The 60,948-nt window shown below is 34.2% G+C and overlaps 7 protein-coding genes and 1 non-coding gene across 17 annotated transcripts in view; 6 read left to right on the forward strand and 2 right to left on the reverse strand.

Annotated features, from left to right (window-relative positions):
• The window catches only part of LOC132599225 (GATA transcription factor 5-like), a 1,947-nt gene extending 434 nt beyond the window's left edge, over positions 1-1,513 (forward strand). Inside the window, exons 1-2 of one of the 2 annotated variants that reach the window (XM_060312505.1) lie at positions 1-147; positions 555-1,513. The exon at positions 1-147 is cut by the window's left edge and continues 434 nt beyond it. In XM_060312505.1, the coding sequence (XP_060168488.1) occupies positions 1-147; positions 555-1,250 (843 nt within the window). In that variant the 3' untranslated portion in view covers positions 1,251-1,513. The remainder of the gene's footprint in view (positions 148-554) is intronic. The other variant, XM_060312506.1, reaches the window with a different exon arrangement.
• Positions 1,514-4,120: 2,607 nt separating this feature from the next.
• On the reverse strand, positions 4,121-8,527 carry LOC132599226 (protein FMP32, mitochondrial-like). The gene is made up of 7 exons (XM_060312507.1): positions 7,932-8,527; positions 7,106-7,237; positions 6,927-6,986; positions 4,816-4,892; positions 4,685-4,741; positions 4,508-4,574; positions 4,121-4,261 (listed from the first exon to the last, which is right to left on the reverse strand). The coding sequence occupies exons 1-7, from the start codon at positions 8,166-8,168 to the stop codon at positions 4,142-4,144; spliced, it is 750 nt and encodes a 249-aa protein (XP_060168490.1). The 5' UTR covers positions 8,169-8,527; the 3' UTR covers positions 4,121-4,141.
• A 918-nt stretch (positions 8,528-9,445) lies between these two features.
• LOC132599228 (protein CHROMOSOME TRANSMISSION FIDELITY 7) lies at positions 9,446-13,413 on the forward strand. Of its 3 annotated transcripts, none has more exons than XM_060312510.1 (7): positions 9,446-9,593; positions 9,890-10,098; positions 11,149-11,410; positions 11,520-11,615; positions 11,737-11,805; positions 12,114-12,463; positions 13,077-13,413. In XM_060312510.1, exons 2-7 carry the CDS (start codon positions 9,941-9,943, stop codon positions 13,210-13,212), a joined length of 1,071 nt encoding a protein of 356 aa, XP_060168493.1. In that variant the 5' UTR covers positions 9,446-9,593; positions 9,890-9,940; the 3' UTR covers positions 13,213-13,413. The 3 variants fall into 3 exon arrangements, with proteins under 3 accessions (XP_060168493.1, XP_060168492.1, XP_060168491.1); XM_060312509.1 differs by having other exon boundaries at positions 9,491-9,593; positions 9,766-10,098; XM_060312508.1 differs by lacking the exon at positions 9,446-9,593 and having other exon boundaries at positions 9,628-10,098.
• An 11,767-nt stretch (positions 13,414-25,180) lies between these two features.
• On the forward strand, positions 25,181-38,965 carry LOC132599229 (endoglucanase 24-like). Its single transcript, XM_060312511.1, has 4 exons — positions 25,181-25,688; positions 33,609-33,908; positions 37,094-37,255; positions 38,011-38,965. Exons 1-4 carry the CDS (start codon positions 25,269-25,271, stop codon positions 38,617-38,619), a joined length of 1,491 nt encoding a protein of 496 aa, XP_060168494.1. The 5' UTR covers positions 25,181-25,268; the 3' UTR covers positions 38,620-38,965.
• A 2,613-nt stretch (positions 38,966-41,578) lies between these two features.
• Positions 41,579-41,651, forward strand: TRNAE-CUC (transfer RNA glutamic acid (anticodon CUC)). Its single transcript has one exon. It is a non-coding gene; the product is annotated as a tRNA-Glu (tRNA).
• Positions 41,652-42,901: 1,250 nt separating this feature from the next.
• Positions 42,902-48,459, forward strand: LOC132599230 (uncharacterized). 7 transcript variants are annotated; one of them, XM_060312516.1, is made up of 5 exons: positions 42,915-43,054; positions 44,214-44,260; positions 45,689-45,841; positions 46,451-46,515; positions 47,468-48,459. In XM_060312516.1, the coding sequence occupies exons 4-5, from the start codon at positions 46,463-46,465 to the stop codon at positions 48,117-48,119; spliced, it is 705 nt and encodes a 234-aa protein (XP_060168499.1). In that variant the 5' UTR covers positions 42,915-43,054; positions 44,214-44,260; positions 45,689-45,841; positions 46,451-46,462; the 3' UTR covers positions 48,120-48,459. The 7 variants fall into 7 exon arrangements, with proteins under 7 accessions (XP_060168496.1, XP_060168501.1, XP_060168498.1 ...); XM_060312515.1 differs by lacking the exon at positions 44,214-44,260 and having other exon boundaries at positions 42,909-43,054; XM_060312514.1 differs by lacking the exon at positions 45,689-45,841.
• Positions 48,460-50,113: 1,654 nt separating this feature from the next.
• Positions 50,114-53,534, forward strand: LOC132599231 (fructose-bisphosphate aldolase 1, chloroplastic). The gene is made up of 5 exons (XM_060312520.1): positions 50,114-50,370; positions 51,067-51,336; positions 51,731-51,840; positions 52,160-52,520; positions 53,064-53,534. The coding sequence occupies exons 1-5, from the start codon at positions 50,194-50,196 to the stop codon at positions 53,340-53,342; spliced, it is 1,197 nt and encodes a 398-aa protein (XP_060168503.1). The 5' UTR covers positions 50,114-50,193; the 3' UTR covers positions 53,343-53,534.
• A 1,649-nt stretch (positions 53,535-55,183) lies between these two features.
• Positions 55,184-60,391, reverse strand: LOC132599232 (B-box zinc finger protein 18-like). Its single transcript, XM_060312521.1, has 6 exons — positions 59,697-60,391; positions 58,159-58,255; positions 57,940-58,055; positions 57,672-57,860; positions 57,496-57,590; positions 55,184-55,575 (listed from the first exon to the last, which is right to left on the reverse strand). Exons 1-5 carry the CDS (start codon positions 59,787-59,789, stop codon positions 57,501-57,503), a joined length of 585 nt encoding a protein of 194 aa, XP_060168504.1. The 5' UTR covers positions 59,790-60,391; the 3' UTR covers positions 55,184-55,575; positions 57,496-57,500.
• Positions 60,392-60,948: the final 557 nt, after the last annotated feature.

Raw genomic sequence — 60,948 nt, forward strand, 5'->3', positions numbered from 1 at the left:
TTTTCTGATAAAGATTTCAAAGATGGCTCTTTACAAGAACTGCATGAAGATGATGAAAAAGACTCTTTTTCTAAGTCTTCTCAAAACAGAAATTCACAAGATTCCACCTTTTCCGGCATGGAAAGCTTTGGAGAACTCCCTATTCCGGTAAAAATATATCCTCTCAGTATATCATCTATACCACGTGAGTATATGATATATACCATAAAGGACATAAGAGTATTTTCTATTGAAAGAATAAATATTGCTCTCTATGATACCCTATAAATATACTCACTCCGTTTTAATTTATGTGAACCCATTTGACTGGACACGATATTTAAGATAGAGGGAAGATTTTGAAACTTGTGGTTCAAAATAAGTCTTAAATATTTGTGTGTGGCTGTAAATCATTCATAAAGTGAACTTGTTTTCAAATTAGAAAAGAGGACGTTCATTTTGATACGGACTAAAAAGGAAATATGTGAGTATAATATATACAAAATAGTGGAAAACAAAAATTTGCCAATTATTTTTTCGTTTTATATTGTAAAGTTTGGATTTTTATGAAAAAGCCATTTCAACAGGTTGATGAATTGGAGAATCTTGAATGGTTATCACAATTTGTGGACGATACTTCATCAGAATTCTCTTTGTTGTGTCCGGCCAGCAGTTTCAAGGACAAAACCGGCGGTTTTCAAGAATCCCGGTCTGAACCGGTGGTTAGACCGGTTGTTCAGAAAATGAGAGCTCCATGTTTTTCGTTACCGGTTCAGAGGAAACCAAGAAGCAAACGGTCCAGACCGGCTGGAAGAACATGGTGTTTCCCATCACCAACAGTTTCAGAAAACTCTTCTTCACCAACCTCTTCATCATACGGTTCTTCACCTTTCCCTTCGGTTTTATTCATGAACCCGGTTCAAGATGGTGACTGGTTATCTAGTGTAGAAAAACCGTTGAAAAAGCCGAAAAAGAATTCATTAGCAGAGAACCCGGTTCAGCCCGGTTCAGGACGTAGGTGTACTCATTGCCAAGTTCAAAAAACACCACAGTGGCGAGCCGGTCCATTGGGTCCAAAAACATTGTGTAACGCATGTGGTGTTAGATACAAATCCGGTCGGCTTTTTCCGGAGTATAGACCGGCTTGTAGTCCAACATTTTCTCAAGAAGTTCACTCTAATAGTCACCGCAAAGTATTGGAGATGAGGCGAAAGAAGGAAACCGGTGAGGTTTTTGACTCCGGTTTAAGTTCTATGGTTTCAATTTGTTGAAATGAAAGAGAACCCGGTTCATTTGAAAAGCGGTTTAGTTGGTCTAGCTTGGTTGTCGGTTCAAATGTGAAAATTTTGGTAAATTGTGGGTTGTAGGAGGGTAGGAATAGAAATGTAACGTATTTTAGGGAGGTTATTGTAATTTTGCTTTTAGGTATTTGCTACTTTATTCATTTTTAGCTTAATTTTTCCTTTTGCAGTGTAAAATCTAATTCATTTTCAGTTTAGTGGTCAATCTTATAGAAACCATTCATTTGTTTTCATTATTTTGTGTTTAATAATTAGCAGGTTGGAAAAATTCAAAACGGTTGAGCGGCTTCTGACAACCCTTGAAATCGAAATGCTCACGTACTAAGGAATATTAAAATGAATATGAGCTCACATGCCAAATTAAGCACAACAACTGCAGCACAAATTAACAACTGCAGCACAAAGTACAAAAATGTTACACTTTCAGTTTGATACAGCCTTTTAAAGGATTAGGCAAAGTTAGGAGAAAATTATGCATCACAATATAATTTTTATATTGGGGGGTTTGGGTGGGGCGGGGGGAATAGCGTTCGACTGACCATCATGTGACTCCTCCACTGCTTTTATGGTGACCATGGAAATTAAAGTTTTGGTCGATGGAGCGTCTATGCATGTTACTGTACACTCCAATAACACTTTGGCATGCATGCTTCATCCGGAAGCGGATTTAAAATTTGAATTTTATGGATTATGAATTGTAGAACTGTGACCTCAAGTGCTATTAACTAGATTTTAAATTTAATTTTTATATATTTTTAATGAATTTCTCAATACATATACAAGTTTGAATCAAAGTATTAGATTCTGTCAACTCGTAATTTAAAGCTTATCCGCCCCTGGCATCATTTCTTTGACTCTATATATATATATATTCTATATATATATATATATATATATATATATATATATATATATATATATATATTCCATGGCCAATTTTCTATTTTTAGGAGACTGCTTCATAACAATCGACATCTCTTGTTGATCTGTTGATTTATTGATCAAAGATATGTATGTAAAAATTAAAATGAAGTTATCACTATCTTAATTAATTACAAGAAAGGAGAAGAAAAACGGAGGGAACATTCAATGCTTTTGGTCAGTGTGGTAGCTTATCGTAACGTTAAGGCAAAGTGTGGGACGTGGTAAAAATGGGCCCATACCGTATTTACGTCATTAGGTGGGTTGGAGCCCACTAAGAGTGGTGTGTGGTATATATGCCCACTTTTCGTGGGTTTTGCTTTGAAATATCTCATCTCTATAATAATTGAGAATTTCACACTAACAGTAATGGCTTGTGACCACTTTTAATGGTTTCTGACTCACTCTATTCTTCTCTCCACCAATTAAAAGGATTCGATTTTATTTTTTGGGTGGCTATTTACTTGGACCCTCTCATGGGTTTTGGAAGGATGGGTCAAATGGGCCTGGTCAGATATAGATAAACACAGATGGCCCATCAGTAATGCGGCCCATATTCGGTAAAAACCTAATTTTCTCGTTTCTCCAAATCAATTAATGCATGATATGTCTTTCATACACATATTTATCTTTCAATCATAGTTAATTGTATATAAATACTAAATTTTGTTTTTAATTGATAAGGTTAAATTTTTTGATTTGGTGTAAACATCAATCGCGGATAAACATTTAACACGTATTTGTGTGTGAGCGGCGTGGTTTGGGACCAGAGAGGAAGAAGCATGTAAAGAACTTAAGAAACCTCGTGTTTATAGGATCAATTAAAAAAAGACATGTATTGTGTATATAAATTTATATCATTAACCATATTGATATATATTGTCATTGTTAATTTTTATTCTAAGATTAAATTGTTTGATTTGATATAATTATCGGGTGCAAATAAATATTTGTAGAAGAAGCATTGGTGGCATGTCATGTGGACATGTGAAACGGTGGAGTGGTTAGGAATCATTAAGGACGTGCTAACTGTAATGAAAGAACATGGGGTTCTTCTGCCCATAACTATCTTTTTCCTACGCATTTTAATTTTTATCCAATCATTATTTTGGGTAAAAAATAAAACACTACACAGTGGATTGCTAGCTGTTATCTATGGTTTTGACGAATATGAGAAAGGTAATTCGATTTCTATGGTTATTGAGTCTTTGGTTCTCGTACACACAGAATTTGGTTCTTAAAGATCTAGTCAAATAATGTCTAGTGTCAGTTTATTTTTGTTTCTTCCCTTTTCTAAACAAAATTATGTTGGCAACGAATCTATCGTATCTTTTGGCACATGTTTGAAATATTTTCATATAGGAAGCAAATAACGCAGATTAACTTAGAAGAATTACAAAGACCAAGAACCTCGAGTTGAAGACTTGATTTGAGAAAGTGAAGGAAACACAGTATATGCTATATCTCTAAAAAGGTGATTCGGAGAAAAGAGTGCTTTTAGCATCATAGAAATTTGGCCAAACAAGCTATAAACAGATAATTCTCTCTTACAGGGAGAAATATTTTTTTTACAATGGCCCTTCTCAAAAAAAAAAAAAAAACTCCTATTGAGATACATCATGTTCAAGAATTAAACTCATTTGTACAAAGTTGTTAACCTTTCTGCCAATCCGAATATTACATCTACGGAAGCTCTCAAGAAGAATGTCAACAACTATATTTCTTCCTATTCTGAGAGATACAGTCAGACCTATCTATAACAATCGTACTCTATAACAACATTTCACTATAACAACCTAATTTTTTTTTGGAACCAACTTTAATTTATGTTATATTATATGTTCTCTATAACAACATTTTGCAATAGCAACTAAAAAATATCCATACAACGACACCGTTATAGAGAGGTTCGACTGTAGATATCTTCTGGAAAATCTTTTTTAAGCATATAAGCGAAGCACAGCAAGGCCAACAGCTGAGATGGACACAAGGGTACCTATACAATATTTGATGACTTCATATTTTCCAGCTTCAAGTTGGGCCCTCATGGCATGGATTTCCTATTCACAGAACATAGTGAGTTTGATGAAGGTATTCTATGATACTACACTCATTTTACTACTGTAAGCGAGACGTGACAATTCCAAGATTTAGAATCAATAGGTTCAACTTCTCTATATATGTGCCAACTTTTTAACACGCTCACATGTATAATATATGTATACATGTACATATATAGATAGTCCGAGCTAGACGTAACTACGTCTAGTCTAGATCCGCCACTGAAAGAAAGAGAAAACACTTACTCGATCTAGCTTGTTAGTAAGGTTGGAGGTCTCTGTATTCTGCTTTGCAAGCTCATCGCGAATGCATCTGCAACCAGTTGCAGCTTAGAGTGAGCAACAACAAATCATTATCGATTTATTATGGCGTTGAAAAATGTTTAAATGCCTCATTATTAGCTAGAACTCTGAAAGTCTTACCCTCTTTCGAGATTTAAATCCAAACGTTGTCCAGCAGTAAGCTTATCAATTTCATACCTATATCAGCAAATAAGTGGTTCACAAAGCATGCAAATAAAGGTAATATAAAATTTCCCACAATTCAGATGTACCTCAATTCACTACGCACTTTCTCAATGTCATTCCGAAACTTTTCAGTTTCATGTTGCAGTAGAGAAAAATGATTTTCCTGCAATCAGAGAACTTCAGGTATCAAACTCAAAATCGGTTCTTGCAATTCTAGAAACATCAACACACAAGACATTCAAGGGCATTAGAGTAAGCAATAATCATCGTTCCAACAAATAGAGTTCAAACTTTAAATTTCCACATCGCTTTCATCACTTTTATGCATATGGTCAGAAGCTAAGATATCACTAACTAGTTATAGAGATTGACTGAACAATTCAGTCATATGAACAAGGCCGAACTTTCATTTCAAGCCACCAGACTTTCGATATATTCCATTAGTAAGATAACATTACTTTAGAATTGCTCCATGGTAGAAGATTTAGTAAACAGCCTGAATTGCTTAAGTGGATTGCTCCTTGAAGCAGATTCTTCCAGTTAAACAGAAACTGTTGCTGTAGCCCGTTGATAAAGATTTATGCACACTGATGCTATAAGTTTAACTCCAATCCTTAAAGATAACAATGTCACATAGTCCGTCATTCTTCCTATTGGCAAGTTTAACTAGATTTTTTTGGTTCTTTCTTTGATCCATCCATAACACTGGATGTGACGAGCCTTGATTTAAGGATACACAATCTGAGCCAATCAACAGATTCCGAGAGAATCACTTTTCTGAACTTGGATATATATTAAAGCCTATCTGAGGAATCACTGAATAAGTGATATACTGGCGTGCTGTTTGGTTCTATTCAGTGTTCACATACTTCTGTACTTTTGAATCAAAGAACAATAATGAATTCACGTTGACCAAAATCGAAATCTTGAAGAACGGGGATAAGCTTTTCTGAGCAAAATGAGGAAAGTGTAACTGAAGCTACAGTGACAGTCTTTTGAACATATAGTTTAAAATCTAAATTCATCCAGAAAATGTCAGACACAGACTTGAAATAATGGGTATCAAACTACAATCTTCAACCAATGGATGGAAAAACATTAGGAACTATTAGGAGCCATCTACAAGAATTTTGAGAAAATATTTGTAGGATTGTGCTTAGCCCTCTAAAATTGAGTTCAGTGAACTTCTAGCAAAAAAACTTTATGACCAGATTTTGATCAATATGGCCACTAAACTAACCAAGTAAAGGACTAAGGTGATGAGTGGTCCAAGATAATTGTATTTTGAATTTATATTGCAATCATATCAAACCATAAACTCAGAATAAGAATCCCTCTTCTGCTGCAACTAAAAGAACATTGCAAAAAGCGTGTACTGTAAGTCTAGATAGTTCACTCGGCTTAAGAAAAATATCATCATAAATGTTCAGGACACAGAAAGCCAAAAACCTTCACAAACAATTGTTGTTCAACAGCTGATTAGGAACAGAAGATACATGAACCACCAAGTAATTGCATAGATTCAGAGTTCCAACAATGTCAAATTGATGTGGCAAATGGGACTAACCCCCAAACAGCCTGCCTCTCGATCTTAAGAAGTATGTCCAGAGCCCTCTATGCAGATCTAAGTCAAAACCATACGATGTAATCTCCAATTATAGCCTAATGAGAGGGGTAGAGGAGAGAACCATTTAAAACTGCCACATTATGACCACTGAAATAAAGAGCTTCTTCTCCACTCATTTATGACATGCTTATTGCGTGTTTCGCCATATAATATTTAACTGGTTGTATTTTTCTAACAGTTCACAATAAGTCATGATTCTCCAGCTTTAAGTTAATCTACCTAACTGTTAACACCAATCTAACATCAACTAAATTAAAATGTTGAGAAGTATATGCAGGATTGCATCTTCTTACTAACTCAACAATAAATTTTTGGGCTCCGAGCTGGAGATTTATACAGATTTAGCTACAGCTATTGAATTTCACAAAACCGCATTCAAAATCATATATCTCCCCATATTACAATTCAGAACCAGAGAAGACAAAGCTAGACTACTGTTCCAAATAGGTAAATAAAGAACCGATGGGTGTAAATTTGAAATATCGTGAGTTATTATTCTACAAACAGAAAAAGTAGATCTCTATACATCACATGATGAAACCTTCTGATAATTCAATAGAATATATGTACCTGGGAACTTTGTACTTGAGATTTGAACTTGGAAAGATTGGCTTCTTGAACCAAGTCAGACTACAGATACAAACACACAAAAGAACATTTTTATATTGGTACAACAATGGCACATTGTCATACAACCAAAAACGCAAAAAACAAAAAGCGAAAAAACATTCTATCTGTGAATTTCTTACTTTCTGCATTTCAGCTAGCGAAACAAAAGAAGTTGCAATATTTTCCAAACTGTCGTTTAAAACCTCAGTGATAGCAGATGTTATTGCCTCTGCCTGCTTTGAAGGTACACCTTGTGCTTCTAATCTACGAACCTGTCAACACATCAACTTCCTAATTATAACAACAATAACATAAACTGCGCATCATTCCCAAACAAGTTGAGGCCGTCTATAAATCCTCACTAACAATGTCCTCCGTTTAAGCTCGTCTTAGATCAATATTATACAAAACAAAAATAACAATATAAGTACTAGAAAGCATATAAATTTATATACTTCAAATTAACAGGAACAAACCAGAGCAGTGCCTAAAATTGTAAACTACAGCCAAACCTCTCTATAAAAGTCATTCTCTATAACAACATTTCATTATAATAACCATGTTTTTTGTGGAACCGATATGTTCTCTATAACAGTATTTTGCTATAGCAACCAAAAAATATTGAGATAAATGACGCCATTACAGAGAGGTTTGACTGTATCATATTTCAAAACAAGCTGCATTGAAAGCAATTTTTCAAGTAGAAGCCCAATCGGCAAAAAATTACACTGTATATACAAGGTTAAAATTATTTTTTATGCATATATAATACATATTGAACCCCATTGCCTTTTTCGTAGGTTTACTTCTTTATATTTTTGAACCCTCTTTGTAGAAATCCTGGCTCTGCCACTGACTATAACTGAACAATTTTATTAAGAAATGGCAAGGTAAAAAATGAACACTGCAATAAAATAAAAAGAAATTGAAAAAATTGAACTATGGAGAAAAAAATGATAAAATTACCAGAGCTAGTGTATCAACGAGAAATGCACGTTTGTTATTAGGTTTAACAAACTGCGAAATCTGCCTATAATCAAACTTGTTATGAGCAGAACTGTAATACTTAACATTATAACCATCGGTATTTACAAGCAAGGAAGTTGCAGGAACATTAATGGCTACATTGTTAATCCCTCGCAATTTGGACAAACTAATACCGTAATTAACACCTAATGGAATCACTCGCTTCATAGCAGCCATTATATTTCGTTCAAAATTTTGCTCGCATTACTTAATCACAAGGTTTCAATCCTAACAGAAACCTGGATTTTGCGAGCAAAAAAAAAAAAAAAGAAAAGTTTTGGTTCTTTCAGATACGTTTTTATTTATCTTAATCTTCTCCACAGCATAAGAAATAAGAGAGAGAGAGAGAGATATGGATAGATTAATTAAGAGGAGTTTTTTGAATTATATTGAAGGGGTGTGGACTGATGAGGGAAAGCGAGATTCAAGCTAAGAATGGTGAGTGACTTGTGTTGGTTAATTTACAAGTTAGTTGTTGATTGTTTATGGCGGAAGAAATAAATTTCAACGTCTTTTGAATCCTACGGTTGCTTTATTTCTACTTGTATTCTTTCCGTTTCTTTTTTCGTGTCATTTTATTTTCTTTCTGACATTTGGAGTCCCAATGTTGAATTATTGCAAGGCAAGGATATATACATTATTTTTATTTTATATAGTGCCTTAAAAGGCAGGGAGTAAGACCAAGCGTTTTACTTAGGACCCCTTTGGCTATGAAACAATTTCACTTCTTTTTGTAATTTTTTTCCACTTATTTTGAAAATTAAATCAGTGTTTCGTTAAATAACCAAATATTCTTTACCAAAATTATAACCAAACACAACTCTAACTTCAAAACTCCAAATAAAATTAAAAACATTTGATTTTCATGGCTAAACATCTACTTAATGTGAGAGGCGTAAGTTTCATAGATCTTTAAATTTGCAAATTAATAAAATATTAATAATACAAAAAATTTAAAAATACATTAAATATTTAAGGAGATTAAAAAGGATCATAGAAACTCATACAAAAAAAAAAGTATTAGCAATGCAATAAAATTAAAGTTATTACTATTAGATACAAGTCAACCACGATATCTTAACTTTCAAATAATTAATTACAATTTTTTTGCAAATATTACCAAACTACACATTTTACCTCCCTAAAAGTAAATAATCAATAAAATTTAGTATTATAATTCAAAATATTAATCCTTCATGAATAAATACAAAAAAAAATTCAAACAACAAATAATAAAAGCCGGAGAATTTAAATAACAAAAATACCATTAACAAATTTAAATTCTAAAACATGAATTAGCTAATGTCATCTTTCATTCGCTATCTTGATTAAATTAATACACATATAAATTACATTTCACATATAGATTTTTATATATTTAAAATTCTCAATAAATTAAACACTAATAAAATTTCCGGCCAAAATTGCACATTTTGGAAAGAAATCCTACTTCACAATCCTAAATATAAAAAAAAAGCCCAACTAGGAAAAGCCAATTTTTGGCCCAAATTGACCTGGCGCCAAATTTCAAAGCCGCCAAATTCCCAAAAGAAAAGTAGTGAAAAGAAGCAAAGAGTGTTGCCTGAAATACTCTTGCAATCGGTGAGTTATTTTTTATTTCCTTTATTTGTATTCATTCATGTTGTGCTGCATAATTGTTTTTTCCCGAGTTATTCCTATTTAGTACTTCAATAGTTCATGTCCATTGTTAGGCAGCTTTTGATTTTTCCTTTCTTTTTTTTTCGCTTAATTAACATATACTGTACTATTATAGATACTGCATGATAAGTTATGTTATCAGTTCTCGCTGAGGACTTCTGGATGTACATGTAAAATAGATCAGGACCTCGCTGAGGGCTATGGCAAGATTTTCGTATGATAGTTACAAAATAAAACAGGTGAAAGGTGAAAAAGCTGAGAGGATATCAAAGAAACGGAGAAATTGAAGCATGCAATCAAAGATTAACAGTTTCTTTAAGCCTTCTTCTTCATCTCCTGCACCCAAGAGTGAAGATCCATCTCAATGTTGCAGCGTTGAGTTCGATTATGGGAGGGTACAGCCAGAAATTGTGGTCACATACCAGCGAAGACCTCAAAATTCAATTGGGTATGATGTCTGTTGTTTGGTATTGTCTATTACTATGTAGTTTTTCTACTTTTGCTACACTTTTACAGATTAGCCTTTCCTCGTATTGCTTGTTTTGTTCAAATTTATTTTTCACCTAGATGGTCAAACAGGTTTTTTTTTTTTTTTTTTTGGTCTCTGGGAGAGGTTAATTGAATATCATGTCTCACAAATTCACAATTATGGTGTACGAATTATTTGCCTGGTTAAATAGCAGTACCTCTTCAATGAACATTTCCTCAATCAAATTACCTATTAAACTAAAATCTTGAAAGTAGCCTGGCTTCACTTGGAGTCTTAAACATATTCTGATGTAGGGGTTTCTTTTAGGTATTGAGTTGGATTTGTAGCAGCCTTGACCTAGACACCATGTTCTTATTTTAATTTGAGGTAGTAATAAATCTAGTGTTCCTTCATCAACATGCTTATAAACAGGCTAAAAGCAGAAGAACTAAGAAAGAATTTACTGTAATGAATGGAAAAAAGATTTTGAGTACTGGAAAAGGAAATCTCTTTCAATAGCGAGTGCTCTGAAACAAAATGTCATGGTTGGACTTTTATGCACCATGGCAAAGCAAGCACAATAAAGACACCAAAAAGGAAGGAACTTAACAAGGAGAAATAAGAGAAAGCATTGGATTTGAATTTGCTCCTTTTTCGTCAGCCATCAGGGAAGACTACTAGGGTGGTACAACTGGCTGTTCTTGTTGAGTTTGTTCAGTATATAGAAGACCGGGATGGCTATTTTAGAGAATCATAGTCACTAAAGGCAGATTATGGGAAATGATTTAACAACAGTTTCTTAAAATCACACCGTTAAACAATTTGAACGCCTTTGAGTATAAAAGCTTGATCGTTACACAAGATTTCTTAAATCATTTTCTTAATTTTTTGAAACAAATAGGTTTTATGCTAAATTGGGCTAGCATGTGTTTGAAAAGACATAATATATCAGAGTTGTTACTACCTAACATTGATGACCATTTTTATTTCCTCTTCAAGTTCTTTGCTTATAGTAAGCTGATTTTGCAGTGAAACGAATGGTGCATCAACTGGTGAAACATCCAAGGAAATAGACTTGGAGAATGTTGTGCCAAACCTGGAGGTGGCAAAGTCAGGGAAAGTTCTTAATAAGAAGAGAAAGTACGCCCAATTCTATTTGGAACTGGGTCAGTCTGATTTTTTATTACATACTTGTACTGTCTGTGGCTTCAAGTATGCTAAAGGTGATGAAGGGGATGAAAAGTTTCACAAGACGTTTCACAAGAATTATACGCATGGTATTCCATTTAAGGTAATTCAGCAACAGAATCTAGTATTTCAAAATTTTCCGTTGTGCTTGATGAAATACAGTTATTAAAAGGTTAGAGTTCTATCTTATCGGGCTTTGATAAAATGTCCAGGGTTGGCGGTATGAAAAAATTCTTCGAATTCCTTCACTGGAAATTGGACGAATTATCCTGGTGCTGGACGATGACCCTCCTCCTCAGAGAAACAAGGTTTACATATATGATTTGGTTATACATGAAAAAACATATTTTGATTTCCGCAATTGATATTTCTCTAGTCAAATCATGTTAAACATTGTTCATAGAATTAGAGAGAGAGTGATATTGACAGGTACAGGAAGTTGTGAAGATGATGGAGATGGATCTTGGAGATGGGTGGATATATCATCAGCTATGCAAGGTTTCTTTCTGTTGCTAAGAAATTTATAGTCATCGAAAGCAAACTTCATTGTTGAAAGTTTTCCATTAATTAGTGTCGAATTTCAACTGTCCAGCTTCCAACTCTCTGCTACGTTCTATTTTATTAACTTGAGTTTTAAGTTGCTTGATTCAATGAGGCTTCTTAATCATCCTATGCCATTGAATGGTTGTTCTCAAAATTGATGAATAATTTTTATGGGGATTTCTCCCTTTGTGTGGTGGTTATGGGACAGGCTGAGATTGACTAGCTTTGTGAATGAAACTCTGAAATATTTGTCTTGTTAACAGGTGTATCTGTTTATATCTTCTCAAAGAATATCTGGATGTCTGGTAGCAGAGCCCATAAAGAAGGCGTATAAGATTCTCTCAAGACCAGAAGACAGCAGGTGTGATGTTTCACCTGAGAAGGAAGCAAGACGGACTTCAACCACACTCCAATTTGGGGGAGTGAGTTTCCAGAGGGAAACGGTTAGAAGAAATCAATCAACCAAAAGCCGTGAAGAGCCCGATGAAAGTGTCAGTGGAGTAGTCTTGTGTGAGAAGGAAGCTGTATGTGCATTATGTGGCATTAGAGCTATTTGGGTTACTCCCTCCAACAGAAGAAAACATATAGCCAGCTATTTGCTGGATGCTGCTAGGTAACACCATTTACTTATGGTTCCTTGAAGTTTTTCATTGAAAATATGTTGCATGGTTAATGAAATTAAAATCTGCTGACAAAATTCAAACTGTTGGGGTTCAAACTAGTAATTGCTCTTTAGTTTCCATTGGAAACGAAAAATTTCATGTCTGAGAAACGAGATCACTGCGAAAGGGAAAAAGGCGACTATCACTCGATCCAACAAACCTAGTTCTCATATGTCGAGTAGTCTGATGCTCTGACTTGACAAGTGTCTTTGTGAACTTGTAGCTGAATTCTTCTTTACTTTCACATAATTTATGAAAAGGGTCCTGGTATGCAAGTATTCGCAAGGTCAGAATGGTGTACTCCATCTATGTAGTATGAGAAGATCCTGCCACAGTGTACTCCATATATAATGCTCCACACTGTAAAGACTACACAGTTTTTAAGTCTACTTTATATATATACACAAATATGTTACCTTCTCAAAAAAAAAAGGGTAGTAACTATTCTCTTTAAATTAAACTCCGTTTTCACTATTTGCAGTCTGGAATGTTAAAGGTCAACATATTTTTTCATTGCGTATGATTTCCATTTAGTCTGAACTTGTTTCTCATTCTTCAATTCAGGGAAAGTTTTTGCAAGGATTTAGTTCTTAAACGCTCAGAGTTAGCCTATTCTCAGCCAACCTCAGTTGGAAGGGCCCTCATCTCCAATTACACAAGCAGTCACTCATTCTTGGTTTATACACCTTCTGATGTGTAGTAAGGATTTAAGAAATAGCATGTTAATTTTTTTCAGCCAAGTATATTACAGTTAGTCTAGTAATTTACTGGATAATCCATCTATGTTCATGCGCGCAAAGCTATTAATTTATTTGTATTAACTGGAGCAAACAAAGCTATTCTTACCCAGTATAATACAGGGTTAACATAAGAATCTTGCCAAGCTCTGTTACATGTGTTATGCTGAATCTATTATGTTACTCCCTTCGTCCCAATTTATGTGGCACTGTTTGACTTGGCACAAAGTTTAAGAAAGAAAGGAAGACTTTTGTAATTTGTGGTCTAAAACAAACCTTAAGACATTTGTGTGGCTAGAAATCATTCATTAAGGATAAAAAGGGATTTTTAAAGTTAAGTTATTTCTAATTATAGAAATGTGACATTCTTTTTTGGGATGGAATAAAAGGAAAGTGTGCACATAAATTGGGACAGAGGGAGTAATAATCTTCTCGCTTTCAAGAAAACATCAGATTTCTTGCAGATGATTGTATATCCTTAACTGGACAATTACATGGCTCCATGCAAGAATCAGTTTTCTCTAAATTAAATGCATCTTTGATATCAATGACTAGGAGCATAACACCCTTAATTGTATTCTGAAAATTTGATTGATTATTCCTTGTTTGACCTCTAAGGCAATTGCCTCCCATAGGCAGTTCACTGTTCATATAGCACAAAATCATTCTCTTTAAACATGTTTATATCTTAGAAATTTGCTGCTGCTGTATTCGACCAGTTGAAATTCTCATTGCTTTAGTCCTATTAAGGTTCTTTTATCTCCCGTTTGTCTAAGCGATAGAATTACTTGGTACATGTGATAATAGTGACTGTAGCATGTATCCAGTGAAATAGTCAAGCTGAAAGTGAAAGTTGGCCTAGGTCCAGTGTTGTTGAAGAGTGGGTTACTGGACCTTGGGTCATTGGTAGTGGAGGATAACAGGACATTGTAGGTTGAGACTGCTAGCAGGTAGCTGTGGCCAAGATGATCTGTCACACCTTGGGTGGGGTGGGTTGTTGGGGGGGGGGGGGGGGGGGAGGACACCAAGAATATGAATGCTCCTCTGGAAGGTTTGTAGACCATTCCCCAGGAGATACAAACAGATGAATGTGGCATATTCTGATGATATCTTGTTCTGCTTATTATGAAGTGAGGTTGACATTTGAACTATCTTGAATTTTGGAGTTGTAATTTTGATTCCTTTTGCTTAAAACGTTTGGTTTTTGGTTTTGAGATATTGTTTAAAATGGTGATTTTCAGTTAGACATTTATGTGGTGATTCTGCTGGTTGATGAACAGATGGGGTTCCTTTATATAGGTTTTTCTTGGTATATGTGATATTAGTGTTCATGTCTGGCAGAGTTGAATATTGGATTTTGGTATTTTAGACTTTCAATATTGGATCTGGATCACATTGATTCTTGAATGCAATGATGGTCCGGCTTGCTATTGTGATTTTAATTTGGTTACTCACCTGAAGTGCCCTAGTTCTTGCTGCTAGTTGTTACTGACTGTTATTTGTTCATCCACTTGTAGAGAGTATTGAAAGGCTTCAGATAACTTTACATTGGGCTGTGTTCTAGTAGTCGAATGAATTTATCATTATACTTTGAGTTAATTATATACTATTATTAATGAAAAAGAACGTTGACACTATTAGGTAATTGTCCATAATAATAAGTGGAACTTGTTACCTTGAAAATGAAACAGGTAACTTTAAATTGCAACGAAAGGAGGGTAGTGAGTTAGAATCCTTTAAAGCATGGGTCCGGTTTATGACCTTGTTGCAGACCTTAGGTTTTGCGGGGTCAATTGTCTCTCAACCCGGCACGAAGAAATCTCTTTGTTGGGCAAATGGGAATCTAGATCTAGCAATGGAGCAATTTCATTCTAATGTAGTACCCTCGATTTTGCATTAACTAAACCTAGTTATGTTCAACCCCTTAATCATTTTTTGTGTGGAGTGAATCTGACGGCAAAGCCTTTATTCCAAGTATTCATAAATGGTATGTATAAATTGAATCAAGAACTTGTATTTTGGTACGGGAAAAAAAGATTGAATCATGAACCCAGAATTTTTCCGTCTTACGAAATTTGGAGTAATGGGATGCTATGATATTATCGAAACAATTTGGTACCCCTTGGGGCCAGAGCACTATCAATTCCCAACGGCAAAATACAGCACTTCCCCTCCATTTACCAGAAGAAGGTATTTTCTTTTTCTTTCTACTAATAATTACTCCCTCCATTCCAAAATAAGTGTCTTTTTTAGCTCATGCACACCCCTTAAGCAATTGTTCATTCCTAGAAAATTAGGAGTGTTTTTACCAATTTACCCCTAATTAATGCTTAGAAAAAAAAAGTTATTTAATGATTCTTGATAATAAATAAGGGTAAGTTTGGAAGAATAGAATTAATAAGTTTGGAAGAATAGAATTAATTTCTTCTTGAAATCCTAAAGTAACACTTATTTTGGAACAAAATAAAAAGCCTAAAAGGACACTTATTTTGGAATGGAGGGAGTATCAGAATAACTTTCTTGCATATATTTCAAGTAAATGCTGTCATATATTAAAGACAATTTTTTGTGCGGAGTGCCCTTCTTTTGGGCTGGTCTTTATATTTTGCCCCTCACTTATGTCTTCTTTAAATTTTGCCCTTGCCGCCTGTTTAATGAAAGTTTTTTGACAAAATTGCCCTTACCCCATTAAAATCCTTTTTATTTCGTCATTTGCCCTTTTCTTTTCTTTTTTTGCTTCTTCTTTCCTCCTCTGTTTTGTGTTTGTCTCATATGTTCTAAAACTTAGGTACGAATTTGAATCTTTTGCTCGTTTCAATATTTGTTTTTATGTTAAATTGTTATTTGTTGAATTGATATCCTTGTCTTCATCGTTTTTTATATTTAATTGATCCTTTTTTATTTAAAATTATAGTGTTTTGTTATAGTGTCTGTATGATTTTTTGAACTTTAGTTTCATTCCCCATGTATATATTTTGGTTTTTTGAATGTCGTATTATGAATGTCGTAATATGTTTTAGTTGATTTTGATATGCGTTTTGGTTTTCTCTTTGTTGAATCGTTGAAGTTTTGCCTGTGAACAGCTGTTTTATGTTGTTGCTGCTGTTTTTATTTAATAATCTGGTTTTTGTGAAGAATGTGTTTGTCTGAGGCAACATATGTCGGGTCCGGCAGAGTTCTTGGTTTTTGAAACTGAAGTTATGTCGGTTCCGGCATAAAGTTATGCTTGTTCCGGCATAACTTCATGAATTAAGTTAATTTATGTGTGCTTGGTTTTTTGGTGTTGTCTTGTTAATAATTTTAGTTTTTATGCAATCTTATGTGTTTTTGGTGTTTTGTTAATAATGTTTTGTTTTGGTTATGAAAAATGAAAGTTTGCCTCTCACGGCATACTTTGTAATTTTGTAAACTGAAGTTATGCCGGTTCCGGCATAAAGTTATGCTTGTTCCGGCATAACTTCATGAATTAAGTTAATTTATGTGTGCTTGGTTTTTTGGTGTTGTCTTGTTAATAATTTTGATTTTTATGCAATCTTATGTGTTTTTGGTGTTGTTTTGTTAATAATGTTTTTGTTTTGCTTATGAAAATGAAAGTTGCCTCTAACAGCATACTTTATTCTTTTGTAAAATGAACTTCTGCCTCCTCCGGCATACTTTTTTAGTTCTTAACACTTGCGTAAATTTTTGTTTTGCTCATGAAAATAAAAGTTTGCCACTAATAGCATACTTTGTTCTTTTGTAACGTGAACTTCTGCCCCCTCCGGCAGACTTGTCTAATTCTTAACACTTGTGTACTTTTTATTTTGCTTATGAAAATGAAAGTTGCCTCTAACAGCATACTTTGTTCTTTTGTAAAGTAAACTTCTGCCTCATCCGGCATACTTTTCTAGTTCTTAACACTTGTATACTTGATGTTTTGCTTATGAAAATGAAAGTTTGCCTCTAACAACATAATTTGTTCTTTTGTAAAGTGAACTTCTGCCTCCTCCGGCAGACTTGTCTAATTCTTAACACTTGTGTACTTTTTTATTTTGCTTATGAAAATGAAAGTTGCCTCTAACAGCATACTTTGTTCTTTTGTAAAGTAAACTTCTGCCTCCTCCGGCATACTTTTCTAGTTTTTAATACTTGCGTAAATTTTTGTTTTGCTCATGAAAATAAAAGTTGCCTCTAACAGCATACTTTGTTCTTTTGTAAAGTAAATTTCTGCCTCCTCCGGCATACTTTTCTAGTTCTTAACACTTGTATACTTGATGTTTTGCTTATGAAAATGAAAGTTTGACTCTAGCGGCATACTTTGTTCTTTTGCAAGGTGAACTTCTGCCTCCTCCGGCATACTTGTTCAGAACTTTGCCTGATTATTTTTTGTCAACTGAAGTTACTATAATTTCAAGTCTAAGTCATTGAGCATTGTATACTAATCAAATGGAACGTATAAACTAATCAAAATCGGAACAAAGCAATAAATTTGATCAATTCTATGTTGTTGAGTAAAATTATGATTCGCAATGTTGAATCTCAACTGAATATCAGTTGTTTAGTTCATAGAAGATGATTTGTTATTATTTTCAAATATTAACAAATCTAAACTTAATAAAGCATCAAATTGAGTTGAATTACGTTCAATTGAAACGCTATATATTATGTATTTATCTTTTACGATGTTGTAGCAGCAAAATCAATGGAGATTTCTCCGGTGAAATGTTGGAACGATGGAACGATTGAAAGGTTTGTTGTTGGAATGATGGATAGGTTTAATTGGATGTTTGGGATTCGTTACAGACTTTCAGGTTTTTATATGTGATGGGTAGGGATAGTAACGCCTTTTCTTATTATTTTTTAGTTTAGAAGGGCAAATATTAAAGACCAACGCATTTGAAGGGCATTCGCGCGAATTGCCCTATTAAAGATAGATCTACAAAGAGATGAAAATATTGATGCAGTGAGCATATTTTGGTACAAAATTCATTAATGAGAAAACATGTAACATAAATGTCTTCAGCTAGTAGCTCAATCTTATTTGATGCCTTGAGCTTGGTATTTGATGCCTTGTGTAGTGCCCAAATTTAGGACATAAGTGTTACAACTTACAAGCATAATTAGCTAACTATGAAAATCCAATTGGAAGCTTGGGCACTTGGATAGCTAGAAATTAGAGTTTCACACACAAGTGTGGTACTGTGGTGTCTAAAGCTTTCAATTGAATAGAGGAAGAAAACAAAAAATGAGTTAGTGTTTTCCATTGGGACATTCAAGTGTACATAAGGAAAAATTAATAAATATTGCGACAAGAATTACGTAAGTGTTCCCACAAAATAAATTATGGTGCAAATTAAAATTCTTGTCTAGTTTTTAAGATACGTAATAGTTTATGGGCCAATTATAGCAATACAAAATTTGATTAATGGGTGAGTCCTTTTTGTAGATATCGTTTTTGGTATGTCGAGTTGTCTAAGAACAGCATCCTTAATTTCTCCTTTTATTTAATGAATGTCGTAAAGAATAGGAGGTGCTATGCCTCCATTTGTATTAAATGATAATGTGTCCTATTTCCGCACTATTTAGTTCCCTGCTTTCTCTAACCCTGCACAAAATAACAATCCTTTTCTCCCATCAACTCAAACAAAAATCCAAAAAATAAAAAAGAAAAACAAAAGAACTATTCGATCATAATGATTGTAGATTCTGTAAAGTAGGTTTGGGTTTGTGTGGTTACAAGTTCTTTGTTTTGTTTTTTCCTTCTTCAAGTATTTAGAGTCTATAATTCACGGATCCGATTAATTTAAATTTGTTTGATTAAGGTTAGAGTACTATGAAGGTTTTAGCACTCTCTACATTTTTCCTTTACTAATAGGGGTTATATTGTTTCTATGTCGTCACATTTTCCGATTATCTTTTAATGTTTTAATTTAAAGGCATAATATGTAGTAGTTCAGTGGATAAAATGATTGTGATCCAACTCACTCAAGAATAGTTCGGCAGTGGTCTGCCGACAAGCTTGATCTTGAACACTGTACATTGGCATCTTGAAACACCACCACAAATGTTATTACGCGTCCGTTGCGTTAGATAAGGCACCATCCAATTGTGCGAACAACCAACCGGTGTGCCAGCTTATAGTTAATCCTCAATCAAGCCAATCACTTGATGTCTAGCAATTCGACCCTGATACATCTAATTAAAAAAAAAAATACTATTCCGCTACACACCTAGGTTGGTGAGTGGTCAATAACCTGCACAGTATAGACTAGAAAGTACTTATGGCGTCCCTTTTAGAATGCCTTAATATGGGGTAAGAATATAAATAAATCGAAAAAAATTCTGTTACGTTTCCAAAATAATTTGATGTTGAGAGTCAAATAGCTCATTGCACTATTCATCAAATTCAATTCGTTTAACTACCCACTCGCTGTAAGTCCAAGATTGGAAAAATTAAATAAATACACAAACACACACACATCTAAAACAACCAAGAAATTTTTTTTGAAAAAAGAAAAAAACTTTAACCACTTTATCGCATTCTCAGGCATATTTATTTCTTTAAGATGACGCTATTCTAAAGATAATGAAGTATAAATAAAGCCTGGTGACAAATAAAAATTGTTTTGATAAAAAAAAGTAAACATGAAGCCTGGCTTTCTCTTCTCCTTTAACTGTCCACTCTCTAGTTTGAGTGTAACCGACGGTTCCTCAACAGAAAGTAAACTACTTTTTTAACTTCCGTAGTGTTATGCACATCTATTTAGACCGACAAAACATGGGCGTTTGGATAATATTTCGGTGAAATTTAAAAGAAATATATTTGAAGTTAAAAAATAATCTGTAATATTTAATATGAATTTCTTTCGGAGATAACTTTGAACTTTTGTGAGTTAAAATGGTTATTTTTTCTGATTCAGTTTAAGTGTCTAAGTTTAACTGAATACAAAATTTAAAGGGGAAAAAAAATGAGACTCTTAAAGTTGAATCTTGTGGAATTAAATAAAGATAGCGGGTCAAATTTGTCCTTAAACTATGTAAAATGGAATTATTTTGCCCTTCGATAATAATTGAGGTTAATATCTCTTTGCCGTTACTAAAATAGGTTAAACTTCACTTTATTTTCAAACGACGAAAGTTTAATACTCGGTGACGTCATACAAATTTCAACCTTTCGCATAGTTTAGCGCAAACTTGATCATTCTCCCTAATTATGAGTTTAAAATTTTTTCTATTAAAAATTGTAAACATGAAGCCTGGCTTTCGCTTCTCCTTTAACTGTCCTGTCTGTCCAGTCTCTAGTTGGAGTGTAACCAACGTTTCTTAACAGAAAGTAAACATGTAAACGTGCTATTTTTTATCTTCCCACTTTTATGCACATTTAGACCAACATAATAGTCGTATAAGAGCCCGTTTGACTTAGCTTAAAAAAAGTGGCTTATAAGCTGGCTAGATAAAAAATAAAAATAAAAACTTATAAGCCCAAAAAAGTAAGTTGGCCTACCCCAACTTATTTTTTTTTCTTATTCTAAGCACATTTTTAGCTTATAAGCTGGTTTGCCAAACACCTAAAAAAATAAAAAAACAGCTTAATCTCTCTGTATCGGGTGGAAATCATTTTCACCCTCCAAATTGCTTTAAAAATCAAACTTCTCCTTCAACTTTGAACAATAGACATTCTCCCCCTTTTATCCTATGCAATGACTATTTCACCCTTGTTTTTTTCAATCCTCAATTTATGTTACATTTTTATATTATAATATATATTTTTTAATCTAGGTATTTATATATTCTTATTTAAGTTCATTAACATTATAAGTAGAATAATACTTTTATGAATTTGTAACAAAACCTAATGTTATTTTTTATGATTGTTATTTCTATATTATGCAGTAAGTATGCATATATGTATATACATGCATCTGTGTACATTTAAATTTCACGTCTCTCTTATTCTCTATTATTTATATAAATAAAAAAGTTTTGGTTGTCTATAATGGAATATTTCTTAAATTATAATAAAATTCATTTACAGTATAAATAAATCATTTTTAAGAATTTGCCTCTATTTTATAATTGTTTTTGCATTACTTGCATATAAATATATTTATAAAGTTATCATGACCTGTTATTTTTCACTTGTATAAATAAATATTAAATTTTTGTTTATTTTTAATACAATTAAATTTTTATTTATTCTGCTAATTTATTTTATTATGGAACATCATTAATTTACATACTCAATTAGTATTTCTCACTTTTTTTCGCCTAGAAGATAATATTTATTTTTTATAAGAAATTTGTTACATAAATTAAAAAAAATGAAAAATATCATGATCTTATGGAAGTAAAAAAAAATTGATAATGTAAAGGTAAAATAGGCATTAAAAGTCACTTAGAATAAAGGTTGGGAGGGGGAGCGGGAGACTGTCTATTGTTCAAAGTTAAGGGGAGTTTGATTTTAAAACATAATCCGGGATGTAAATGATTATCACCCTCTATATATTACTTTGAATAGGATAATGAATTAAAGAATTACAAGTGGCTAAGAATAGTTGGAGTAGGCTAGAAAACAAATGTTATGGGGACATAAAAGAAGTAATGAAGTCACATTTCTCATTGCATGTGAATTTTAACTGACACCATCCTCATGTCTTCCGTCAGCGCTTATTGGTTTTCCCTCCTTTTCCTATATCTGTTCTCTGTATCCCCGTGATTCCACCCTTTGCTAAATATTTCACTCCTATCACTAATCTATAACTATATTTCTTTTCATTTTAACGTGACATAGTTGAACTCAACACGAAATTTTAAATTGGAGATTTTTAAAATTATGATTTGAAATATGTTTTAATATTTATATACTTATAAGATTTTTAAAACTAATTATCTTAAAGTTTATGAATCTCTTAAGTGAATTCACAATTTAAAGATTACGAATTTCAAAAAAAATATATATATTATTGTAGCACATATACAAGATTTGAAAAAAATTATATTGTGTCCATGTGAAATCATAGTAACTATTGTTCATCCGCATCTGCATCTTAATGAGAATTGAGAAGTTTATAATTAGATGTTTTTAAACTAAAAAAAATGTATTATTCTTTTTGGAACAAGTGAATAAAGAAATAGTTTTGGTATACGGTAAAAACCGGTCTCAAGAGTTGGGCAAGTTAGGAAGCGAAACATAGCAAGGATGGCCAGTCAGCGGCGACTCAACCATGATGACACCGGATACAAACCTGTGGCTGGATAAGAAGCAATTCAAGATGTGACCGTTATAGAAATGTTACAGAAGACTCCAAGATTCCTCCAGCCTTTATTAGCTTTTATTACCTTTTAATTACCCTTTATTGCAACATTAATATTGGTAATTAAGGGGCATCATTTGTGGATCATGCACCCCATAACTCTAGTATAAGTAGAGGTTCTGATTCTATTGTAAGACATCGGAAATCGTATAGCAATACAACATACTTACTTTGTTCTCTATATTCTTTTGTTCCGGAGTCGAAGTGTGCTTAAAGGCATAGTGTTCAACCGGAGTCATCCTCATTGAGAGATTTCTCTAGGTTCCAAAGGCCTGGGCTTATTTTATTATATTCCGGCTTTACTTGATTTCATTACTAATGGTTATTATTTTCTATTTATTTATAACAAATCAATTCACGTATTCTTTAAACCATTAACAAATTTAACTGTACTTTTTTTTGGGTAAACAGTTTGGCGCCCACCGCGGGGCTAAGGATAATTGTGATATTGTTTTGTTGCTCTAATCACCTTACTAATCACTCGTAAATTCGTGAAATCAGGTAATTTGGAATTATGGCAAACACTGGAGATCAAACCAACACGGCTAACAAAGAGTTGTTGAACAACACAACTACTCCAGTGGTTGATCTGGTTACAGGAGAAATTCGGGCAAGTAATGAATCTATGATTTCACCTCGAGCGTCTAAACACATCAAGGATGATTTGACCTCAAATGATGATGGTGACGCCGAAGGCGAAATAAGGGTTGCCGGGTCAGATTTGACAAAAATCTTGGACTTATTACAAAAACAACAGAAGAAAATTGCGGATCTACAAAAGAAACGTGGAACCGGTACAGGCTTAGCTAATGGTAAAGCATCAATTAGGACCGAGGATCAAGGAGAAGGTCGCGGAAGTGGTTCTGATAACAATGAAGCACCGAAAATCATGAAGTATCTTCAAGCTTCATCTAGTCGGTTGGAAAAAAAAAGGAGTTAACCAGCAGACTGGATCCCAACGAGAAAGAATTGAAGGCGTTCAATACTTAGATAGAACACATACCGAGGGCTCTGTCGGTGTTAAAGGGACCGGACTCAAAAATATACGTCCAGATGTTGTTACCACCAAGTGCAGCGCCGAAATTAATCCCCAAGAGATTCAAAATGCCGGATATATCCAAATATGATGAAACCACAGATCCTCAGGAGCATGTGCCATCATACACTTGCGCTGTGAAGGGCAATGACATGCAACCGGACGAAATTGAATCGGTTTTACTTAAAAAGTTCGATGAAACATTGTCCAAAGGGACAGTGACTTGGTATCATTTACTTCAAGAACATTCTATTAACTCTTTTGAAATGGTGACAAATGCTTTTATCAAGGCACACGCAGAAGCAAAAAAGATGTCTGCAAGAAAAGCGGATATCTTTAAAATAGCTCAGGAAGACACGGAGTTGTTGCCAGAATTGATGATAAGATTCCAAAAAGAACGCATGATGTTGCCCACAGTTCCAGATGAATGGGCAACAAAGGCTTTCACTAGGGGTTTGAATCCAAATTTAAAGGAAAGCTTGTTGGACTTTCCCGCGACATCTTGGATGGATGTTCACAATAGGTATAAATCAAAGTTTCGCTTAGAAGATGATCAAGTAGATATATCGGCATCTTATACGATCCGGAATCAAGATCAATTGAAATTTGATCGGAGGCATTCTAGACACCGGTTTGAACCATACCCGTTGGGACCACGGACTGACAGGAGGCAAGAGCGTTTCCGGAATGATTCGCCAGAAAATGACTTAGATGAAGAATAGTAATGTCTACGAACACTAGGGACTATTGCAATAAGTACTAGAAGCATTTAAAGATGGCTATAGGATAGTAAAAAAAAAAGGCATTGTACCCAAAGGCATCATGTCCGTTAAAGATACTGGAGATAGCCCGAATTGGCTCCAGAATAAGGATCGGGGACTGCCATTACTAATTGCTATTTTATTATATTCTTTCTTTATATTTACTTGCTTTCATTACTAATTGCTATTATTTTCTACTTACTTATAACAAATCAATTCATGTATCCTTTAAAGTTTAAACTACTAACAAATTCAACTGTAGTTTTGTTGGGGTAAACAAGTTTCACGCAATAGAAGAAGCAATTCTCTAGTTGAAATGCATTTTTATATTTGAAAAACACTATAAGTTTAATATTCTCATTTTATCTTCTATAAGATGCTTGCATAGCTATAAAATACTACTCTCTCCATTTTCATTTACGTGACTCTTTTCTTTTTGATTATTTCCAAAAAAAATTGACATCATTCCATATTTAGTTATATTTAACTTCAAACTTTTTATTTTTCCCTTAATGAGTTGATTTGTACCACATAAATCCCTATCACTTATTTTAGACTTTTAATTTCAAAAGTTTTTTTTTTCTCTTAATTTTCGTGGCCAGTCATACACCTTTATATAAATTAGGACTAAGAGAGTATGATATATATAAAACTACAAGTTCTATAACATACTCCCTCTGATCTATAGCCGCACAAAAAAAATCAAGCTTATTTTATACCACAAAATTTCAATAAAAAATATTTTTCTTTTAAACTCTATACAAAGTTAAACACTTTCGCATAAATTCTAACAGAAAGAGGACTAATATAAAATAAAACAAAAAGACGACCCCTATATTCTGCTGCTGCTACTACTACTATAAATTCACGAGCCCAACATTTTTATCACACAACTAACAGTAGTAAGAAGAGAAGAAGCTTTAAGAAAAATGAAGAATACCATTATTTCTTCAAAATTAATGCTTCTTCTCCTTCTACTTCTTCCATTAATGAGTTGCCACGGAAGCTACCATGACTATACAGACGCATTAACAAAGTCCATTCTTTTCTTCGAAGGCCAACGTTCTGGTTATTTACCACAAGACCAAAGAATGAACTGGCGTGGACATTCTGGTTTAGGTGATGGATGGACGGTCAACGTTGATTTGACCGGTGGTTACTATGATGCTGGTGATAATGTGAAATTTAATTTTCCGATGGCATTTACAACGACATTGTTGGCTTGGAGTGTTATTGAATTTGGAGAAAACATGCCACCATCTGAATTAAGGAATGCTTTAGTTGCTATACGTTGGTCCACTGATTATCTTCTCAAGACTGTCTCTCAACCCAATCGCATTTTTGTCCAGGTTATACATTAACCTTTTTAGTTACAGCCTTGGATGGACTTATGCTTATAAGCCGCAAACAACTTATAAGCTAAAAAAAAATAAGTTGGGGTAGTCTAATTTTTTTTTTTTTACTTATAAGTTATTTTCAGCTTATAAGCTGCTTTAGATAAGTTAAGTCAAATTGACCCAATTATTTTTTTGAACTTATTTTAAGCACAAAATGACTTTAAACTGGTCAGCCAAACTATCAAAAAAGCTGAAAACAGCTTATAAGTAACTTGGCTGTTAATCTCCTTTTGAAGATGTGACTAAACAAACACAAATAATTTATAAAAATAAAAAAGTTTAGACTGTTTTTGTGCTCTGTTTTGTACTGGACATTGTGTGTTTATGTGCATGTAAAAGTACAACTCCTCTGTCTCAACATTTTGTGGTTATAAACCGATGATGACATTTTGTGGCGATAAAAAATGTTGTCAATTAAGAGGTGAAATAAGAAATTTGAAGTTAAAATGTTTTCAGAAATACGAATTTGTCGTTATAATTTAGATAGAATAAAAAGAGAAATGAGTCTCACGTGAAATGAAACAAATGGTGTGCATAATAGACACCGATTATTAGCATAATAAGTGGTTTAAAGTGCTTAATAAAGTAACTTTGAGCTACACAACTTTTTCTTTCTTAACATTAAAATATTTTCAGAAATATGAAACTGTCTTTATTTTTTAGATGGATTAAAATGAAATGAGTTACACATGAATTAATGAAACAAATGAAGTGCATACGTCACTAATAGACACACCGATTAGCATAATAAGTGGTTTAAAGTGTTTTTTTTTAAAGTGCTTAATCATTGAGCTACTTTTCTTTCTTAACATTAATGGTGAGCGAACAGCTTACTTGTACCTCAATTTTTCTATCAGTACCTAGTACTTATTTTTTATTGACAAATACTAAATAATTCTATTCACTAAAACTTTAATCACATAAGACAAAAAGCATCTTGCATTTTTTTCCCTTTATTAGAATTGCATGGTTCTTGGTGATGAAGAGACATGTGAGTCTATGAGTTTAATAATGGGAGTAGTGGCAGTAGTGTGGGTAGATGAGGGATTGGTTGAAATTGATTCTTGGAGTGGATCATGTTTGTTTGTTTCTCCTCTAACACTTTCTTTTTGGTTCATACGGCGTTTAGCTTTTGGTTTCACCAATTTTGTCCTTCGGTTGCGTGCAGCTCAACTTCCTATACACTAACATGTCTAACATCTTGCTTTCTCTGATTCATCAAATGTAGTTAAATATTTTTAAAATTGGAGTTAAATAAATATAATTTGTTTAAGGTTGAAATGTATGGTTAATTTGTCCTAATCTACTATGGCAACCTTAACCTTATTGCGTGAAACTTTTCTGTCTCTTCAATTTAGGGTATGGTTAATTTGTCCTAATCTACTATGGCAACCTTAACCTTATTGCGTGGAACTTTTCTGTCTCTTCAATTTAGCATTAGTTTTTTTTTTTTTTTGAGATTCGCATACGCAAGAAAACATAATTCACTGCAAAATTCAGAGAATTATGGTTGGTATCTTGATTAGATCTATTACCCATGTTAGTTACCACTACAAAGAATTAGTATCTTCTAAACATGTCCTTTTTTTCTTGTCCCAAACGAATTTATGTCTTTATTTCTTGTTCATTCACCACTTTAGTGTATTAGAGTAGTGGTTAAGTTTAACTAACGTGATTATCCTAATTTCTTCTTTGTTTCTTGTCCCAAAAGAATTCATGTCTTTATTTCTTGTCTCAAACGAATTTTGCTCATTGACGGTACTTTAACGTATAGTAGTTAAGTTTAACTAACGTGATTGTGCTAATTTCTTCTTCTTTTCACTATCAGTAATAAAAATTAACTCGCATTTCAGTATATTCTTAAAAGTACACTTGCGTTTTGGCGGAGCTACACATAGTAAGTACTCCACTTGTTTTGGCGGAGCTATAATTTTTTTTTTCCAGGCGGAGCTATTAAGAAGGTTTAAGTTGTGTTTCTCCAAGCACGTGAACTCCGTACTTGTTTGTTCGTGTTAAATATATCGGCCAACTAAAAGAAATTGCTGGACCTATAATGTTCGCCCTACATTGCACATATTGCATTTCTCTTGGTCCAAGATTTTGTCCTTTTTATTTTAACTTTTATATACTAACAGTGTAACATATTTTTTCTAAAATCATATCACCTAAAAATTTATAATAATACTTATAAAATGAGCAAAAATTGCTGGAAGTCCCACATCGATATGAGATGGTGCAATTGGACTTTTTATATAATTAGTGCAATCTCCATTTCATGAATTAGCTTTTTTAATTGAGCTTTGTTCAAAGTTTATTCTCTCATTATAGTTACACAGCTAAGCTATGCCTGTCAACCGGTTCCGTGTAACCGGTTTTAACCGGTAACCGGAACCGGAACCGGAACCGGTATAACCGGTTCCGGTTAACCGGATATTAGTTAACCGGTCCGGTTCCAAATTTTTGTTAACCGGAACCGGACCGGTTAAACCGGTTTAACCGGAACCGGACCGGTTAAACCGGTTAAACCGGTTAAAAAAAAAAAAAAGAAAAAAAGAAAAGAGCCGTTGGACTTGGGCCTCGGTAATGGACCGTTGGCAACGGTCCATTTGCAAAAATGGCCGTTGCCAAACGGTCATTTTCTTAATTTTTGGCCCCCAAATTTTTTTTTTTAACACTTTAACCCCTCCCCCACCCCTATATAAACCCTTCTTCATTTTCATTTCAATTCACTCTTCTTCATCTTTCTCTCAAATCTCAATCTCTCAATTATAGTTACTTTGCAATAATTAGCCACAAAGTCTTATTATAGTTTGAACTTTCAATTATTAATTTTGCAATTATAATATTGTTGGTGGAGTTGGTGATTTTGCAACAATCCGAAGTAGCTTTGGTGGATTTGCAATTCTAGCCGCCTTCGCTTTGTTGGAAATTATTCCGGCAATTTGGTACCTTCGTTCCAACTCTATCTTTAATTTTTGCAATTTAATTCTAGCAATTTATTTTTCGAAATTTAATTTACGCAATTTAATTCTAGCAATTTATTTTTTGAAATTTAATTTACGCAATTTAATTTGTTGTAATTTATTTTATTGTGATTTAAATTATTTCTATTTAATAATGTCAAAGAGATTAAGACGTGGTGCCGGTAGTAGTAGTCGTACTGTTAGGGGTGCGCTTAATGAGGAAACATTTGTGGAAGAAACACCTAATTTAGGTATTGATGTTGGTGGAAATAATCCACTTTTAGGTCATGAGGCAATGCAACAACATTTTACCGACACTTTTAATGAAGACTTAGATGATGATGATGATGATGAAACACAACCCCCCGAAAATCCTATAGGAGATACAGGTCCTGCACAATCACATACACAAGACAAACCGCCTAGAACTCGTAGGCCAACAGCTAAAGTTTGGAAATTTATGACTAAGGATAGGGAAAATCAATCAGTTACATGTACCCTATGTGGACAAGTATTTAGTTTTAAGCAAGGAACTGGTAAGGATGGTGGAACGGGTACACTAAATGCTCATATGAGAACCAAACATATGGATGTTTGGGGAGAGCAAACGGGTTCAAATGTGGGGGGGATTCAAATGACGATAGACCCACGAACTGGTAGAAATTTTAAGTATGACAAGAAAAAAGAACGCGTAGAAGTAGCTAAAATGGTAGCTTATGATTGTTTACCATTTTCCTTTCCCTCGGGTTTAGGGTTTGTTACTTACATTCAACGTTGTTATAACCCGTTATTTGAGGGTATTCCTAGAAGTACTTGTAGAGCCGATGTTATAGATTTGTTTAAAAAATATAGATTTTATTTGCGTCATGTATTTAATTCTTTAAATTGTAATGTTTGTCTTACCGCTGATTTGGGTCTTAGTATTAACCATTTAGATTTCTTTGCTATTACATGTCATTGGGTTGATGACAACTGGGTTATGCAAAAAAGAATTATAGCTTTTTTATACGACGAAGGAAAAGGTCGTCACGATGGAAAATTTTTAGCCGATTCAATGTCTACTATAATGAGATTTTTTAACATTTATAGAAAAACACTTTGTATTGCTTTAGATAATGCTTCTAATAATACAAAGGCAATTGGTCTTTTAAAAAGAGAAATAAACCCTCCTCTAAGAAATATTTTTCATGTAAGATGTAGTTGTCACATTTTAAATTTAATTGTTAAAGATGGTCTTATGCATTTTGATGATTCTGTTCAAAAAGTTAGAAATGCTGTTGCGTTTCTTTTTTGTAATGCTAATAGGGGAAGAATTAGAGATTTTAAGAATGCTTGTGTGGAAAATAACCTTAGACCTAGGAAAATTCAAGTAGAAATTGAGACTAGGTGGAACTACACTTACATTATGCTACAACAAGCATATGAGTATAGGATTCCCATACAACAAGTTCACAACAAATATAATATTGATAGTGAGGATTGGTTAACTTATAGGCATTGGGAAGATGTTAAAGAATGTATTGAACTCTTAGAAAATTTTTATAATGCAACTCTTGCTTTTTCTAGACAATTCTATCCCACGGTAACCGGAATTTTAGCCTACTTAGCGGAAATAGCTAGAGTTTTACAAGAGTATAAATATAAACCCGATTATCAAGTGGCTATTTTTGAAATGATAATCAAATTTAAGAAGTATTTTTTTCCCATCCCAACTTTATTTATATTGGGTTCTCTTTTAAATCCTTGTTTAAAAGTGTCTTATACTAAAAATTTGGTTAGTCAAATTTATACATTTTTAGAAATTGAAGAGGGAGTTCAACCATCTTTAGCTGAAGCCGATCTCGCTATTGATGATGAGTTTAGAAGAGTTTTTACTCATTATTCTAGTTTGGAAGAACGTGCTACACCAGTTGCTCCACGCCCTACTACTTCTCATAGTAGCAAAAAGGGCTTGTCGGGTTTAAAAGTTTTACATTCACAGCCTCTATCTTCTTCTACTGCAAACTTTGATGAATTTAACTTTTATTTGATGCAGCCAAATGTGGATATCAGCCAACTGGATGAGGTGGACGTCTTAGCATGGTGGAAGAAGTACAAGGCAAGCTATCCGATACTTTCAAGAATGGCTCGAGATATCCTTACGGTTCAAGTATCAACCGTGGCTTCGGAGAGCGCATTTAGCCAAGGAAGACAGCAAATTGGAGACCATAGACATTCATTATCCGGCTTTAGCTTGCAAGTACTAGTGTGCATTCGAGATTGGATTAGATCGGAGCGACGCAACCAAAACTCAGAAGCGGAGCAAGGCGAAGACGAAGAAATTGAAGATTTGATAGCTAGTGGACCGGACCAAATGGAAGACTTTGAAGATATTTCCATGACCGAATATGATGTGGGGGAAATTAACGAAATGGTTCAAAATTGGTGATTTTATTATTCTACTATTTTTGTATAACTCATGTATTATTTGCAAGTTAAAAAAAATACAACTTGCAAATAAATGTTATCCAAGAATGAATAAAATATATGGCTCATTGAGCTTTCTTCTATTTATTTGTGTTTATATTTTTACTTTTATTAAGTTAGGAATATACCTAAAATATACTAAGAATATACTTAAGTTATATAGTATACTTAAACATATATAAGTATATATAGTATATATAGAAAAAATAGTATATATAGTATATAAGTATATATAGAAAAAATAGTATATATAGTATATATAGTATATTTTAAGTATATATAGAAAAAATAGTATATATAGTATATAAGTAAGTATATATAGTATATAGTATATAAGTAAGTATATATAGTATATAGTACATATATACAAGTATATATACTATATATATTAAGTTATACACATATATAAGTAAGTAAGTATACTATATATACTTACTATATATACTTACTTATATATAGTATATAGTACATATATAGTATATAAGTAAGTATATATAGTATATAAGTAAGTATATATAGTATATATAGTATATAAGTAAGTATATATAGTATATATAATAAGTAAGTATATATAGTAAGTATATATAGTATATATATTAAGTTATACACATATATAAGTATATATAGTATATAAGTATATATATTATATAAATATATATAGTATATATTGTATATATAGTAGATATGTATATAAGTATATATAGTATATATATTAAGTTATACACATATATAAGTATATATAGTATATAAGTATATATATTATATAAATATATATAGTATATATTGTATATATAGTAGATATGTATATATAGTATATATATTAAGTTATACCTATATATCTATTAAGCTATCCTATATATAGTATATAGTACATATATATAGTATATATATTAAGTTATACATATATTTAGTATATATATTAAGTTATACATATATATAAGTATATATACTATATATATTAAGTTATACATATATATAAGTATATATAGTATATATATTAAGTTATACATATATATAAGTATATAGAGTATATAGTACATATATATAAGTACATATAGTATATATATATATATATATATATATATTAAGTTATACATATATATAAGTATATAGTACATATATATAAGTATATGTAAGTTATACATATATATGTGTATGAAAAGCATTATTCTGTATTGCTGACTTGCTGTTAGGCTGTTAGTCAGTAAATATTTAAACTTTAATTATAAAATTGTATAACATATGTAAATATACCTACAATATACAAATAAATACTATAATATATATATATAATACAAAAAAAAAAAAAAAAAAAAAATTTAACGAGTCCAAACCGGACCGGTTCCGGTTTGGACCTTCAAACCGGTTAACCGGAACCGGTTAGGCGGTTCCGGTTTTGGAACCGGAACCGGCCGGTTTCCTAACCGGTTACCGGTCCGGTTCCGGTTGGAACCGGTTGACAGGCATAAGCTAAGCTCATTATCAGGAGTAAGGACCTGTTTGGCCATGAAAATTATTCACCTTTTTTAAAATTAGTGTTTGGCCATGGAAAATCAAACAACCAAAACCTTGTTTTTACTTTCTATTTTTGACACTTGCTTTTGTTTTCTTTTTTCAAATTTTACCCTAATTTTTTATTTTTATAAATTTGACCCCGTTTATTCTAGTATTGATAGTGTTTATACTTGTTTTAGTTCTTATTGCGTTTTGTATGGGGTACAAGTGTAAGGTGGGGATAGTCCGCATAATATTGGTAGTGTTTATACTTGTTTTAGTTCTTGTTGAGTTTTGTATGGGGTACAAGTGTAAGGTGGGGATAGTCATCATAATATTGTCACTCTTTCTTCAATCCTTATTCGGGTGGTTTTGCTAATTTTTAGAAATTAGAGGTATAAATCATTTTTCATATTTTTTAGAAAAAGTACATTCAAACAACCAAATATTATTTGCAAAAATTATAACCAAACACAACTCCAACCCCAACTTTAAAAATTCCAAATAAAGTGACATTTTTCTTGATTTTCATGGCCAAACTCCTACTAATTTTTGGTTTATAAAATGTTGAGCTTCCAATATTATGTTTTTCATGCTCCAATTAGCAAATTTGAGCCTACAGGGGATGTTGGAAGTCCCACAGTAGTGGAAATGACGCAATCAGACTAGTTATATGATTTTGAACAATTTTTACCTCATAAACTAATTTTTAAAATTGATTTAGGTTCAAGATCTATTTTCTTACACATCAGATTAAGATACATTGATAGTTTAAAAATTTTACACTACCTTTGAAGGTTGAATCACAGCTAAAAAAGCTAATGTCTCATGTGATACTTTATTTCTTTGAGTAGAAAAAGTCGAAAAAATTAAATGGTACGTAGCTAGCTAGCAATAACTTTTGGTAGCTGACATATTTACTTCTTTTGGTATATTAATGTTATTATAGGTGGGGGATCCAGTCCTAGACCATAACTGTTGGGAAAGGCCAGAAGATATGGACACTGCTAGGACAGTATACACAGTGGATGCCCCGAATCCGGCATCCGACGTGGCCGGAGAAATTGCAGCTGCTTTTGCAGCTGCATCTATAGCTTTCCGGCTGTCGGATCCCGGATATGCTGACACACTTCTGAGAACATCCACAAGGGTGTTTGATTTTGCAGATAGGAACCGCGGAGCTTACAGTGACAATGCCAATATTAGAGATGGAGTTTGTCCGTATTATTGTGATTTTGATGGGTATCAGGCAAGCATTCTTCTCCTACGAACTTATTACAGTAACTAATTCATTATGGATCATTAAATGTATCTCAATCCAGGCATAATTAAGATATGGTTCTGAGTTCTCTGCGCGCACTAATGTGTAAAAATAATTATAAAAATAATCAGGTCAACTAATTACAAGTTATTCTTTATGATAAACATTAATTGATAACATTTTTGTGTTAATCGTAATACTTTAATTTTTGAAAGAGAAAAGGTGCAAATATACTCCTCAACTTTGCGATTTAAAGAGCATATATACCCTCGTTACAAAAGTGATGTATATATATACCCCTGCCGCTACAAAATGGTGCAAATATACATTTCGCTGATGGGGTGTTTTGAAAAAAAATCATTTAGGTTATTTTTTAATTAAAAATATACCACTGACTTTAAAAAAGACCTACTCATTTTTTTTAGTATACCACTTTTTTTTTCCCATGAGTTTGGAGATGGGGAGTTCCATTTTTTTTTATTGCTCGGTGTTATTTAGTATGGGGCCCATCCCCCTTTTTTTTAAGGGACAACGGACGACGAAGCATGGGTCTAAACCCATGCTTTATATAGTTTTTTTTATATTGCTTGGTGTTGTTTAGTATGGGGCCCACCCTTTTGGACATTATTAGTTTGCACTATTTTTATGCATATAATATATATACATATATATATATATATATATATACTATGTTCAAAACACGATTAATATAACATTATAGTTCGTGCTCCGTATCTAAAACTTTATTATATTAGTGTTTGCTATGAATACAAAGTCTGCACTTTTTATTTGACATTGTTTGTTTTTTTAATATGGGAATCACTTTTTTTTTTTTATATTGCTTGATTTTGTCAATATGGAATACTATGTTCAAAATACGATTAATATAACATTGTAGTTTGTGCTCCGTATCTAAAACTTTATTATATTAGTGTTTGCTACGAATACAAAGTCTGCACTTTTTTTTTTTAATATTGTTTATTTTTTTTAATATGGGATTCACTTTTTTTTTTATATTGCTTGATTTTGTTAATATGGAGTCCACCTTTTTTTTCCGTAAGTTTGGAGATGGTGGGTTCCACTTTATTTACTTTTTTAAAAAAAATATTGGTTGGTGTTTAATATGGGGACCACACTTTTTTTTAAATGCTTAATTGGTTGGTGTTTAATATGGGGACCACACTTTTTTTTAAATGCTTAATTGGTTGGTGTTTTTTTGAATTTTTTAATATTGGTTGGTGTTTAATATGGGGATCACACTTTTTTTTTTAAGTATTTTAAGTATGTTGTTGTACATTAATTTCATTTGCTCCCACTAATGGGTTGATACGCATGTGGCAATAAATCCATCATTATTGATTTTATTGTTTGATTTTCTAAGCACTTTTGTTTTTTAAGTATGTTGCTGTACAATAATTACATTTGCTCCCTCTAATGGTTTGATACGCATGTGGCAATGAATCCATCAGGCTATATGGGCCCACAATTTTTTTTTTCAAAAATTGGAAAACGGATATATATATAAGTATTTTAAGTATGTTGTTGTACATTAATTTCATTTGCTCCCACTAATGGGTTGATACGCATGTGGCAATAAATCCATCATTATTGATTTTATTGTTTGATTTTCTAAGCACTTTTGTTTTTTAAGTATGTTGCTGTACAATAATTCCATTTGCTCCCTCTAATGGATTGATACGCATGTGGCAATGAATCCATCAGGCTATATGGGCCCACAATTTTTTTTTTCAAAAATTGGAAAACGGATATATATATAAGTATTTTAAGTATGTTGCTGTACAATAATTTCATTTGCTCCCACTAATGGGTTGATACGCATGTGGCAATAAATCCATCATTATTGATTTAATTGTTTGATTTTCTAAGCATTTCTGTATTTTAAGTATGTTGTTGTACAATAATTTCATTTGCTCTCTCTAATGGGTTGATACGCATGTGGCAATAAATTCATCGTTATTGATTTAATTGTTTGATTTTCTAAGCACTTTTTTTTTTTAACATTGTTTGTTTTTTTAATATGGGATTCACTTTTTTTTAATATTGCTTGATTTTGTTAATATAGGATTCACTTTTTTTCCCCATGAGTTTGGATGTGGTGAGTTCCACTTTTTTTTTTTTTATTTATTACTGGTTGGTGTTTAATATGGGGCCCACAATTTAAAAAAAAAAATATTAGGAGTTGTTTAAAATATGCCATTTCGGGTAAATACTTTACCCAAAATGCCATAGAGTGTTATTTTCCCCTTTTTTTATATCACTGAGTAAAACACATGATATAGAAATTTATTTTGTTTACCTAAAAGATAAAATGGAATTTATGGAGTAGATTTACTATTTTTTATTAACAACTTGTGTACTGAAAAAGAAAAAGTAAAAAAACTAATTAAGGAACTCCATGGATTCACACGGAGATATGAAGTACAACAGTGGGTCCCCCTATTGCTGTGGCTTTTACCTTAGGCTGGTGTATTATGAGCAAAATGACGATGCTTCCAGAATTTGCTATTGAGACACAATTACAAATTTGCCCTTAAATGAAGGTAAATTTGCAAAACTGCCATGATGGACGACGAAGCAGACGACCAAAATGGCCCAAGTCGTGCTTCTAAATAGTAGTAAAGTAAAGTAAAATTATTTTTACAATGTATTATGATTATAATTAATGAAAGAAAATTTGAGAAAATTATCCAACTTTCAAGATACTCATTTCATTTCAATTTATGTGATGTATTTTGACAAAAATTACCAACGGGGTGGCCTCCGATAAGTATTGCTACTCCCAAGGAATTACAAAGATTGCGTCGTAATTAGTATACATATTAGTTTATTCCCACTCCAGAGGGATTTTGGCCACCTAACTATATTCTGGAGAATCCCTTATTTGTTTATGTGATCTCTTGTTTTCTTTAATCTATGATCTGAATAGTACACTTCTAAAATTCCTGGCTTTTGCACTATCGAAAGTTTTCAAGAGTACATCAGTAAGTTAGATTTCGATAAGTGTAAACATTCTTTACATTATCATAATAAGTAGAACTGGCCGTAAATAATTTATTATACAGTAATATGTTAAATTGTATTGATTATATAAAAATTGATTTATTCTATTATTAAATATAACTTAGATCTATCCTTGGTATTATAATGGTTAGGATGAATTGTTGTGGGGAGCAGCGTGGCTTAGGAGAGCTACCCAGGGTGACAATTATCTGAGTTACGTACAACAGAATCGGCAGACACTTGGGGCCGATGACAATATTGATGAATTTGGATGGGACAATAAGCACGCTGGCCTTAATGTTCTTGTTTCTAAGGTCAGATTCATTCACCTACTTCACCCTTCTAACCGACTTTCAGTAAAATTAATTGTTTGAAGATTTTCTTTTAATTTCTCTATAATGGTTTATTAGTATCTAAACCTATACAAAATTTTCGATGCGACAATAAAAGGCCAAATATCTCACACTAATTTTCACAAAGAATTGTATATGTACTTCCACAAAAGAATCTGAAAAGTTAGGAGTGTGTGATCACATTTCCGCTGCTACTTTGTAACAAAAAGTAAGAATTTGCCGTACCATATATTACTGCTCTTTTTTAAAGTAATACTTTGATTTTGGTACGACGAAAGTGGGGTTTTGATGAAATATCTTCCAATTTTTTATTGGCGATGGAAAATATTTTTATCGAAAAATATATATAATACTAAAGATTAATAATGATATTAGGAATTCCAATAGTGTTATGATAAAGTTTTTAAGTATTAATTAAAGATCGATATATTTCTAAGTCTTGGCTGGAGAATTTCGTCCATAACTGAGGGAACTGGGAAGTTGTTTTTACCCTTTTTGATGTAATAAGTTAATAACCAAATATTATAAATATATTTTCCTAAAAAATGACTTCCGTTGTACTGCAGACGCATGTATAACTGACTCAAGTTGAAAAGAGCGACAACTGAGACATTCGTAGTCCACATACTATATCCACCATTGAGTATCTTGAAAATTGAAAATTAGACATTGTAAGTAAGCCAGGATTATAATGCAGAGATTAATAAATAATGCAGGAAGTGTTAGACGGGAATATGTATGGCCTCCAATCTTACAAAGCATCAGCAGATAGCTTCATGTGCACATTAATCCCAGAATCGTCATCCTCCCATATACAGTACTCTCCTGGTGGCCTAATTTACAAGCCTGGTGGAAGCAATTTACAACATGCCACAACAATCACATTCCTACTACTAGTCTACTCAAATTACTTAGAAAAATCGTCACAAATCTTGAATTGCGGCAACATCAATGTTAGTCCATCGATGCTTCGAAAAATTGGCAAGAGGCAAGTTGATTACATTTTAGGAGATAATCCTAAAGGAATGTCATACATGGTTGGTTATAGTAATTACTATCCTCAAAAAATTCATCATCGTGGCTCGTCCCTTCCATCTATCAAAGATCATCCTCCGTCCATCGCGTGCAAGGAGGGCTCGGTTTATTTTAACTCATCGCAGCCTAATCCTAATGTTTTAGTTGGTGCAATTGTGGGTGGTCCTGGAGAAGATGATACTTATGATGATAGTAGGGATGAATTTCGTAAATCCGAGCCAACTACGTATATTAACGCCCCATTTGTTGGTGCACTTGCTTATTTTGCAGCTAATCCTAACATTAATTAGTTAATTAGAGGACCGGAGCAAAGTTCTGGTGATGAATTGTATATATATGTAAAGTCTCTCATCTTGCACATGCAAAGAAGGAAGAGGCTTTAATTTGAATTTTAAATCATGTGAGAATGTATAGTCACAATAACTTATTGTGACATTTATAGAGAGTGAGCAATGAGCATTATTAAGTGTGGTTCACATTTAACATGTAACAACCTTATATGTTGCTTGTTTTAGAAAAGAATGAAGTGCTAAGTATCAGAAACGATTGTGTCAAAAGAATGAAGGGGAGCATTCTTTAGTCATGAATTTTGTTGAATGTAAGGCTTTCGCAGATAATGAAATAGTTGGACCCTCATTCTCTTTCAATCAAATTCAATTAGGCATAAATTTTCAATATAACATGAGAATTTCATCTATTTCATCGCATGTAATATACTAAGTTGGCCATTGTTTGTTTTTTAAAATGATTTTTCCCCATCTGATAAAATATTTTTTCTTATTGGATTAATTCAACTAACAGACACTCGAACACGTACTTTTGAAGTTACAATTATAAATACCAAAAGAGTGTTTTTCTGAAATACAGTATAGTGGGTGCACATACTAACCCTCGCGAAAGTATGTTTCAAAACAATTCTTCCGAAATTCCATTCGGACACGTAACTGTTTATAGATGACACATCCAATTATCCAAATTCACTTTGAAAGAAGAAAAAGAAAATACACTATTTTATGTCAATTCGAGATTTTCTTTTTGGTATTTGATAAAAGGAAAAGGACGAGATAAAAGAAACAAGCTGGAGGAAACACATAAATTAAACGGTAAGGAATGGGCTGGGAGAGATGGGTGGCGGGTGCGGGTGCGCATGCGCATCCATTTTATATCGGGCAATTCGCACGATTGCCCTATCTTCAGTATCTTGGTGTGGTCTTTAATTTTTCTCCCTCAAATCGCAGGTATGTGATTTTTGCCGTTTGACACTTTTAAGTAATAAAAAAGTAACCTAAATATCTCTGACATCTAAAAAACAGAAAAAGAAATTCGGATTTATGACCTAATTTCGCAAGACAAGATTTCATAGAAACTATGCTTATCCGGTAAAGTTACATAGAAACAATACCTTGTCTGGCATAATTCTGTAGAAATTAAATAATCCTACAGAACTATGTCGCAAGGCATAGTTTTTATGTAACTTTATCCGAATAGGCATTGTTTTTATAAACCTATACTGAATAACTTAATTTTTACAGAACTATGCCGGACAAGACATAGTTTCTATGAAATCTTGCCTTGCATTTTTTTTTTTTTTTAACTCTGATGGGCTTCGAACCCAGAATCTTTGATTTCGTAGACCAGTGAATAAAGGTCCTTTGACTCACAAATTTTCATTAAATGAGAAGTAAGGACGAAAATTAAAGACCGGTCCATAGAAGGGCCATCCCTGCAAATTTTCCTTTTATATCTTTGTTGTAGAAAAGCTTATCCACATTGTCACATTAACTACCCATGATTAAGAGCCTGTTTGGATGGACTTAAAAAAAGCAGCTTATAAGCTGAAAACAGCTTATAAGCTGCTTTAAATAAGTTAAGTCAAACCTCCCAATTAATTTTTTGGCTTATTTTAAGCACAAAATAACTTTAAGCTGGCCAGCCAAACATTTAAAAAAGCTGAAAACAACTTATAAGCAACTTATAAGTCAATCCAAACAGGCTCTAAAAGTAACAAACTAAGGTTAAATACATGTTTCTAGCCCTTTTATTTTTTACTATAACACTTTTTCGTTTTTAGTTTGTTCAAAAAAAAAAAATCATATTTGAAAACTCTTTGATTTTAAACTTTCTAGTATTTTAGTATTAGGTCATTTTCACCTCCCAACTTTGATTTAAAATCAAATTCCCCCCTCAATTTTGAACAATAGTCATTCTCCCCCTTTATGCGAATTGACTTTTTTAAATTCCTATTTTACCCTTACATTATCAACTTGTTTTTTTTTTCTTTTTACTTCTTTAAAATCATGATTTTTTATCTTTTTAATCTATGTAACAAATTTCTTATAGAAAAATAAATATTATTTTTGAGACGGAAAAAAAGTGAGGAATACTAGTTGAGTATATAACTTAATGTCGTTCTATATGAAATAAATGAGAAGAGTATGAATTTTTTTTTTTTTTATTAATAATAATCAAAACTCTGATATCTATTTATACGAGTAAAAATAACAAGTAATAATAACTTTATAAATTTATTTCAATGCAGGTAATACAAAATAATTAATAAAAATAGAGGTATATTCTATAACAATTCCTAAAAGATTTTATTTTTTTATTATAAATGAATTTTAAATTATAATTTAAAATATTCCATTAATGACAATCAAAACTCGTCTATATATTGACAATAGAGAATAAAAGAGTAATGAAACTTAAATATATATATATATATATATATATATATATATATATATATGTTATAGAGTTGGGGGCTCTCTGGGGAGGCACACCTTCACTTCTTTCTTATTGAAGGGGTTCCTCCGGAGCCTGATCTTGTCTTTTCTTTTAATTGTCATAAATTCATAAAAAAATTATTCTACTGATAATAATTTAAATAAAAATCTATAAATACCTAGGTTAAAAAAATAATTTTATATAATATAAAAAGATATTACATAGATGGAGGATTGAAAATGTCAAAGGTAAAATAGATATTGCATAAGATAAAGGAGGGAGAATGTCTATTATTCATAATTGAGGGGAGAGTTCAATTTCTAAAGCAAAGTTGGGGGTGAAAAATCCTTAGTATTAGTGGCACACTCTTTCTGCATAGTAATATCTTGACATGGGTAAGATCACATATTCTATTCTTTTATCTCCTTAAAACATCGCGCTTAGTCATGTGAAATGGGATTAGTTAAAACGGTGCAACTACAAACTTTAGTTAAAATTTATCTGTCGCTCTGTATTATCAGATCCGTTGTAGTCTAGTTGGTTAGGATACTCGGCTCTCACCCGAGAGACCCGGGTTCAAGTCCCGGCAACGGAAATCCTTTTTAAAAAATCTATTTTCTTTTCTAATATTCTAATTTTCCGTTGTAAAAACAAATTTAGCTAAATCCCTTTATTCTAATTTTGCACTTCACAAAAGAGAAAAGGACATAAATCGTCCCTTAACTATGAGAGTAGGTTTAGTCCCTTAACAATGCACTTAACGGTTTTGGTCCTTTAAGTTTGCCATAAGTTAATAAAAATGATCCCTCAACTATGAGGTTTGGTTAAAAATAGTCCCTTAAGTATGCACGTAACAGTTTTGGTCCTTTAAGTTCGCCAAATGTTAACACTTTTAGTCTCTGACAAAATATTCATCGAACTCTATTTGTTAGATTTGACGAGAACTATGAAAAAATTAGCGAGAACTTACATTTGGGTGTACGCATTACTAAAGAAAAGGCCAAATACTTTAGGATCAAACCAACGGACATCAGTCGGTTATAGGTAAAAACAGAGGGAAAACCAATGGACTATGTAGATTAAAACCGAGGGAGTCTATCAGCTAAGTAAAATACACCAGACCTTAGAAATAGCAGAAACTACAAAAATTATCACTACTAAAAACAAGCGAAAAAAACGATGGACGGAAACCGATGGATAAAATCGAGAGACACTATTTTTAATTTTTTTTAGTTTTTATTATTTTTTACGAAAACCAACGAACGTCTGTCGTTATTTTTAAGGAAAATGCGCAGAAACTATTTTTTTTTTAAAAAAAAGAATCACTATGATGGAAGAATTTATTTTCGGGTTTTCAGTAAAAATGAGTCTAGTGTATTTTACTTAGCCGATGGAGTCCGTCGGTTTTAATCGACAGAGTCCGTCGGTCTTTGTGTTCCGAGACACTATTTTTTGACATTATCAAGTTTGTAGGTTTTTCCTCTGTTTTTACCTATAACCGACTGATGTTGGTTTTATCGTGAGGTATTTGGCCTTTTCTTTAGTAATGCGTACACCCAAATGTGAGTTCTCGCTAGTTTTTTCACAGTTCTCGTCAAATCTAACAAACAAAGTTCGATGAATATTTTGTCGGAGACTAAAAGTGTTAACATTTGACAAATTTAAAGGACCAAAACTGTTAAGTGCATACTTAAGGGACTATTTTTAACCAACCCTCATAGTTGAGGGACCATTTTTATTAACTTGTGACAAATTTAAAGGACCAAAACCGTTAAGTGCATAGTTAAATGACTATTTTGAACCTAATCTCATAGTTAGTTAAGGGACCATTTATGTCCTTTTCTCCTTCACAAAACACAAAACCCAAATTCTTTGTTTTTTGCTTCTTTTCCCTGAAAAGTAGCCAAAGTGAACATTCTTTCCTTTAAGAATCTGTTTCTTTTTGCGGCTTCAACCATTGATTCTATAACCAACTAGCAAAACAAGGAGACGATATAGGTATTCTTATTAATCGCTTTTATTACTTCTTTTTTATTTTCTTTGCCTCTTGTGTTTTCTTATTTGAGTGAAAAGGGGGGCGGTGCCACGTAAGTGTTTGGGGGGTTTTTCCGATATGTGTTTCTTGATTTTTTGAAAGTGATAATTTATGGTATCTTACATTTCTATAATTCATTTGTTTACTTAATTTATGTTCTTGAAAGGAGTTTGTGAAGTTCTAGCGTTGAGGTCTGATCAATTCTTTCAACCCATTTGGTAACTTGCGGCTATATAAAGTTAGGTGATTTAGTGGGTGTTATTCGTCTTGATTTCGACCTTTATTTTCTTCTATGGATTGTTGTGGTTGGGTTTAAACATGATTTATATGACTTCATTCTTAATAACACGGGAATTGGACCTTCTTCTTAAGTGCTAAGTTCTATGTTAATTAACTCTAAAGAAGACACATTGTCCTGAACACTGAAATAATTTGGTAACAATAACAACAACAACAACATGCCCAATATGGTCAGTGGCGGAGCCAGAATTCTTACTAAGGGGGTTAAAAAATATAAAGAAGTAAACACACGAAGAAGCCAAGGGGGTTCAACGTCTACTATATATACATAAAAAATAATTTTAATCTTGTATATACCACTAATTTTTCGCTAAAGGGGCTTGAACCCCCTAGACCCTCACTGGCTCCGCCCCCGAGTATGTCCCACATGGTGAGGTCTGGGGAGGGGGAGGGTAGAGTGTATACAAACCTTACACCTACCTTGTGGAGGTAGAGAGGCTGTTATAACCAATCATATATATATATATGTGAAACTATTGAACACAATTACCCGCTCAATTTTGAGTCTAAAAACACATACTTGCAGAACTAAGATAACAATTCTGGATTTTCCAGAGCCATGCATGATTGAAGTGACAAAACTTAATGTCTCTGACCTAGCAAATGCGATTGTACAGTACTGAGTGTTTCATGGGTACATGATATAATTGGATGACTTTGAAAAAGATGAACATGAAAGAATTTGGGTGCTTTAGCTTTTTGCTAGTACTTTGTATTTCCTGTATAAAACCTATATACTAACTCACTCCAAAGTCAATATGAAAGAAAATTGTAAAGTTTGGACTAAGTCACTTATTTTCACCTTTTTGCTGTGCGGGAGAGGCTTGGGATAAGCAGAAGTGGAATGGAAGGACCGATAAGGATGCAAGGTAGGAGCTCTAACAATGGGCTAATACTGAATTCTTGTCGATTTGGAAACTGAAATATATTAAAAGTTTACTCATCGTAGAATTGCATCCTTGAGTAATAGTCGCATATTGTTGGTTTCTATATGTGAAGGACCCCTTTGATTACTCAGCTTATTGTCTCTGAATATCCAAGATATATAATTGTCAAAGTTTAGGGGGCTTGTAATCTGCAAATTGAATGGTTAATATCCGTCACTCCTGATGATGTTATGTTGGTTATGTCTGCCGTGCCTGCTGTGATGCTGCCCTGGGATACTATCGAGTACACAGTGACTCTTTTTTTTGAATGAAATCTTTCTTTCCTTTCCGTTTGGTTGAGTAGGGAGTAAATCATTAAATCCAAGTCTTTAATCCGGCTTTGGCTCTTCGTAGTGACACCAAGCCTTTATCTGAATTCATCAATTAGTTGGGCTGTGCTAGTCTGCGACAACAGCTGAAGATACTCATTTGTCACGATGCCTAGTATTAAAAGTGCTTAGGTTTAATCCTGATAAATTTCCCTTCTTGTGAATTGTTGTGTAACAACCCGTCATTTTATTGAAGAATTTCGAGCTCTTTCCGTAGCTACGGTAATTTAATTGAGAGATAGTAAAGTAATATATTATTTAATGTGTGTGCATATATTTATTTATGGGAATATTACTTGCACACATATAAGGTATGAGTATTAAGTGACTATGGACCAATTTTACAACACAAATTATCTACGATAGTAAATGATAACGGTTGGGCCAGGTCCATATTATTCCCAAGCTGACTTAAAGAGGAAAAAGGGGTGTTGTAGGGTTTCTCAAAATCTACATAGAGAATCAAAACAAATATATTTGTTTAGATAGCTAAAGCGGGGCGGGAATATACTTCAAAGGAGTCTTGAAATCCCTATATTCATTTCATGGGCAAACAATTGAAGCACTTACTTTGGAATGGAACATAATATATTTTGTTTGGATCCACTCAAGAAAGCAACAGGTATATCCATTTCCTACATTGTGCTTGATAACAATTACATAGAATAATGATTAAAGAATGATTGGAGGCAAATGATGGTGCCATGATTGAGGGTAATAAATTGATCAATGATTATAAGTTGTAGTAATAGACAAAGTAACGTGATCTCTTTTTATATAAGTTAAGTTATCAAGTTTGCTTAACATGAATTGCTAAGGGAGTTTGTGAAGTTATAGTTCCGGCCTTCCTATATCTTTTTTTTCGTACTGAGATCAAATCTTGATCTTGGATTTGGACTCCTAAGGTTGTAAGTCTTCCTTAAATGTAAATTGTTTAGGGTTTTGCTATTTTGTCCGGATGACAATTTTGCCCGGCAATTGCTATTTTAGTAAATCTCAGATCTACTATCCGTCTGTGATAAAGATTAAATATTGGTTATAGATTTGTGATCCTTAAATTGTGAGATACTTGGGGCTTGAGTTTCGTTGAATTCCGAGCACGTTGGTTCAAGGGCGATTTTGACCGATTGAGACAAATCTGGAGGCCCAAGGGCCTAGTATTGGACAGTTTGAGCTTGCTAGGGCCGCTTTCTAGGTAAGGGAAGATCTTAACTTCTGAGTGCCGTTCTTCTTTGGCCTTTGCTTGCATATCTGTTTTCGACAGTTTGACACATGTCTGGAGCGAGCGTGTGCTTGTCATATTTGTTAATATTATAATTTCTTTATTCTTCTGATTTGGGGGTGATATCTTCGGGATACCCTTGATTTGAACATTACTCAAGTTATACGATTGTTTATGGCTATTTAGCCTTGTGATTGATATATTTAATTGATTTCACCTGTTGTCTTCGGGTGTATAAGACAATTGGGCCAGTCACCCTTCACATCCCGATAAGACTCTGCGTAAGACGTCGGGCCAGAGTCCCTTCGCGGCCGGAATGGTAAGACGGTTGGGCCATAGTTACCCTCCGCAGTTCTGAGGTTTTCTTGTTGTTTGTAATAATACTATGCCGGCTTGCATATCATAGTCTCATCTTTCTTGACATTACTTGCATCTCTCTCTTCTACACTTTGTATACTATTTCTCCTTGGCATAGCATAGATTCATTTTGCATTACATATATGCGCTGCTTTTCACTTGCTTCTGGTACGAGAGGTAGAGCGGATCCAGACTTTACTTGGTCTTTGTGACTAACTCTCGCAGGTGCTTTAGCTGATGCTCCGGTTGATGAGTGAGTCGCCTGACGCCGTGTCTTTTCCAGCTTTCAGGTGAGCCATCTGCCAGATCCACAGAGGCCACCTGTTTATCTATCTTTCCATTTTCTTATGTTTAGTGGGGTTTGCATGCCCGACATCAGACACTTATATATACTGATTTTATAAATGCTCCCAACTTAGTTTATTTTTTCTCTACTTGGGTTTGTTGAGATATTTTCTCGTTCACTATTTCCATTGACTTCGTTTTCTATGCTCCCAACTTAGTTTATCGCGTAGTCTCCTATTTCTTCGATGTATATTACTATTTTGTTGCTGCATTTGTTTTGTGTCTTGCTATTTGTTGTCCCTTCTCTTACAATCCATACTTCTCTTTTGAGCCGAGGGCCTATCGGAAACAACCTCTCTACCCCACAAAGGTAGGGGTAAAGTCAGCATACATCTTACCCTCTCCAGACCCCACTTATTGGACTACACTGGGTTGTTGTTGTATCTTGTTATTGAAACCTCAGTTTCATGACATTTGAGGTCGTTTCAGTGGTGGTTTTCTTTTAATTGCTTGTGCTTGGAGTCATTAACCGCAAGTGTAAAAGAGGTCTCCAGATAGAACCCCACTTTGGCCCCACAAAGAATGAGGCTTCTTAAAAGCTAGTCTATATTGTATAAAATATTTGTTTAGTTAAGTTAGTTAGACAAAAACACTAGGTAATTTCTTTCCATCTGTCCTACCCTTGGTGGACAGAGTTACTGCTGGTGGGAGGTGGCACGTATCCCTGGAATTAGTCGAGGTGTGCACAAGCTGGTTCAGACACCACGGTTATAAAAAATTTAAAAAGGTCAGTTAGATATACTGCATTACGTCGGGAATAAATGAGTTAATTTGGAAGTGATCTGAATCGAAAGAATTGCTATTTTTCTGATGAAGGTCAATAGTTCGTGGATCCTATTATTATAAAATGTTTTTTGATGGTTCATGAAGGCTTCACCTATGTACTTCCTGTTGCAGGAGAAATATGGCTGAACTTCTCGCCATGGCCATGGCTGTTGATGATGATGACATGAATGATGGCAATGTTAGTGTTTCTTCGCTTGACCTCAATCCTATAGGTAGCAACGAGAGTGGATATGTGCCGCCTTCACCTGAGGACGTAGCATGGGCTGACTCGTGCCTTATTAATGATCTTGCTATATCGGACCATGGCGTGGATTATTTGAAACATGCCTTACCGGATGCTTTTACAATCTTTTCCGCAGTGATGAGGGATGAATCTCCTCAACAATCTCGTATTTTCCGCACCGTCGAAGAGACAGGAATTTCAGGGATTGTAGATGACACGATTTATGACAAAGATACAGAAAGTTTTTGGTCCAGGATTATCTCAGAAGATGATTTTTCCCCAGCCTATAATGAGGACCTGAGATTAGTTGAAGCCTCCGATTTTGAAGTAGATTCGGAAAATTTGGATGACGACATATTCAAGGTCTGGGAACTTGACATTCCAGATGAGGAAGATATGCTTGTTAAACTGCTCAACAAAGCCCTTGCAGGAGACTTGACCCCTTCAGGTTCCGAAAATCTTGGAGTAGTGGACGATAAGTTACTTGATGATATTATTGCTGGCCTCGGTGACCTGTCTTTGAATCAATCCAACCACTGACTAAGTTATGTTGCAAATCCAAAATTCTGGTCAAGAGCATGCTGCTTTAGATGCAAAGCTTGAATAGTTTAAACAAAATTCAACGAATCCGTTTTGCAGCTTACTGTTTCTGACTTATTTTCTGGTAGAAAGAGGGTGGTATCAAACATAAATTTGCAGATGTTGTTTGTTTTAGTTACTACCCTTATTTAGCTTGATTATCAAGTGGCAACTAGTGTAAGAAAACGGGCTTTTGTCCTTAAACTTCCCTTGTGTATAGGTATTAGATTACTTAGGTAATGCTTTCCTTCCTTTGGACTGGAGTCTATTAGCTGATGCAAGAGATTGGGCTTTAGCTTTAGTGCATGAAATTTTTGGAGTTATGCTTTCTGTTGTGGCACGAGCTGTAGCGTCAGCCACAAATGCTTGCGTCAGGATTGACTACTTACATCACACTTTTTTGCGGTGACTCTTTTTTGGACCCTGCATGCTTCATGCACTAGGCTGCTTTTTTTTTTTATTCTTCAGCCGTCTAAAATTTGCCACAAACAATTAAGAGTGGGAACTAGTTTTTATTAGTTGTGGTGCAAGTCACAGATCTAAATTTGCTGCAACTTGCTGAGAACCGAAAATCCAGTACAGGGACAGTAGCATTGGGAAAGGCAATGCTGTCTGAGGGACTCCTACGTCCTTCAATGGGCTCACCTTAACTAAACGCAAGGAGATGGGATTAGTTGCACTATATGGCCTTTTTTGAGGTCATTCTTTAAAATATTTCCGTTAGTTCAGTGGGTTAAATTCAGGAAACTACACCCAATGACCTTGGAAATGGGTGGTCTTGAATTCTTGACTCCCACTTTCCCCATGAGCCAAACCTTCAAGGTCAAAAGTTAAAAGTTTTTCTTCGAGGTCAAAAGTCAAAAGTTTTTCTCTAGGATGAAACTTGTTAAACTTGAAGTTTTTGTCATGGGACAAGTGGGGTCAGAATTAGTTCAAGACCACCCACCTCCAAGGCCGTTCTTGTATATCACCGGGTTAAATATCAGTGCTTAAAAGTTGTTGAGTAACTTTTTATTTTTCCAAAAAATTTAGTCCACTAAACTAATGGAGATAGTTTTTAAAAATAGCCTTAATCTGTCCAAAATGGGAATGGGCTAGGGTTTTGAACTTGTAATACGATGATTATAAATTCATTCCATACTGATCAACTTTTTCTTCTTTTCGGATGATAAATCTATCCTAAGACAAGGAGTGTGAATCAAACTCAATTCGAATTATTGGTGTAAATGCCGCGGCGTGCACCTAAGTTACTCGGACTCTTCGAAAGTTTTGTCACACCCGTGTCAGATCCTCCAAAAATACACTACTTTTGAAGGATCTGACACGCACCCGACGACATTTTAGGAGAGTCCAAGTAACTTAGGCGTACACAGCTTTTTGGGCTCTCACATTGAAATCGTTGAATAAGTTTGGGATAACAATTAACAAGTACTTGGTAGATTAGTCAAGGTGGATGCAAATTCTCTCAACATTATTGTTATTGAAAAAAAAATTGCTGAATAAATAATCATTGTCAAAGCCAATCCTGGAACTGAGCCATGACCATTGATCACCTGGGGATAACCAAAACAAACAGGGAAAATGCTACCAAGCCACTCAAGGTAGGATTGCTAATCAGAGCCTCACGTTTGGCTACCATTGAACTGGTGTTGCTTTGAGCAAAAACCAACTTATTTGTAGTCTAGTGTAAGTTGATTGTGATGCCTGTTTCAACCATCAAATAAATCCAAAAAATCCAAGTAGAAAAAATCAAGGTTTCTAAACTCCACATACCACAATTTTACTACTAATGAAATTTTCTACAAGGTAGGAATAATTCCATCTACTTCAACCACTTGTACTATGTGCCAAGTAGATAGAAAAAAACAAAAATTACATGGCGAGCTGACATTGGTTGGAGCATAACAACCTCAAATGATACATCTTCAGTGACACTTTAGCACAGTTATAAATTTTGGCACTTTGCTTAAGAAATTTGTGGGGCAAAGAGTGTGCAGTGAGATAAGGAAACTAAACTTGTTGTAGAGAGGAAAAAATGGCCTCAGCATCTCTACTGAAGTCATCCCCAACAGTTCTTGACAAATCTGAATTTGTAAAGGGGCAAAGCCTTCGTCAACCTTCTGTCTCAGTGGTCCGTTGCCACCCCACCAATGCTACTTCTCTTTCTGTCCGCGCTGCTTCTTCCTATGCCGATGAGCTCGTTAAAACCGCTGTAAGTTTTAGCTTAGTGAGTTTAATTATGTTTTGTGCACCGTCAGTATAAGAAATTTTTACGCTATAATTTCAGTTGACATTAAAACGACACATAGTTCTCCATATCAAGCCTGATTTGTTAACCTGCAAAATAGACTAATAGTAATATGTTATAATCGTTAAATTGAAAGATATTTTTTAATGAATTGTTTATTTTAAATATTCAGTATCTTGGTCAGACCGACGTATTGAGTTGAGAGCTATAGTTAAAGCTGCTAATAGAAACCGGAATAACTAATTATAGTAAGCATGAACTGGCTAAATTAAAGTTTCATGGAGAGTTAGAGGAAATGCATCTCAAGTACATCAATTATTTATTATGTCGAGAAAAAGGGGGGACCGTGTGTTTGCTTGAAATAGTTCCCAAATAGTAATTGTTTTACTCCTTTGATAGTATTCAAATTCTTTACATTTACACTGTCACTGTATATAACTTAAACTCTTAGCTTTGAGTTTGTGTTCGATAGTGTAAACTTTTGTTACTAGTAGTTAAGTTGACCCATCATTTGCAATGTGTATGTGAAAACCTTGAAAAGTAGTAGTATAAAGATCAATCTTGAACCCGTTAAGTTTAATGTTGGATTCTCATTTGAATTTAAAGTAGCAATTCTTAAATGGACTAAGGCTTTAACAATGAAGTGTTTGTTATGTGTAGAAAACCGTTGCATCGCCAGGACGTGGAATTTTGGCTATGGATGAGTCCAATGCCACTTGTGGAAAGCGTTTGGCTTCCATTGGTTTGGAAAACACTGAGGCAAACCGCCAAGCTTACCGTACCTTGCTGGTGACAGCTCCAGGACTTGGAGAGTACATCTCTGGAGCTATTCTTTTCGAGGAGACCCTCTACCAGTCTACCGTAGATGGCCGCAAAATAGTTGATGTTCTTGTTGAACAAAACATTGTTCCTGGTATCAAAGTTGACAAGGTATATTAACCTACATCCACAACTTGAAAAAGAAAAATAAAAAAAGGAACAATAAAGAGTTAACAATGCCAGTAAAAAATATAGTGAGCTTTTAGTAACTTTAATTTTTGTTTTGTATAATAATGGTCTGAGCTTAGCTTAAATGAAACGACATGGCCAGTGAGGATTTATATAGCCGACCCTAATTTACTTGGATTGAGGTGGAATTGTAGTTGCAGTAACAATAAAGGGGAATGGCCGGGTTATGATGGTTAACAAGACCTTGTTAGGCTTGAGTAGGTTGGTTTCTGCTATGTATAGAGTGTTAAATGAGAGGATCTCAAGTTTAATGCATTGGACTGAAATGAGATTTCTATTTTCTATCAATCTCCTAATCATTTTTATCTGTTAACAGGGTTTGGTTCCCCTTGCTGGTTCAAATGATGAGTCATGGTGTCAAGGTCTTGACGGCCTTGCCTCCCGCACTGCTGCATACTACCAACAGGGAGCACGTTTCGCCAAATGGTACATTTCAAGTCCTAATTAACTTTGTTATTTTCCCATAAGACGCACAACGGAAGAAGATAAAATCTATATGGGCAAATACCAATTAGTTGGGAATATGTTTTACTAGTGCTATGTTACCTTCACTTCAGGTCCTATCTCTTTCAAAGTGTCTTTTAGTCATGATAGAAGTTTATACGCTAGTTTATCCTTATTTTGCACAATATTGGTCTGAGATGAATTTAAATAGAGCGCCAGTCAGTGAGGATTCATAAATTCATATAGCCAACCCCGTCTTACATGGGATTGTACCATATGCTATAATCATGGTACCTTGCAGGCGTACCGTGGTGAGTATTCCCAACGGACCATCTGCATTGGCTGTGAAAGAAGCAGCATGGGGCTTGGCTCGCTACGCTGCCATTTCTCAGGACAGTGGTTTGGTCCCAATTGTGGAGCCAGAGATCTTGTTGGATGGTGAACACGGAATTGACAGGACTTTTGAGGTAGCACAGAAGGTCTGGGCTGAAGTCTTCTTCTACTTGGCTGAGAACAATGTCATGTTTGAGGGTATCCTCTTGAAACCCAGCATGGTCACTCCTGGTGCTGAATGCAAAGACAGAGCCACTCCTCAGCAGGTCGCGGACTATACTCTCCGTCTTCTCCAGAGGAGGATTCCCCCTGCCGTCCCTGGAATCATGGCAAGTCTCCTCCTCATTTCTATGAATTTAGCTAGTTTTTAATAAATTTGAGTAACTATTACTCTCTCCGTTTCATTTTATATGACGGCGTTTGATTGAGCATAGTGTTTAAGAAAAAAAGACTTCGGCACATATCAAGAGTACCCCTAAAACTAGGTCTTGAACATTCCATAACAGGCTATAATAGCACGCCATTAAGGGTAAATAGGAAGTTTATACAGTCAGATGTCTCTAAAACAGCCATTCTCTATAACAACATTTCGCTATACGAATCATGTTTTCTGTGGAACCGATCTTTCATGTTATGTTATATTATATGTCTCTATAACAGCATTTCACTATAGCAGTCAAAAAACAATGGAACAAAGAGGTTTGACTGTACTTTACTTTTCCTACATATAGAATATGAATTGTTAATCCATTGCTAGTGCTAAATGAATAAGTGAATAAACAATCAAAAGGGACTAACATAGACTTCTGTACAAGGTAAAGAAATTACATAACTTGTACTAATTGATTCAATATTGTTGGCTTGTGAAACAGTTCTTGTCTGGTGGGCAATCAGAAGTTGAGGCTACCTTGAACTTGAATGCCATGAACCAAGCTCCAAACCCGTGGCACGTGTCGTTCTCTTACGCGAGGGCTCTTCAGAACACTTGCTTGAAGACATGGGGAGGACAAACTGAGAATGTGAAGGCTGCTCAGGATGCTTTACTTACCAGGGCCAAAGCCAACTCGCTTGCTCAGCTCGGAAAGTACACCGGTGAGGGTGAATCAGATGAAGCTAAACAAGGAATGTTTGTAAAGGGTTATGTCTACTAAGTTAGTGTCAATTGAAGTCTTGAAGAAGAGAAAAAAAGATTATGAGCTGAATGGTTATAGTAAAGCAGACAAATGATGAATTTATCTCATACTATGAGTTATGCAATTAGTAAAGCCATAGAGAGGAGTATTTTTGTTTTTTAATCACCTGTAACCTTTTAACAACTTCAATAAACTTTCTTGTTTTTTTTTTTTTTTTTTTTAATTTAAATTTCCAGGATTTGATGTCCTGGTGATGTATATTATTCATGAAGACACAAAAGAAGGGGGGGACTAGACCTTACCCAGTATACATCACTGACTGCATAGCAATCACCCAAAAAAGAGAATGTTAACCTAAGTTAGCTCTACATTCTCTACTATATACTATGCTTTAGACAAATTAGCTCACAACAAAATTAGCTTTGTCGTATCTTATCCTCATGCTAGGCATTTGTCTCTTATCCAAGATATACGAACCAGTGGCCCCTCTTGGCATTTGCTGGACATAATGTATAAGCATTGGATCATCCAGAGTTGTAGCATGCTTTGCCAGGAAATCAGCAACCTGGTTTCCTTCTCTATAGCAGTGCTCAAAATTAACTTCCAAAGGACTAGTTATCTCAATGGTGTATTTTAACAGTAAATTGTTAGTGGTCTTGTTTCTCAACATTTCCACTACAATCAGTGAGTCCGTTTCTATACAGCAATGTCTATAGCCCTTTCTTGCTGATTGAGACTAATTAGTGTTGCTTAATGAATTATAAACCAGCAAAATGTCTTGTGCAATGTTCAAGCTTGAACTAGCTTCTTGTTTCATTATGCATACCGATTACCGAATAAACAAAATTTCATTACATGTTAACCCAAAAAAGAAATTTACTTGTGTGCGCTGAGATATATTTAATTACGACAACAACTACTACGCCTTAATCCCAAGCAAGTTGGTAGCGGTTATATGAATCATCATTGTCTATGTTACTCCATTTAAGCTAATCTTTAATATTATACAAAATAAAAATAAAAAAATACGGAAAGTTCTCTGTATTTTCTCCCAATAAATCTTCAATTGTTTCTATAAAAGGAACCATATCTGAACTAATAATAACTTTAATGTACAAGTTTTTAGAGACTATCAAGTTAGGAATTAAGATCCCTCGTACAAAACTACTTTGGTGATCTTCATTCATTTAATAGGATTGATCATTATGGATCATCTCTAAAACGAGACCTGTAATTTGACTCCCTTCACTCAATTACCTCAAAGATCAAGAAGTCTGAAAGGAGCATAATCGGTATCCCGATCCCACTGGCCCGATGTGGTGCGCTTATTACAAAAGGAACCACTCCATATTATGAGTGTTTCCATTTAGAGGGCTCGAAATTGAGACCCCTAGTTAAGGGATCCACAGGATCACCTAGAGTTAATCTCATTGAGTCATAAATATATTTTTTGCAGCGAAAGAATAATTCAACTATAACTTCCACGGGATACCTTCTATCTCCCACCAGCACATGTGCCAGATAACTCTGTCCACCAAGGATTGGACAAATGGAAAGAAATCACTTAGTGATTTTTGCCTCAGATGGTATTTGAACATGATAGTTTATGATTCTTAACCTACTTCATTGACCATTAGATCACACCCTTGGGTGCTAGTCTGCTACATGCCTATGCGAAAATGCTAAATCCAATCCTGGAAATGCCAGTAATAAATTCCAGAGCACTCTTCTGCCTGGTTAAATCGAATTGGACACAACATGTTTGGTACTGGGGATTTACTCCCCAATAGTTTTGTGTCAACCTCGAATAATCATAAAGTTTAACAACAGAATTGCTCAAGAGACAAATTCAAACCAGATGCACAAATGGTTGGAAACTTCATTACTAAAAAACTACAATAAAATGAATGTCACTGTTTACAGGAAATTACATCTTGAACCTGTAAAGATTGTTTCTCATTACTCATTACAGGAAATTACAGAGGCAAATGTGGTAGACTGCAGCCTTATCCTCTCTCCAAAGCGAGATGGCAGAATTCTTTTTCTGATCCTCTTCTCGAAGTATATGCATGAAGTGGTCGAATAATGAACTTCAGAGTGCTCTTCACTCCAGAGATAACTCAACTTCGGCCTGACTAGTTGAAAAGCTTTGCTTAAAGCTCCAAGTACATTGCATGTAACTCAACTAGGGCCAGCAACTCCAATTCATAATTCAAGTTTGAAATTTGGAAGGGCAGCAGAAATCTCACATCTGCACTTCAAAAATGGAAATAATAAGCATCTGAGAGATAGAAAGTTCATGCTTACATTACAAGCCTTATAAAACTGAGCAGTATTTGCCAAGTACAATTCCACGAGTTCAAAATTAAACATCTACAATATGTCCACTTTGCTATAACTTTTACACACAGTCAAACAAACAAACACAACGCAGATTGTCAACCGGAGGGCTGCAAAACTAACCAGAAACATTGTACAATTGAAAATCCAACAATCCTATTACCAAGCTAGATATCTTACTGAAATGTTACAACTGGAAGTAGAGATTCAACACCCATTAAAGATGAAATGTTAGCACCCAGTTCAGTATCTTAAGGCTTTTGAAAGCTACTAGGTTGCAAATCTATTACAGGCAACAGGGTGAAAGACCAGAATCCACTAGAGGAACAAAAGAAGGGTTACGAACGAAGCAAAGGACAAGATGATCATTAATATTATAATATAACGGTTAACCGCCTAAGCAGACTGCAAATGAGATGGTCTGAGCAAAGGCCCTGCCCTTCAAAGATCCACTTGAGGGAGAGCAGTCCTTTATATTCAAATTCTCGCCCTAAGTTTCAGTTTTTCACTAATGGGCTCAGTAGCTATACTACATTTATTTGCATCATTAACATTAAAATAATAAAGGGCAGAAAAACAATGACACTTTTTTTTAATAGAAACAATTTAACTTTAAACTTCCCATTTTACCCTTAGTGGCATGCTTTTATAGCTACAGAAATTTCATGGCATGTTTAAGACCACAAGTTCCAAAAGGATTTCTTTCCTACACTCCATGCCCAATCAAACTACAACACATAAAATGAAACTGAGGGAGCAAATTTCTTATGTGATAAATTTGTATCCTCTACCTGTCCTCGTTATAGGGGAAAGATACTCTGATCTTTCTTAATAGAAACTTATTAAGATAAAGTGCCTATTCGTTTTCATCGATATCACATATATGTGATATTTATGAAATGACGGAAATGGAAATTCACAACGATAGAAGAATTGCAGTCCCTTCGCCTATGATAATGAAGCCTGCTTTTCCTAGTAGTTGTTATCACAGAAAGGAGGAGAGAAAGAGGGGTGACAGGAAAGTCTATGAAACCCACCCCAGAGAGACCTACCCACCTAGAAACCAAGGGTCATTAGCTTTGGGTAGGGTATGGGTCAAATTCAGACAAAATTGTTCTGATGGTATGGTTTTTGATTACTAAAGTATAAGAAACACTGTTAAAGCCAAACTGTAAGATGGCGCCAATGAAAGAGAGAAACTTGCAATTCCATGTGCCGGCACACTTTCATGCATGCATAGAAAGAATTTCTATATCTTATTTATCCATATCTTAGATAAAGTACTGATTCAGCAATTCTACAAAATCAAGTACATCACAGATCCTTTTGCAGAAAGAATTATTTTTTCATAGCTTATATTCATCAACTCTTGGTGTGTTTGGTATGGCTGGAAAATGTTTTCCAATATTTCCATGTTTGGTTAGTCAAATTGTTTTGGAAAGCATTTTCTCTGGGAAAATAAGTTCCTTAAAAATGAGGAAAATGACTTCTCTAATGGAAGTAGGGAAAACAAGTTCCATAAGTGACACTCCAAGTTCATTGTCTCCTTATAAATGCTCTTGGGATAAAAAGTTTTTGCTTACTTACCAGACACTAGAAATAAGTAAGAAACCCACTTGTTTTCCAAGAAAACATTTCCCACAGAAAACATTTTCCGACATACCAAACACACCCTAATGGAAAAAAGATAGCAACCCATACAAATGTGTGACTGAATAGCATATTGCTTATGTATGTGCACACTGTAATTCATAATGGTAAAATTCATAGTATAACGAAGTCGAGAGAAGAAAAACAATCCAAACTCAAATCCATTGAGTAGAGCATATACCTTGATCACTTCTCTGGCTCTCTTTTGAAGGGTCCATCAGGAACCACGCCGACTGACTCGTGATTGCTGCCACTATTCATGTCCATTCCTTGTTCCTACATTAAATTTTATACTTACTTGGGACCGATAGCAGAACAAAAGTGAGTGAAATAGTACTTTCAATTTGAGGAGATTACCTGATTATTTGACGTTTGACCATGCATCCTTTGAGGTCTAGAATTAAGGTCAATCAACTCATTCTCCATTTTCACGTTATTATTTACATTATTTTCTACTGCTGCCTTAGATGTTTCCCTCCTTACATCACCTTGTTTGGTAGATGGCAATCCTAACTCATTTGAAGGACCCAACTTATCCCCCGGAAACTAAGGAAGGGCATAAAAGAAAGAATCAATACAGACTCTGCCCTTAAAACTACAAAAATATTGGCATGAATTTACAAACCTCAATTCTCTGCCTTATAAGGAGATATCTTTCATGGGTTCTTTTACCTCCAACATGGACAATCATATCACATTGCAAACAAAGGGAACTTCCATCGATCTCACAATAAAAGAAAGCTACATACAAGTATCCAGCAAAAGAAGCAAAAACTTGATATAATTTCGCCATCTTGGCCAGCAAAAACAGGCTAAGGAAAGAGAAAGAAATGAAGCTACATACCAGGTGCATTTTCACATATGTCGCAACGCTGGATTTTACTGGGGTCTGCAAGCCCAACTCTTACATGTCGACTTGCAAGCTTGTTGCACATATGGACCTTATCAGACAAACAAGGACCGTGACTTTCTTTCAGTAAATAAAAAAAATGCTTATTTTACCTTTATTAAGATCACAAAACATCCTACAACTTGTATTTTATTTTTGTGTTTCCGAACACTAGAAGCATCTAGGCACCCAAGAATCAGACAGGGCAGAAAATATAGGTGAGACGATGTGTGAATGAGCAAAGTGCTGATATGAAGAATTTTCCAAATATACATTGGAAAATACACCCCTAACTAGAGAAGAGTGTTATGAAGAGAATCCTTCCAAAGAAAGACTTATAGTCCATTAGCACTCAATGGTGTAGCCTAGTGGTCAATGACAGTCGATTAAAGACATGGGAGACTGTGACACCCATAACAGAAGACGGGTCGACGAGGGCGAGTCAAAAGAGGAGGACTGGCAAGCTTCCGAATAAGGGGTGCACATGACACTTCAAACGAATCCCACATCGGAATAGAAGAAGAAAGTAAAGAGCTTTATAAGACAAAAAACAAGTTTACATGGTATGTGCGCTTTTGAGCTCGATAATGGCATAACCCAAGGGACAAATCCATCAGGTATGTTGTGCCAAAGCGTACAATACGTGTTGAGTCGAAGGACAGTTGGCGAGTGATAGACTTCTAGGCTGGCAAGCTTCTGAAAAAAGATGCACATGACATAACAAGAGTTTAAATGGTACGCGCGTTTTTGGCCTCGATGATGGTGTGGCCCTAGGGACAAATCTGTGAGGTTTGTAGGGCCAAAGCGGACAATATGTGCCATGGACTTGGGTCATGACAGAAAACAAGGATCAGATCACACTAGAGACAAAACCCTTAGGTGATTTCTTCCCACTTGCTTAAGCCTTGAGGGCTGAGACATGACACCTAAGTTGGTGGAAGATAGCAGATACTTGGTGGAATAATCAAGGTGAGGAGATGGGCCGGACACCACCGTTATCAAACAAGGAAAAAAGGCCTCTAGTCCATTCAGATTGATCAAGGGGTGGATGTGGAATTCAAGAAGATGCAGTACAGAAAGGGATTGCACTGAATTATATACTCTAGAAGAGCAGGCATAGTAGAAGTAGTAAGTACAAAGGAAAGAAAACTTAGGCCAAACGCATGCACTATGCACCACACCTTGAGGATCTTAAAATCCTAGATCCCTGGACAACTAACAGAATGAACCTCAAAGAAGATAATTTTATCTCTGTACTTAGATAGTGTGTATCATTTCATAAAGTAGAAACCTTGAGTTAGAATATGGATCAATAATGAATCAACCAATTCAAGATATTATAGTACAACAAAAGGACAATCTTAAAACATAAACCGAAAAATAGCAGGAACATGCGATGCATAAGGCAAGAATTCGATACCCATGATTTATACAATTTAATATAAAAGCCAAAAAAATCGATTATTACTGAAAAATGGGAATTGGATAAATACCTTTTCGTCGCAAGAACGGCAAAGAGCAGCCTCGTCAGCAGCACAAAAAAGTATAGCGGCAGCACTTTCACAAACATCACAAAGGGTTCTCATATTCGTTTGTATATATTTTCACTCTTCAAGTTCCTTTACTCTTTTTCCAAGAATCCACTTTATCCCATGGATTCACACACCCAGAATGAATTATGAACAAAGTCAAATCCAACTGTGCTTGTAGCACATAAAGTTAAGTTTTTTATCAAAGATAGGTGGAAGAGTGAAATGAGGAGACAAAAAGAGAATCTTGGGTTTTGACAAGAAAAGTAAGACTAAGAAGAAAAATAAGTGGTGGTTGAGCTGTGTTAAGAAAAGAGGAAGAATGTGGAGGAAAGAGAGGAGAAAGGAAGGAACCAAAAAAGGAAGGGAAAAAAGGAAGGCGTGGAAGACGAATAGATCAACAGAGAGACACAACCAAAATGTGACTTTTTTTTTTTTTTTGAGTCTTCCAGCAGCTCTAATGTTATGTTAAGTCATTTTCTTGTCTAATTTGCCCTTCTATGTTGTCAGTTCTGTTGCCAAATTAGCATGTTAAATCGTTTGGTTGCTGTTGCTTTTGCACGCAGATGATGTTTTCATGTTGGTTCTGCTGCATCCATTTAGCATGTTACATGGTTTTGATGACATAGACAAGGAACACTTTAGGTGATTCTTCTTACGAACATTATCTGGTACCTGTGTTAATTGAAGGTAACAATTATTTGATAAAATAATTGACGATTTGATGAGATAGTTGAGGTGTGAAAGTTGGTCTGGACAAAATATTTATAGAAAATGTACTCAATTAGCATGTTATAGGTATGACGACATAGAAAAACAGTTTAGATAGCGGCATTCTAATGAAATAGTTGAACTGTGGAAGTTGGTTCAGACACAATCGTTATAAAAAATTAATGTTGGTTGGGTTGGATTTGATTAACATAACTCTCTCTATATATATGTGTGGGATTATGTTTTCAAACCATATGCAGTTTGCCTGCAACAATTGAGCCAGCCTAGTTTAGTGGTTCTCTCTTGAGTGTCATTTTTTGTTTCTTTTGCTTAATTTATTACTACTGTGTAATCGAATTGAAGTGCTAGCAAGTAGAGAGAGATAACAGCCTTTTGTTTTCTTGGTGGGGATTAGAAAGGTCACTCGACCATTTAAAGAAGTGCAATGTCATCTTTAGACAATATGTTAGAGACATTAAAGTGTCTTTTAATTGACAATCTTGAA

This window comes from Lycium barbarum, chromosome 6 (genome assembly GCF_019175385.1).
Source record: "Lycium barbarum isolate Lr01 chromosome 6, ASM1917538v2, whole genome shotgun sequence".
Classification (NCBI taxonomy): domain Eukaryota; kingdom Viridiplantae; phylum Streptophyta; class Magnoliopsida; order Solanales; family Solanaceae; genus Lycium; species Lycium barbarum.

What these genes read in the sequence shown, in the direction of transcription:
- LOC132599230 (XM_060312513.1), top strand. Translation starts at nt 46,463, where the DNA reads ATGCTCCGGTTGATGAGTGAGTCGCCTGACGCCGTGTCTTTTCCAGCT. An exon ending in GTGTCTTTTCCAGCTTTCAG is followed by an intron (nt 46,516 to 47,467) that starts GTGAGCCATCTG and finishes TTCCTGTTGCAG; the next exon opens with GAGAAATATGGCTGAACTTC.
- LOC132599232 (XM_060312521.1), bottom strand. Translation starts at nt 59,789, where the DNA reads ATGAGAACCCTTTGTGATGTTTGTGAAAGTGCTGCCGCTATACTTTTT. An exon ending in CATATGTGAAAATGCACCTG is followed by an intron (nt 58,056 to 58,158) that starts GTATGTAGCTTC and finishes ACTTGTATGTAG; the next exon opens with CTTTCTTTTATTGTGAGATC. An exon ending in TTATAAGGCAGAGAATTGAG is followed by an intron (nt 57,861 to 57,939) that starts GTTTGTAAATTC and finishes GCCCTTCCTTAG; the next exon opens with TTTCCGGGGGATAAGTTGGG.
- LOC132599229 (XM_060312511.1), top strand. Translation starts at nt 25,269, where the DNA reads ATGAAGAATACCATTATTTCTTCAAAATTAATGCTTCTTCTCCTTCTA. An exon ending in CCAATCGCATTTTTGTCCAG is followed by an intron (nt 25,689 to 33,608) that starts GTTATACATTAA and finishes ATGTTATTATAG; the next exon opens with GTGGGGGATCCAGTCCTAGA. An exon ending in GTGATTTTGATGGGTATCAG is followed by an intron (nt 33,909 to 37,093) that starts GCAAGCATTCTT and finishes TATAATGGTTAG; the next exon opens with GATGAATTGTTGTGGGGAGC.
- LOC132599231 (XM_060312520.1), top strand. Translation starts at nt 50,194, where the DNA reads ATGGCCTCAGCATCTCTACTGAAGTCATCCCCAACAGTTCTTGACAAA. An exon ending in ATGAGCTCGTTAAAACCGCT is followed by an intron (nt 50,371 to 51,066) that starts GTAAGTTTTAGC and finishes TGTTATGTGTAG; the next exon opens with AAAACCGTTGCATCGCCAGG. An exon ending in CTGGTATCAAAGTTGACAAG is followed by an intron (nt 51,337 to 51,730) that starts GTATATTAACCT and finishes ATCTGTTAACAG; the next exon opens with GGTTTGGTTCCCCTTGCTGG.
- LOC132599228 (XM_060312510.1), top strand. Translation starts at nt 9,941, where the DNA reads ATGCAATCAAAGATTAACAGTTTCTTTAAGCCTTCTTCTTCATCTCCT. An exon ending in CGCATGGTATTCCATTTAAG is followed by an intron (nt 11,411 to 11,519) that starts GTAATTCAGCAA and finishes TAAAATGTCCAG; the next exon opens with GGTTGGCGGTATGAAAAAAT. An exon ending in TATTTGCTGGATGCTGCTAG is followed by an intron (nt 12,464 to 13,076) that starts GTAACACCATTT and finishes TCTTCAATTCAG; the next exon opens with GGAAAGTTTTTGCAAGGATT.
- LOC132599226 (XM_060312507.1), bottom strand. Translation starts at nt 8,168, where the DNA reads ATGGCTGCTATGAAGCGAGTGATTCCATTAGGTGTTAATTACGGTATT. An exon ending in AAAGTGCGTAGTGAATTGAG is followed by an intron (nt 4,742 to 4,815) that starts GTACATCTGAAT and finishes TTGCTGATATAG; the next exon opens with GTATGAAATTGATAAGCTTA. An exon ending in GATTTAAATCTCGAAAGAGG is followed by an intron (nt 4,575 to 4,684) that starts GTAAGACTTTCA and finishes AACTGGTTGCAG; the next exon opens with ATGCATTCGCGATGAGCTTG.